The sequence below is a fragment of the Gossypium hirsutum genome, chromosome A10, assembly GCF_007990345.1.
Source record: "Gossypium hirsutum isolate 1008001.06 chromosome A10, Gossypium_hirsutum_v2.1, whole genome shotgun sequence".
In the NCBI taxonomy this organism is placed as follows: Eukaryota; Viridiplantae; Streptophyta; class Magnoliopsida; order Malvales; family Malvaceae; genus Gossypium; species Gossypium hirsutum.
The window spans coordinates 20,399,765-20,471,853 of record NC_053433.1 but is presented as its reverse complement, the minus strand read 5'-3'; the positions used below and the strand labels follow the sequence as shown (position 1 = coordinate 20,471,853).

At 32.7% G+C, this 72,089-nt stretch overlaps 1 protein-coding gene and 2 long non-coding RNA genes across 3 annotated transcripts; 1 reads left to right on the top strand and 2 right to left on the bottom strand.

Moving 5' to 3' along the window:
- Positions 1–27,141: 27,141 nt before the first annotated feature.
- LOC107897591 (uncharacterized) lies at positions 27,142–28,691 on the bottom strand. The gene is made up of 4 exons (XR_001684210.2): positions 28,123–28,691; positions 27,875–27,973; positions 27,708–27,776; positions 27,142–27,492 (listed from the first exon to the last, which is right to left on the bottom strand). It is a non-coding gene; the product is annotated as an uncharacterized lncRNA (long non-coding RNA).
- A 10,549-nt stretch (positions 28,692–39,240) lies between these two features.
- On the bottom strand, positions 39,241–41,839 carry LOC107897592 (uncharacterized). Its single transcript, XM_041078956.1, has 4 exons — positions 41,049–41,839; positions 40,595–40,978; positions 39,904–40,124; positions 39,241–39,687 (listed from the first exon to the last, which is right to left on the bottom strand). Exons 1-4 carry the CDS (start codon positions 41,794–41,796, stop codon positions 39,433–39,435), a joined length of 1,608 nt encoding a protein of 535 aa, XP_040934890.1. The 5' UTR covers positions 41,797–41,839; the 3' UTR covers positions 39,241–39,432.
- Positions 41,840–44,425: 2,586 nt separating this feature from the next.
- Positions 44,426–45,900, top strand: LOC107897593 (uncharacterized). Its single transcript, XR_001684211.2, has 2 exons — positions 44,426–45,340; positions 45,555–45,900. It is a non-coding gene; the product is annotated as an uncharacterized lncRNA (long non-coding RNA).
- Positions 45,901–72,089: the final 26,189 nt, after the last annotated feature.

The window sequence follows — 72,089 nt, the reverse complement described above, 5'->3', positions numbered from 1 at the left end:
CGAATTAGGCTGAATTGTTCAGAGGCGTCATAGGAGTCACTTCTACTGTTGCTGAGTATTGGCTCGAGGCTACCGAGCGTATTATGATAGATTTTGACTATACTCCCACTCAAAAATTAAGGGGTGTTGTGTCCCTACTCCGAGACGAAGCTTATCAGTGGTGGCTGACAATTGAATAAGGTGCTCAGCCCGAACGGGTTAACTAGGATTATTTCAAGAATGCCTTCAAAGGTAAGTATGTGGGGGCGAGTTAAGTCGAGGCTCGTCGACACAAGTTTATAAGCCTAGTTCAGGGTGACCGATCAGTGGTTGAATATGAAGTCGAGTTCCTGCGACTGAGTAGGTATACATAGACTTTAGTAGTATCTGACTACGTCAAGTGTGTAAGGTTTGATGACGAACTGCGATATGATCTACTAGTTCTAATAGCTCCTCAGAGGAAGTGGGTTTTTGAAGTCTTTATTGATAAAGCAAAGATGGTAGAGGAAGTGAAGCGTACTGAGTGTGAGCGGTGGGATCGTGAGAAGGATGAGAATAAGATTAAGAGGGATTTAGGTCCCTCTAGTTCTAGTCAATGCCCCAAGAAATGGGTGAGATTTGATAGGCCCCCGAGATTCAAGGCACCAACTGTAGTGACTGAGATTAGTTGTGCGGTGCATGTGGGAAAAGCCATCCGGGCGAGTGCTGGAGGAAGTTAGGAGTGTGTCTTCATTGCGGGTCGATGAAGCATCGAGTTAGGGATTGCCTCCATTGACCAGATTCAGTGCCAACTACGGCATAGACTCCTGCTTCGAGTTCTGTTCGGCCTCCAAGAGAGGTTCAATAACCGTTTAGAGGTCATGGTACTAGTAAGGGCAGTGATAGATCTGGGAGAGGACAATGAACACTGAGTAGTGGTACAGGTTAGGTTGAGGCTCATCAGTCGGTACTAGTTTATGCGGTAAGACACCGCGGGGAGAGTGATGATGATGATGCCATTGCAGGTATCTTCTTTATACATTCTATTTCATATTATGCCCTCATTGATATTGTCTCTAATCACTCATACATAACTAGTGTTGTTTCTGTAAATCCTGGTTTAACTGCTGAAAGTACTACTAGAGAGTTTTCTGTGATTAGTCATTTGGGTCAGTCAATTCGAGTTGATAGAGTATACAGGCGGGTACCCCTAAAGCTCTAGGGTATGGTGTTTCCAGCTGATTTAATGGAATTACCCTTTAATAAGTTTGATTCGATTCTGGGAATGGATTGGCTCATTGAGTATTGGGTCAGTCTAGACTGTGCAACCAAAAGAGTTACTCTGAGATCGAATGAGAATAACGAGGTGGTTATGGTTGGTGAGCATCAAGATTATCTCTTTAATGTAATCTCTGCCCTTGTAGTGGATAAGTTAGTCCGAAAAGAGTGCAAGGCATACCTTGCTTACGTATTCGATTCTATTTTCGTAAAACATTCAGTGGAAGATATCTGCATCATAAGGGAATCCCCGAATGCCTTTCCTGAAGAATTGCCCTGAGTACCTCCAGATAGGGAGGTGGAGTTTGGAATTGACTTGTTACCAAGTATTGCTCTGATGTCGATTGCGCCCTACCGCATGGCACCGAAAGAGTTGACCAAGCTAAAAGCGCAGCTTCAGGAACTCCTTGATAGGGGATTAATCCGACCAAGTGTGTCCTCGTGAAGGGTATGGGTGTTGTTTTTTAAGAAGAAAGACAGGCCGATGAGGATGTGCATAGATTATCGGTAGACAAACAAATTGAAAATCAAGAATAAATACCCATTACCGAGGATTGATGACATGCTCGACCAGTTTCAAGGAGCATTCATTTTCTCTAAATTTGATTTGTGCTCTAGCTACCATCAGCTCAAAATCAAAGAGGCTGATGTGTACAAAACTGCTTTCAAGACTCGTTAAGACATTACAAGTTCCTGATTATGCCTTTCAGTTTAACGAATACCCCAACGGTGTTTATAGAGTTAATGAACCGGGTGTTCCAATCGTACTTCAATCAATTTGTAGTGGTTTTTATCGATGATATCTTGATCTACTCTAAAACTAAAACTGAGCATGACGATCATCTTCGCATTGTAAATTAAATACTCCAAGAAAAACAATTGCATGCCAAATTCAGTAAGTACGAGTTTTAGTTATAAGAGGTCACTTTTCTTGGTTATGTGGTGATGGTAGAAGGGATCCGAGTTGATCCCAAGAAAATAGAAACTATTATTGAGTAAAAACAGCCGAAAAATGTATTTGAGCTTCGTAGCTTCCTGGGTTTAGCAGGTTACTACTGAAGGCTCGCCAAAGGATTTTCTCTAATTGTGTCACCTTTGACGAAGCTACTACTTAAGAATATTCCATTCGTGTGGTCTGAGGCACAATAATCTAGTTTCGATAAGCTCAAGTCTGTTCTGACACAAGCTCTTGTCTTAGTTCAACCAGAACCAAGTTGAGATTTTGTATATAACGATGCTTCACATGTCGAGTTGGAATGTATGCTTATACAAGACAATAAGGTGGTCGCTTACACGTCATGGCAGCTTAAGCTACACTAGGGTAACTACCTTACGCACGATCTGGAGCTGGCCACGATCGTGTTTGCTCTGAAGATCTAGAGATATTATTTGTATGATGAAAGGTGTTTTATTTACACCGATCACAAGAGTCTCAAATATTTGTTAACCCAAAAATAGTTAAATCTTCGATAATGTAGATAGGTGGAATTGCTTAAAAATTATGATTGCACGATAGAATACCACTCGGGTAAGGCTAATGTGGTAGCTGATGATGCCCTTAGCCGTAGAGTAATAACTGATTTGAGAGCAATGTTAGTTCGTCTGAGTTTGGTTAAGGATGGGGGACTGTTGGCAGAATTACAGGTTAAACAGATTTGGGTGGAGCAGATTCAAGCTAAGTAATTGTGCGATGAGTCCTTAATTCAACGATTGCAACAGGTTGGTTCAAACAAGACTTTCGATTTTAACTTGAATAATGATAATGTGTTGTGTTTCAAAGGTCAGATTTGTGTACCCAATGATAAGAAGTTAAGGTATTTGATCCTATAGGAGGTACATAATAGTCCTTACGCTATGCATCCTGGTGAGAATAAAATATACCGGGATCTCCGAGAGCTTTATTGGTGGCCTGGACTGAAACAGGAGGTAGTCACTTTTGTATCTCACTGTTTGACGTGTTAAAATGTTAAGGTTGAACATCAGTTGCCCTCCGAACTACTTCAGCCAATTAAAATTCCGCAGTGGAAATGGGAATAGGTAAAAATGGATTTTATTACGGGGTTACCTTTAACCCCCACTAAGAAAATTCAGTTTAGGTCATCGTTGATCGATTAACCAAATTAGCCCACTTTATTCCTATCCGAACAGAATACTCCTTACAGAATTTAGCTAAACTGTATATCGTCGAAATTGTGAGGCTACACTGACTTCCGATTTTAATCATCTCTGACAAAGATCCGTGATTTATGTCTCAATTCCAGAAGAAACTCCATGAGGCTTTAAGCACCCGACTTAATTTTAGTATTGCATACCACCGTCAGACTAATGGACAGTCAGAGCAGGTTATTCAGATATTAAAAGATATGTTTCAGGGTTTTGTGATAGATTTCAGGGGTAGTTAGGAGGAGTACCTACCATTGGCGGAGTTTGCGTACAATAACAACATTCAGTCTAGTATTCAGATGGAACCCTACGAAGCCTTGTATGGTCGTAAGTGACGTACTCCATTATATTGGACAAAATTAAATGATAGTTGGATATTGGGTCTTGAGCTGATTTCTGAAACTGAGAGCACTGTGAAGGTAATTTGTGATCGTCTGAAAGTACCCTCTGATCGACAGAAGTCTTATACGGATTTAAAAAGAAAGGATATTGAGTTTTTGATATATGATCAAGTGTTCCTAAAGGTATCACATTGGAAAAAGGTTCTCTGATTTGGACGCAAGGGTAAGCTGAGTTCGAAGTTCATTAGACCTTACCGTATTCTAAAGCGTGTTAGACCTGTTGCGTAACAGTTGGAGTTGTTGTCAGAATTAGAATGAATTCATGATGTGTTTCATGTCTCGATGCTGGGATGGTATCGGTTGGATCCATCGTATATTGTTACTGTCGACGAAATTGAATTGCACCCGGACTTAACATTCGAAGAAGAGCCTGTCTAAATCTCGGAACGTGATGTTAAGGTACTGAGGAAGAAGACTGTTCCTCTAGTAAAGGTTCTGTGGCAGAACCACGATACTGAGGAAGCCATGTGAGAACCTGAGGAATCAATCTGTCAGCTGTATCCGTATCTGTTCGAGTCAGGTAAAATTTCGAGGCCGAAATTTCTTTTAAGGGGAGAGAGTTGTAATGCCTAAAATTTTAAAGAAATTAATTGTGAGAATCTGCAGTTATTAAAATTCTATATTTCTGGTTCTGTGTTCTGCTTTTGTGTTTCAGGTCTCGGGTTTAAGTTGCATCATTATAAGTTCTTTTGTTTTTGAAACCAACCCATAATCACGTGTTACCCGGTTAAGTTCAATTTAGTATGAAATTGTGACAAGAATGAGCCTGTTGGTTCACTGGTTAAGCATCTGTCTATATTTTGTCTGGTTCTGTGTTCGAGTCTCGAAGTTTCCAATAAGGAAAATATTTTTTTGTCAAATGCTAGAAATCTGATTGGAAGTTAGAAAATTAAATAATGATAGTTCCTTCTTCTTTATTTTTTTATTTCTTTCTTCTTTGTCATTTCTATCTTCCTTTCTCTTTTTCGTTTTAATTATTTTGTTAATCGGAGTATTAGGGGAATACAGGATTAATGAAAATTATGTTGTTAGTCACTAGTCAGAGGGCTATCTGGTAAGTAACTAATAATGCAAGCATCTCTGCGATTTTTCTTCGCTTTGTAAATTGCTTAGAATGGGGTATTTTTGTGAGTTATGAGAATAACGATCGTTTGTTTACCTAGGAGGCAAGAATATTAACAACAAAGAATAGCAACAAGGCAATCTCTATGATTGTTGCTGAAGTTTCAGTAAGTTTGGGTCGGTTGAACGTTTCGTGTCAAAACTTTCGACATAGGCATTAAGTGAGTAATTGGGAATTTCTGTTGATTAAATGGCTAAATTGTGTTACTGAATGATTGTTTTAGGCTTCGAGGATCTTTTGCATTGTAGTTTCTTCAAAATCTCTCCAGGTGTGTATCAGAAACCTTAGTTTTTGCAAGTTTGGGTTGTCGAAAATGGTGGCTGTTGACGCCACATAACCAGGCACACAGGCGTGTGTCCAGGCATTGTGGCAGGCCATGTAGTTGGCTGTGTAGCTCACTATTTATAGATTTGGGGCCACACGAGTGGGGACACAAGTGTGTATCTAGGCCGTGTGTGGCAATATTAGTACAGGGTTCACACAGGCAACGGGCACAAGTGTGTGTTTAAGTCTTGTAACTCACTATTTGTGGTATAAGACCTTACGGCTAGGGACACGGGTGTGTGCCTTGGCCATGTAACTCACTGTTTGTGGTATAAACTACACGATCAGGGACATGAGCATGTACCCAGGCTGTGTGAGTCACACGGGTAAGGACATGGGCATATGTCCAGGCCATATAACTCACTATTTATGCTTCGGAACCATACAAGCAAAACACATGGGCATGTGCCTAGGCTGTGTGTCATGGTATTAGGGCCCGAAACTTTTTTTGAGGCCGTGAATGTTGTTTAACACTATTACTGACTTCCTCAATGTATGAATGGTTGAATTTGATTGTATGAAAGCTATCTGATCTTCTGAGACTGGTGTGTGAATAACATAGTTGTATGTATACCATAATACATATTTTGAAATGGAACTGTCTTATCTATTTGTGAAATAATATAGAATGACTGAATATTCAATATAGGTACTTGTGCTCTGCATTTGCATGGGTTGGGATATTGTGAAGAATGAAGTAATTTGTTCTGAATTAGCTGCTATGCCACAATACGTATAAATCTAATTCTAGTACTTTGTCGCAATCTTGTTTAGCAGCTAAGCTACATATCTGTAAAGTGTCAAACGGACACTCTAAAGTGTGCAGGGTTGGTTTGGCATTAAATGTCATTAATAGTGTGCTGGGATAGTCGAAGATGGTGTGTAGCGGACGGGGATAGGAATATTGTATCTGAATCTGATTTGAATTGTATATGAACTGAAATTGCATATATATATACATATATATATGTAACTGATCTGTTCTGAATCTGAACTAAAACTACTTCTGTATCAAACCAAACTTCTGAATTTGGAACTACCTTATAAGTGAACATTAATTGAATAAACTTCTTGTACGCACTGAGTTCACAACTCATTTTGTTTTTGATTGGATTTCAAGTGGCTCCTAGTCTTGAACGGGTCGGTGCAGCGGGAGCTCGGTCAAGCATTTATCTTTCTTTAAATAGTATATTAGGAATTTCAGTAAACTATAACAGTATGAATTTGGAAGATTATACACTTATTTAGTTTTGTGATGAATGTGATGTGATGCATGGTTTAGCTTTACTATGTTTTTTGTGTGGCAATTGATAATTGATGAGGTAACTCTCTAAACTTAGGCTAGATGTCTAGACCAGGTTTAGGGTGATACATGAGAGATAAGAAAAGTCAAAGCCCAGCTTAGTGAAGAATTTGAAATAAAGGATTTAGAAGCAACAAAGAAGATACTTGGTATGGAGATTCTCAGAAATAAAAAAGTAAGTAAACTGTACTGAAGTCAAAGAATGGTATATTGAGAAAGTTCTTTACAGGTTCAATATGAAGAGTGCTAAGCCTGTTAGTACTCCTTTAGCGGCCTATTTCAAACTTTCAACAGCTTTGTCTCTATAATCAGATGATGAGATTAACTACATGTCAAATGTTTCATATTCTAGTGTAGTGGGATTTCTTATGTATGTTATGGTTTGTTCACGTTCAGATTTATCATATGCAGTCAGTGCAGTTAGTAGATACATGATGAATCTTGGTAAAGAACACTGGAAAGCAGCTCAGTGGATTTTGATATATTTACGATGCACTATTGATGTTTTCTTACAGTTTAGAAGAAACAGAGTTGGAGTCATTGGGTATATTGATGCTGATTTTGTTAGAGACCTTGACAAAAGAAGATTTCTCATAAGTTATGTCTTTACAATTGGGGGTTGTGCAATCAGTTGGAAATCCACCTTGCAAACTACTATCTACCACTGAAGTTGAGCACATGACGATTATTGAAGCTCGTAAAGAAGCTGTTTGGTTAAAGGTGAGCTTTAGTGAACTCAATAAAAACCTTTAAATTAGTACAATATTTTGTGACAATCAAAGTGTCTTTTTCTTTACAAAAGATCAAATGTTTCATGAGAGAACAAAACACATTGATATTCGGTATCATTTTATTTGTGATATTATTGCTTTGTGGTGATATTGTTGTGAGCAAAATTAGCACTCATGATAATCGTGTAGATATGATGACTAAGTCACTACTTATAACCAAGTTTGAGCATTGCTTAAACGTGGTTGGTGTTCATTGTTGAAGATAAACCCTTAAAGGGTTTCATGAAAGAGGTGGAGAACTTGTTCGTTGAAAATTCGTGTCAAGGTGGAGATTGTTAGAGTTGTGAACCAAATTCTTATTAAAATAAAATACAAGTGGCAAGATAGGGGGATCCACGAAGGTGAATGCCGCAGCTCATTGTGGATCCCTAATAAGCAAGATACTGCCCCCTCGGTACGGTACAAGATGCACAAGAAGAATTCGTATAGAGGTTTACTTCCTCTATTTGATATTGATTTGAATAAGGTGTTTCAACCTTATTGCGTTATTTCTATTAGATGTTAATTAGAATAATGTTTTCTAAACCTATAAATAGACACAATCTATACTCATTGTAATCATTCGAATTTGACATAGTGATTTTTTTTCTCCTCTACCCGTCGTTTTTTTCCAAAAATATTTTCACATAAAATCTGTGTGTTCTATTTTTTTCTCTATTTTTGCCATTATCGACATTCTATTTTTACAGTAAGTATAGCAAGTTCCAAGTTACTCTTTACTCAATCCAAATTAAAAATTAATCAAACTATCCAAATTCGAATCCAAATATCCAACCTGCGTTCATCTCTTAGTCAGCCTTATAAAACCTTATTTATGGGTCTCTCCATCTTTGTCTACCTTTGCCTTTTAAAGGATTCAATGTGGACTCGTGGTCGACAAATAGGAGTTGTATTTGATGGTAGCAATAAAACTTTTACTTTATTTTAACGAGATGAGTCTGATACGATCTTCCACTCAATCTTTTATTTGCCAAAAGACATCATTCTTTCCTTTTCTGGATATAAAATTAGTACTCTTTTTATCTTTGATGCAACAATCAGATAGTGCTTGTAGTGGAGCAAAGCTGATCTATTTATGCTTTCCTTAAAACAAACTATGAAGCAAAAATCCCAAATCTCACATCTGAATCTCAACTGATATTACGTAACAAATACTTCAGTATAATAGTCTGATGAGTTGAATTCCAAAAAATTATTTAAAATTCAAAAAATTTAAGTAATATATAATGAATACATATAAAATAACATTATTACCCTTCAATTAAATAATTATATTTTATTTATATTATCATTACAAAATTAAATAACTATTTAATATTTTTAAGTTAATAAATTTAAAATAATTATTTTGAAAATAATTTATAAAAATATTTTAATTACAATTAATATTTATAAATATTTCCATATTTTAGAGTTAAAAGTATTACTCTTTAATATAAATTACATATTATTTCAATACAAAATAATTAGTAATATAGAAAAATAAAATTTATTTATTCTTATATGTACTATACTCAAATCTCCTGGTTAAATTAATATCATTAGATAAGTGAACATCGGTCAAAGCTTTATTTTATTTTTATATAAACGTTTAATAAATATATTTTATATTTTTTTTACACACATAAGGGTATACATAGTTAAATTAAAATTAAATTAACTGACTAAATTGAATTAATTTAATTAATTGATTGATCTCTAAAATTAACTTGGTCAAGGATTGATTAAAAATTTTGTGAAAATTCAGTTCTCAATTAATTTGGTTCAAAAGTGGTTAATTAACTAAATTGACTGTTTAACTAAAATTATTAATAATAAATACTATATATTATAAATATAAGCGGAATATATATTAACCGAATGAACCTAATAGAATGTGATATAATGACCAAATCAAAAATAATAATAATTTAATTAAAATTAAGATGTAACAATTAAAAAAAAGTATATTTTTATGTAATGTTTTTAATTTAGGATTACCATTGTATTATTTATTATTTTTGTCATGTTTTAAACCACTTTGAGCTAAAAAAAAACATTACTATTGTATTATCTTTCATGTTTTAAACTTGTTTGAACAAAGAGGAAAATTTAAGTTACAAATTTTTGTTAATTTAAAATTTTGCTAAATTATTTGGTTCGATTGATTATTTTTAGAAAAAAATCAGTTTGATCAATTCAATCAACGGTAATTCAATCCAATTATTAATTGAACCGAACACTTGAACACCCCTACATTCATATCATGAATATACTATAATCTATTATATGTTAAATATAAAAGTATCTTAAGTTAAATTTCCAAGGATAAACTATCTAGTTGGTTACTCAACTTTTGCGACACTTTCATTTTGATTACCCAAATAAAAAAAAACTTTCATTTTAGTTATTCTCGTTACAATAATTTTGTCATTTTGGTCATCCGTCTAGTATCTTACTACCAGAAGCTGATGTGGCATGCCAAGTAATTCTTTTAATCAATCCTTGTTGGCTAGTATTTTCTATGTAATAATGGAAATATTTTAAATCCATTTTATTCTCCTATTTTCTCTTATTTTTACCTTATGTAAAAGTCCTAACCCCAAAATTATTATTATTTCCATAAGTTTCATTCTTTGCCTTTAGGAAAAGAGAATAGGGAACGAAATTGAAGCTTCAACGCCCAAGTATGGAGTTACCCAATGCAATCCCAGTGTGCTACTTGCCATCTTCCTTACAGACTTTGTGGTCAAATGAAAACCCGAGGAGAAGGTTTTTCGACTATGAAACCTATGGGCTTTAGTTTAGGAGGTCTTGTAGATTTTTTAAGTAGTTTGATCTTCCATTGTGTCTACGTTCAAGAGCTTTTATTGTCGGTTTATTAAGATAAGAACTATGGAGAGAGAAAGAAGGAATGGATGATATATGTGGATATTTTGTTTGTTGGTATTTTTTTTTTTTTTTTTGGTGATGAAATGATGAAGATAATGCGGATAAGTTTTAGAATTTCAGTTGAGTCTCCATCTTTATTTGGTTTTCTTTTTTTTTCTTTTTCTTTTTTTTTGCTGGTTTAAGATTTAGGAAAAATATGTTTGTGAATGTTAATGGGTAATTTTGGTTAAGTAATGTTGAAGCATGAATTTTGTAATTTGTAATTTGTAAACCTATCTTAATGTAGAATTAGTTTTGCAAATATTCAAGTTGTTAAATTTTGGATTTACAATGAATTGAAAAATAGCATGGAAAAATATTCAAATGGAAAATTTTGAATAATAGGTATATGTGCATTTATTTAGAATTCCATTTCTAAATTGTATAGTGAAAACTTGAAGATGACTTAATATAGTTTTCAAGAAGAAATCGGTTTATATGATTATGAAGAAAAAAAATAATTTATCCATACTAATGAAGAAATCAATTTAAGATGATAAATAATTAAGACCTTCATGTGATTCATATGTATTATAATTCAATAAGTAACATCTAAAATATCCTAAATAAAAATGGTAGAAGTTACATAATAGATCAAAAGTTTGTACCTTCTACCCTTTTGTATTACATGTATCATAAACCCTATGGTGATTAGACCACAAAAAATTAAGTCAACAATAACCAAAATTCAATCAAGTGACCAGAATCAAGTGTCTAAATCTATACTAAAAAAAGGGAAATATTCATTATTTTTCAAAATTTTTCCTATGCCAAAAAAGAGCAGAACCCAAGATTTTCAAACATTGTCTTGACTTGAATTCTTTTTAGGTCTTTGGAAGAGACCGATTTGTGTGTAGACTGTGACCTTCCACTGTGCTCTATTCACTTGAAAGAGTTCGAAACATCATCCATTCTATTGTATTAACTTGAGAGTGAGAGTTCTTTTTTGCTACATGTTTAACCTTCATTTCTACTAGTGGTTGTTGCATACCATGATGCTGATATGGAGGCCACCTTGATAGAAGTTCATCTGCACTTGGTGCAATTCTTTTAAACTATAAGAGAAAAGAGAACAAATAAAATGATTATAACAATCAATTAACCACAATCATAATAGCAAATTAAATATTTAAGTTTCAGATTTGGAGGTGCAGTTAGAATAACTGTAGCAAATGGCTACTATTTAGGTGAAGGAGCAGCTGCAACCTGTTATTTGGTGGAGCAAATGTACAATAAGTCCATTTCAGACTATTTTTATTAGAAAAGACAAATAAAAATGGTCATCCAGTCATAAATGAGCAACAAACAGTCCCAGTATACGAAAATTGCATGTCAATTTTTCAATAAATAACATGCACAATAATTGCTTAGTGAGTTGAATGATGTAATTTAAAATCAAAGGTTTATATTAAAATTAAGATCAAAATGTAAATTACCCAATAATTTGTTTACCCAATAATTTGTCAGTCGTTGAATTTAGAGAATCTTTAATTTTCTTATTAAATTGTGCATTTAAAAGGTTGATTTGGTTTTTTTTAGGATCCACGCTTGATTAGCTAAGAAGAAATTAAGTTGAAAACATAAAACTTTAAAGGGGATGTTGACTCACAAGTAAAAAGATAAATATTTTAATTTCAGGAGTTGGTTCTTACAATTATTCCGTTTTATTTCAAAAGATTCGTCCAAAGAGATTAAACAAATAAAATAAATTCATTTTATTAATTACGCTGTTATTTTTCTTATGTTGTTCATACTTTTATTAATATAATTTAATCATAATTACTAAATTTTAATTTTAAACTTGTTTATATAAAATATAAAATAATGGGCGGGGATAAAATCTAGTTTACTATGTAAAGCAAGTAATTAAGGAACCGACAAATGATAAATAAAATCAGGTTGCGCCTCAAGGTGGCATGCATGCACATGAGAGAGAATTTTAAGAAGATAAGTAAAGTCAAATCATTTTATATTGGTTTTTTTGGAAATTGTGATTTTTTTCTTAAATTCCAAACCCAAATTGTGGCCATAATCCCATTATCACTAATGAACCCCTACTCCAAGGGATTAACACTTTGGTTTAAACTCATAATTTCCTGTCAAACAATTCTTTTATGTTTGCAACCGCAATTAACATAATACAATCAAGGAATAAAACTTATCTTCTCCTTATAATAAAAATATAACTCATGCATTCTTAACTCATCTAATAATGAACATGCTGTACAGCATGTCATTTTCATGTCTATTAGTGCTCATACACACAGCAGAACATAAGCATTTTCTTACATTTATAGGAAGATCCATAAATAGTTTAATTCTAAGCAAAACAAAACACATCAACATTCTGAAAATCTCAACTCCTCATACCACTTTTTTTGCTTCTAATTCATTGGAAAAAAAAAAAGGGTAGAATTCTCTGAACTAGCCTTGTGGAGGAGGGCTAAATATGTAACCAGTTCTGGGGTTAACATTTGGCCCTGGATCTTTATAATCCATGATTTCAATCATTTCCCTTGATGTATCTGCGTTTTCCTGCTATCCAAACATAGAAAAAAAAGACCCATTTTAGCTCCTAAAAATTGTTAACAATTAGACTTGAAAAATTAAAGAAATTAGACCAACCTCCAATTGAGCAGTGGATTCTTCAAACTCAACAGTCTCCATCATTTTTCTAATACTGAATCCTAAGGAAAAAAAAAGATACTATAAAATCAAAGAAAAAGACATACACCAAGAAGAAGCAGATTTCTAAAAGGAAAAGAAGAAAACAAAGTAATACCTTGAGAGAAGGAGAGAAGCAAAAGCATTGAAAGGAGGAGTAAATTGAGAAAGCAAGAGCGACCCATATTTTGTTGAACAATTCTGGGAAATGGGTACTTCTGGGAGTTTCGAATAGTAGAGGTTTTGGTCTAGAGTTTCTAAAGAACCGCTATGCTTCAGCTTTCAGGCTCTTAAGCTTCTGCAGATCCAAGGAAAGGTATTTTAAACCATATTTTCTTGCTTCAATATAAAAACACTACCTCAAGTCTTGCTTGGTGTATTGTATTATATTCTTATTTATAGCTAATATTTCACATTGGATATTTTAACTTTATAAGTATATTTTTAGTACTCTCACATATCTTAAATTTTTTTAATTTGTATATTTTCTTTTATTTAAAAATTGAAAATAATTATAAATTAAAATAAGCTCGTTTCTCTTAAACCCAACTATGAAAGGAGAATAAATAGTGCGAATTTAGATATTTAAAAATATGATTTTAGATATTGTAAATACTATCTAAAGCAGGTTTCAAAAGATATCAATTCTCAAATATTTATTAGTGAAATTTATTTATTTGTTTTTACAAATAATTAATTTAGGAATTTAATTTTCGCTTGCTAAATCCGAATATTTGAATGCATCGTCAAATTCACCGTTTAGTATTTCTTTTATTTGAAAATTTTTAAAACTTAATTATAGTCAAATTTAACATAAATAATAAACTATTTTAAAACTAGTTGGGTTTAGTAATTTAAAAACAGAAACTGCCATTGTTTTCTAGCAACAAAACGAGGTCTTAATTCTTTTTTCACCGCAATGTCAAGATGTAGTGGAAGAATCTTTGTTGTCTAGGTGTGTGGCAATCCTGTGTGCAGTTCATGTCTTTGTATTTCCTTTTTTATCCTTCCTTTAAATATAAATACAAGAAAGGTAATTATGAAAAAAAAAACATGTTTACATATGTTTCATATTATTATTTTTAAATAAATATAATATGCTCTGTATCTTTTTAATATCATAACTAAAATTAAATGGAAGCATCTAAATTTGTTGAGTAATAATTGAAGGCAAGATTATTAAAAAATAAAATTTAGATGGATGGGTTGTTTATTATTTTGCAATGTAATTTGGTGAGTATAGACTTTGCACACAGCCACCACTTGCCAGAATAGTGTAGGTTGAATAGTTATGGGTTTTGCTTATTTTATTGGGTTTATTTATAAAACATAACAGATTTAGGGATAATTTTAAATGATTTCTTTAATGTAGAAACGACAAAGTAAAAGGAGAAAATAATTAGATTTTCATTGTTGGCAGATCAATTCAAATGTTTTTACTCAGTTATCTGCAATTTCACTTTGCTGGCGCCCACAACTGAGATAAAGTGACATAGTAATTGTTTTCCAGCATAAATTACATATATTGAGTAATAATTGTTGTCGAAGCTATCTTCTCCTTAACCTGACTTTGAAGTTTATCTTCAACATTTGTTAAGAGTAGAATGGAGATTTAGTTTTATTATTGGTTCATAAAGTTATGTTAAAAGGGTAGCTAATAACAAACTGAGTTGCAACCATGCAAACCAGCAGGGGAAGTCGGGGGGACTTAACTACCCAAAAATAGTAAATTTAACTCTTTAAAATTTTATGCAATTTGATAAAATTTTATTTTTAACCCTCCAAAAGCTGGTTTCGCCTTATAAATAAGAAAGAGGATGTATAACAATGGGTGTTTTAGGACAAGATTGTTTACTAGCCCCATCATGACCAACTTCAATATGTCAAAAAGCTGGGTAATTGGAGTTTGCACATAGGCGCATCTCTAAGATTAAACAAGAAATGTTTTTCTTAAGTCTCGCTCTTTAGATGGATATTATTTTCAAGAGTTATCGAGACTTGTGATATGACTAATTAAAAAATTTAAGAAGAGATTTATGTGACTAAAAGTAAAAATGAAAATGATGAAAATAAAAAGATTTCGATAAGTTACGTCAATACGAGAAAAAGATGGAACCAGAAAAAAATGTAATTGTCAACAACAATTTTGTTCATAATGTTGTCATTGAAATAACAAAAGAAAATGAGGATCTTGAACCTAAATCTATTGAAAACTGTAAAAATAGAAAAGAATGGCCAAAATGGAATGACGCAATTCGAGCAAAATTGAATTCACTTTCTAAATGTGAGCTTTTTGGACATGTAGCCCAAACACCTGAAGATGTAAAATCGTAAGATATAAATGGGTATTTGTGCGAAAATGAAATGAAATTGATGACGTTGTAAGATATAAAACTCGACTTGTAGCACAAGAATTTTAGCGAAGGTTAGACATTGATTACAAAGAGACATATTCTTCTATGGTGGATGCAATCACATTTAAATGATATATTAGACTGGCAGTACGTGAAAAACTTGATATGCGTCTAATGGATGTTGTTACATACTATTTGTATGGTACACTTGATAGTGAAATTTATATGAAAATCTTTGAAGGATTTAAAATCTCAGAAGGATATAGAGTTTCTCGAGAAAATTGTTCGATCAGACTAAAGAAAAGTTTATATGGATTAAAATAATCTGAATGTATGTGGTACAATCTTCGTAGTGAATATTTTTTGAAAGAATGTTATAAAAATGATCCAATTTGTCCATGTGTTTGTATAAAAAGGTTTGGATCGGATTTTGTAATAACTATTGTTTATGTTGATGATCTAAATATTATTGGAACTCCCAAAGAGCTTTAAAATGCAGTAAATTATTTAAAGAAAGAATTTGAGATGAAAGATCTTTGAAAAATAATGTTTTGACTTGGCCTGCAAATCGAGCATTTAAAAGATGGAATTCATGTCCATCAGTCAATTTATATGGAAAAGATCTTAAAGAAATTTTACTTGGATAAAGCGCATCCATTGAGTACCTCAATGGTTGTATGATCGTTAGATTGAATTTTGTCCTTGTGAGAATGATGAAAATTTTCTTGGTCCTAAAGTACCATATCTAAATGGCATTGATGTATCTTGCAAACAACACAAGACCTAATATAACTTTTATTGTAAACTTGTTAGCAAGATTTAGTTCTTCTTCGACACGTAGACATTGGAATGAAATTAAACATGTACTCGTATATCTCAAAAGGACCATTGATATGAGATTATTTTATTCAAATAATTCAAAATCTCTATTAGTTTGCTATGTTGATATTGTTTATTTATAGGATCCGTATAAATGTTGATCTCAAACGGGACATTTATTTACATGTGAGGGTACTTTCATATCATGGTGTTCAACAAAGCAAACATTAGTTGTCGCTTCTTCAAATCATGCAGAAATAATTGCAATGCATGAGACAAGTTGAGAGTGTGTTTGGCTAAGCTTATTGACCTAACATATCTAGAAGATATGTAATTTGCCTTTACAGGAAAGGATGCCAACTAACTTATACGAAGATAATGCAACATTTATAGCTCAATTGAAGGGTGGTTACATCAACTGTGATAGAACGAAACATATTTCACCAAAATTATTCTTCACCTATGATCTTGAGAAAAGATGTGATATAAATGTTCAACAAATCCGTTCTAGTGATAATTTAGCAGATTTTTTTACTAAGGCATTGCAAACTTCAATATTTGAAAGACTACTACACAAGATTGGAATGCGTTGACTCATAGATGTAATGTAATGTTGCCATTAGGGGGAGTCTAAAAACAACTGGTACTCTTTTCCTTTAACCAAGGTTTTGGACAATTGGGTTTTCCTGATAAAGGTTTTTAACGAGACAGCTTGTAATAGAAGATTGTGTACTCTTTTTCCTTCATTAAATTTTTATCCTACAGGGTTTTTCTTAATAAGGTTTAATGGGACACATTATCTACCAATGGACATCCAAGGGAGAGTATTATGAATATCTTATTAATTGGATGTCCATCAAGATTAAGATAAGTTTTGATGTACTTTAAAGTCTAATAGTCATTAAAATTAGATCTCTACTTCATTTATACTTCTTATGCCTATAAATAGAGACTTTGAAGAAGCATTGTAATGATCCCATTGATCAATAAAATACATTCTCTATTATTTCTCGTATTTTCTTTGTTCTTTATCCTTTTTATGTAACACTCTTAACCCCGTCCCGTTACCGGAACAGGATTATAGAGTATTACCAATCATTACAGTACATTTGCACATAAACTAGTATAAATGCAATATATCCATCTAAATATAATTTTAATGGGTCTACAGTACTTTACAAGTGTAATTAAAACAAACCGGGATTCGATCCTAAAGCTCAGTAAATTTTTCAGGAAATTTTAAATTTCAAATTTTGAATAGTACCACACGCCCGTGTGGCTAGTTTAACATGCCCGTGCAGCATGGGACACGCCCGTGTCCTTAACCCGTGTGCAACACTGACTTTTAAACACGGCCATGACACACGTCCGTGTGGCCTGCCCATGTACTAAACTGACTTTAAGACACGGTTGTGGCAACCAAGGCACACGCCCGTGTGACAAACTATGTGAACTCAAAATGAACCTTGTATTTTAAAAATATACCAATCCTGTAAATTTCAATCCACAACCATTACAAATACCAATATTAAACCAATCCAAACGCATTTTATATATTATCTAATACTTCACTTTAAACACTTATCATGTATCATTATCAATTATCAATTTACTTATTCCACTGTTACAATCACAATCCAATATAACACACTTCAGACATCCTAGGTACATGCCATTACCGATAATTAACATGCTTTACCTTTTTGAGTTCGGGATCGGCTTATGATGCTGATTCGACGATCTGTCTTTAACCTAACCTACGCACGGAAACAAACCGTACGCTGAGTATGAACTCAATGCTATTTCTATAAACCGATACTTAAGTCAATAATAAATCATATATCAATGAACCTTGAGAATTCAATCTATTACTCCTAATAGTTCAATCATTTGTTTTTGATCTATAATGCTAAGATCTTGTTAATCACTTTCGATGAAATTGTACACAGTTTCAATGTTTATTCATTATCCATCGATTTTTCATATTTATTCAGTAATAACCTATGTTCAGTATCATTCAGACATTTAGTAGCAGTCCATTATTCAGTAACAATTAGTTTTTCAGTACTTTTATTTAACAATTCATTTGAGTAATAATATTATTCACCTCTCATTCAATATTTTGTACTATCTCATTTCAATAACAGTCAATATTCTTTGGTAACAACCAATTGATCTTTATCGTTCAGTACCAGTCAGTCAACAGTAATAATCGGTTAATCAGTAATATTCATTTATTCAATATCAGTCGTTTATTCTGTAACAGTCAATTATTCAGTAGCAGACAATCTTTAATACTTTTCATTACCCCTATTAACATGACTCGGACCTGGACGGATACATGGATCCAACCCACACACCGAGGATAGTATACAGTGTTTCAACGGCCTAAGCCGGAATACACCGTAAGGGTAACAGTAACAGTAACAGTAACAGTAGCGGTACACAAAGTACCTCATCGGAATAAATCCGGAACAGTAACAATAACAGTTAGGTACGGGTACCTCTTCGGAACGAATCCGGAACAGTCACAGTAGTCGACACATATAGTGTCTCATGGACACATAGTCAGAATATCCCTAAACACTTCCAATCCTATAGCATGCCAACTATATCCGACTAGCCCGATACAGTTAATAGGGTATTCAATAAACTTTCAATTTTTCAATTCACTTGTAATTTAATTTCAATTCAATTTAATACATTTTTCGATATCAATCCACATGCAAACCAATTTCAATGCAATATACATTTTTCAATTTTCCACTCAATATTCACATATTTTATTCAATATTAATAATCACTAATAATTCATGAATTTTTATTCAATTCAATACCATAATAATAATTATCATTCATATAAATAATAAATTCAACAAATAATTATTAGATTCGGTTTATAGAAATACAAACCGTAGTTTCCAAGCTAACTCCCGTTGTCTTTGTCTTGTCTTTGCTTAGCTGAGATTTCCCGAGACAACATTAGCTACGGAAATTAAAATAATTATACCATTACTTTCAGCACTCATTATAACAATTAATTGAATTTCTATTCAATTTACACCTTATTTCCGATTAGGTCCTAACTAATTCATTCACTTTACTAACTTAATTCATTCTCCATTTCTATTCAAATTCCATCCAAACTCAAATTTTAACTATTAAATTGTCAGCTTATCTCATTAATTTCGAAAATTCCTCAAATTAACCCCTACAACATAAAACTTATGAATTACTTAAGAATTCAATCATTATTTCATTTCTAACTTGAACTTCTATCAATTTAGCCGTTAATTCATCATTTTATTTAACATAAACAATATCTAGAAATCTAATAACTTTCAAAATCTTAACTTAATTTCATCAAAACCTTGTTCCAAGGCTTCTAAAACATCAAGTAAAAAGGACTAAATTGACTTACCTATTAAATTTCCAAGCTTCAAACCTTCAATTTTCTCTTTTCTTCTTTCTTTTCTCTTTTTCTTTATTGCTTCCCGTGTTTCGTTCCACATTCTGTTTCTTTTCATTCTACTTCTTTCTTTTATTTCTTTTTTATTTACTTTACTTTTAATAATAATATATAATATACTTATATAATAAGCAAACATATATGTGTATTACAAGTGTATGTATACTATTGGTACACATATAAATTATTTTTACCATACACTTCTCTTATATTTAATTTATTTATTATATAATATCAATTTAATAATAATAAATACATTAATTATTTACTTAAATAATAAGTAAATACATATATGTATCACAAATGTATGTATTATATTAATTACACATGTATTTTATTTTTGCCATACACTTGGCACTCCTTTTTGGCTTATTTGCCTATTTAGTCCCTTTACTTTTCTTTATTCTATAATTAAACTTTCACTCTTCATTCAATTTAATCATTTTATCTAATTATCCTTAATTTAACTTAATTCACTTCATTAAACTTTAAATTAATCACTCACTTAACTTCGTAAATATTTTTAATAAATATTTACGAATCTATTTTTCAGAAATGGAGACCCGAAAATATACTTTTCTGATAACCTTAAAGTTCGAGTCGTTACACTTTATCTCTCTTTATTTTATAACAAACATAAAATACTATTACAATTTGATTGTATAAAGGTTTGAATAAGTCAAAGGTGACCATACTGTTCTAAAATTTAAATTTTAGTTTTTATAATTTTTGAGACATTGAGTCCCTATATTTTTTTTATTTGAAAGTTTTGGCCCCTCTATTAGTTTTGCCATTAGGATGGTCGATTTGGTTGTTATAAAGGTAAAATAACTCCTTTAACCCCTATTATTTAAAGTTTTATTTCAATTTGATCCTTACTTTTTAAAAGTACATAAACAATTAAAAAAAATTATTTTTTTTTGTATTTTTTTCAATAAAAATATAAAATTTAGTGAGGAACTAAATACTCTTTAAGATTAAAAAAATAATTTTAAAATATATGAAAATATAAAAATTCCACCAAAAAATAAAAAAAAATGTTAGTCACTTACCCTTGTCCATGGCTCGGGCTGTGGCTTGGGTCTAAAAAATTTCAAGCCCAGCCAATTTTCAACCTAGCCTGGGATGTAAAAACCTTTGTCTATGCCTGACCCAAGTTGGGTCAGGTTACCCAACTCGTAGACATGTCTATTAATTTATCCTATGAATGGTGATAAGGTCTCTCCAAATTTTAAGCTCATCTATTAAATCAAATTTGAACAAGTATTTTTTTTATTTCCAATCAAATTAATTATATATTAAAAATATTTTATGTAATTTTAATTATAAAATATATAAAATATTACTATTAAATAAATTTTAAATAATGACACAAACTATAAATTGATTTGAATTAAATTAAATATAGTGTAAATTTTTTGCTCAAAATACACCATATGAAAATTTCTAGACTTAATTTATTCCCTCGGTATTTTGCTAAAATGGTTTTTTTATATAAAATTATTTTAATATAGTTTCTTTTTGAATATATATATTAAATTTAATCTGAACCGATTTAGAGTTTGTATCATTATTTAAAAATTATTTTATATTAACATTTTATATACTTTATAGTTAAATTTACATACAAATATTTTTAAAATATTCTTAATTTGATTGAAAATAAAAAATTTGTTGAAATTTAATTTAATATGGACTGAACAAATAATTCAAAGTTTGGATAAACCTTATTACCATTCATGGAGTATATAAATATACTTATCAATGGGCTAGGTAGCTCGCCTAGTCCAGCTTGACTCAAATTCAATTTAATAATTAAATATTTAAAAATTAAATTAAATTATAAAATATATAATATTAATATAAAAATATATTTTTATCATTTTATAAATAGTGGAATTGATTTTTTGTGTGGGCCAAAAATGGGATTGGGCTTGAAAAAAATTTTGGACCCAAGTCATAGCTCAACACATGGGTAGGTCTAACTAAACAACACTTTTTTTTTTGTAGTTTTGGAAATTTTTATATTTTTCATATATTTTAAATTATTTTTTTTAAAAATTAAAGATTTTTTATATTTTTATTGAAAATAAAAAAGAAAAACATTTAACTTTTAAAACTTTTTTTGTACTTGCTTATATATACTTTTAAAAAGGAATGACTAAATTGACACAAAACTGTAAATAATGAGGGCTAAAAGAGTTGTTTTCCCTTTTTTATAACAACAAAATCAACCGTTCTAACGACAAAACTGATAGAGGGGCCAATATTTTCAAATATAAAAAATGTATAAGGACTCAATATCTCAGAAATAAAGTATATAGACTAAATTTTAAATCTTAGAAGAGTATAAGGGGTCTTTGGCAAATTTAAACCTTGTAAAACAATAAGGGTTGAAAATTGTTGTTAGTTCTTGTACTTTGACAAAATTCGAGATTTAATTCCTAAATTTAAAATGTCAAAATTTAAGTCCTCTTACTTCTGTTATATAAAAATTTCAATCCAATCATTAACATTGTTAACATTTTGTTGTCAAAATTTGTCAATTTAGCATGTTGGCTAGATTGTCGTCATATGATGTGGTATATTATTGATAGAAAATAAATATGTTAAGTTGACAAATTTTGACAGAAATTACTAGCAACGATAATGATTGGATTAAGATTTTAAATTGAAAAAGTAAGATGATCGAATTTTTTTAACTTTTAAAGTACAAGGACTAAATCTCAAAATTTGAAGAAATACAGGGACTAATAAAACATTTTAACTAACATTTTAACAAAAAAAATTAAGTATGTACAACTAAGGAATAAAGTGAATTGAGAGTGTAGTTGGGGCTCAAATCTCAATTACTTAATTAAACTTAAGTGGAAAGATAATGGTAACATTTTGTAATTTTTTTCTAACAGAAGTAGTAAGGATAAATTATTAATGTCAATATAATAATAGTTTAAAATTAATTAGTTAATTGATTAGAGTAAGCCGGTGCACGTGTGCTGTTTACACACGTGAACTTCTAAAGTCTTAACACTAGTATACAACTCGCATGTATCCATTAAGGCCAAGAAATTTTATAAGGTTTATTATGAGTTTAAATTATCATAAATTAATTGAGTCGATGTTTAACTTTAGGAAGACAGTTCAATCCTACAACAATACTTTTTCAATACCATCAAAATATATCTCTCATCATTAACCCTAATTACCTTCTTATTTTTATTTTTCATTCAATTATAAATCTATTCAAAAGTTTGATTATTCGACTTTTGAATATGCTTTTCTCAATAAATTTTTTTTAATAAATTGAAACTTTAAGTGATCAAAAATTTATGTTTGAATTTAAGTTATAAATTTTGTTTGATATATTAAGTAAAAATAAATACTGAATATAATTATATTGTTTGACAAAAATAATATAATCTAAGTCAAATATAATAAAATAAAAAAATACAATTTATCCTCTATTAAGTGATAAGAAAGTCTATCTTGAGGTCTCCTCTCTATGTAGCACGCCTTTTGTCTAGAATTTTTCTAGGGTTCGCGATTGGTCTTCTTGTCACCGACTTCTTAATTTGATTCTTGATAAGTTCTATCCTTTGTTAATTGAAGCTGGTTTTGCGTTTGGGTTTCATCTATCGACGAGTTCGCTTCTGCGGGTTTATTGGCCTTGCGGTCTGAGTTGGAATCCTCGGATAAAGCTGCTACTATCGCAGGCTCCTTATTCTTTAGGTGGGGTACGATCACTAAATTATTCTCTGAAAAAAATCTTAAAGAGTAGTCAAGATATAATCGAGTACCAATTATGGAAAAAGAACTAGCTGATTTAAGTCTGGGTAAGGAAAAGGAGGAAGGAGTGCAGTTTGACTTAGAAGGTCAACCACAAACATCGATGTATGATTTGGGTTTAGTGGGCTGTTGTCTTATAGCAAGCATGCTCAATTTCTCGGCACTAAAAACGCAGTGGAAAATTTATTGTATCCACTGGGGGGAATACAGATCTCTGACCTAGGTGAAAAAAAGGTACTTGTTTAGATTTTTTATGAGGTGGATCTGGAGTGTGTGATGAGTGGTATACCCTGGACTTTTAATAACACCTTATTCTATTGCATAAACTCAAGGTTGGGGAGAATCCAACCTCTATACCATTGATTTACTTTGAATTTTGGGTACAAGTGCATGATCTCCGTCAAGGTTATTTTTCGGATCATGTGGCCAAACAACTGGGGAACTTTGTGGGTAAATTTTTGGAACATGATACAAAATAGGATTTTTAAGGATAAAGGAATTTTATAAGTATTAAGGTACAACTTGATATCAGGAAGCCACTTAAGAGGAAAAATAAAATTTTAATTCCCTACATTGATCCAGTTTATGTGAATTTTAAATATGAGAAGCTATCTTTATTTTGTTTCCTTTGTGGTTTATTGGGACATAGGGACAGGTTTTGCCGAAAAAGGATAGATTTAGGGTTAGGGGAGGTTGAATATGGGTGGGATATTATGTTTCAAGCAAAACCAATGAGAGTTGTTGTTACATCTAGCATGTGGATAAGAGAAGAACCTATGGAGAGGAACTTCGGGAATTTTTTAAGTGATGGAAGGAAGGAACAAAACGAGATGGGTACGGACGATATAGTCAGTCATCAAAATCAAGGGCTGATTACTCAAACTTGAGCAATTAATTTGGAAGGTAGTTAGACTTATGACAGAGGAAAAAGAGCATTATATTTAGGAAAAGAGGATATGGAGGAAGATAATGAAGAATTCCTAATCGAAAATAATGAAGGAAAAAACGTTATAGATCAAATATTTAGGCTCGTACAAGTTATACGTATGAGGGAATTAAAGGACAATGTGAATAGCAAGGAATAACCAGTTTTAAACGATATCGCTACCAATAGGCAAACCAACTGGATGCAATGAAAATTCTAAGTTGGAATGTCCATGGATTGAGAAATCCATGGGTGCGTTAGAGGACTCCAACATATGTTGAAGTCGTACAACCCCTAGGTGGTCTTCTTTATGGAGACAAAACTTGACAGTTCTCGTATGGAAAAAGTACAACATTGACGTGGATTTTCTTACGACATTGATGTTCCAACTAATGTAACTTGGGGCGGTTTAAGGCTTGGTTGGAGGAGTGAGCTTTGAAAAACCTTGAAGAGTTTTTCAAAAAACCATATTGACGTGAGTATCGAGGATAAAGAAGTTGGGGCAATTTAGAGATTGATTGGATTTTGTGGTGCTGTAAAGACTGAAGAAGTGGGGCATGGGATATTCTGAAGGCTTGGTGGTGAACAACTAATGCCTTGGTTGGTTTGTAGTGATTTTAATGAGATTCTTTTTTCGTTTGAAAAAGAAGGTAGACTGTCACATGATAAGGAAAGAATGGAAGAGTTTCGATCAATTTTGAGTGAGTGTCAACTAGAAGACGTGGGGTATGTTGGTAGATGGTTTACATGGGAGTGAGGTAACCTTCCAGAAATAAATATCAAAGAATGTCTTGATATAGGAGTTGCTAATAAGGAATGGGTTGAGCTTTTCTCTTAGTATATGAGCTGACATTTGTCTCTCTTTTTCTAATCATTGTCCTCTTTTTTTTCTTTCTTTCAAACCAAAACGAAGGAATTAGTATAAGAAGGGAAGGATTCAGATTTGAGGCTTGGTAGACCATGGAGACATCTTGTAAGGAGGAACTTAAATGGTTATGGTCGAGCTGCAAAAGGGGTAGTAGAAAAGCTCGAATTTGTTGGAAAATGACTAAATGAATGGGCATTGGGTATTAAAAAATCTAGTATTATGGAGAAGTCATAATATTGAAGAAGCAACATGGAAACTGGAAGATACAATGAGATCATAGTACCCCATCTCTTTTCAGGTAAATTTCGATGACGAAATTATTAAGAGGGGAGAAATGTAACGACCTAAATTTTAAGATCATTGGAAAAGTGAGTTTTTGAGTCTTCGATTCTGAATTATCAAAAAAATTACTTGCTAGAATTGAGGAGTTAATGGTATGGATAGAACGGATAATAACATAGCAGAACTTATTGATACCAAAATTTATTTAAATTTAGAGATGAAAAATGAAGAAAAATATTAAGAACAATGAGCAAGGATGAATTGACTTAAAAAAGGAGATAAAAATATAAAATTCTTTCATAGTTCTGCTTCTTAAAGGAGAAGGGCGAATCGCATTGATGAGCTAGAGGATGAATTTGGAATAATTACTTCTGACAGCCATGAGATGGCAGATGTTGTGAAGCGTTATTTTGAAAACCTTTTTCCTTAGAGATTATATTCTATTAGGGATTGAAAATCGTATTTCGAAGGACATGAACAATGATTTGACTGAGGAACTCACTAGGGATAAGAACATTTTTGTGATTAAAAATATGGGACCAACTAAAGCCTCTGGCTATGACGAATTCCCTACTCTTTTCTTCAAAAAATACTGGTATATTGTTGGAACTGAAGTCGGAGATTTTTGTTTGAATATTCTGAATAATGACAGTGCATTGGATGATATTAATTCTACAAGTATTGTTCTAATCCCCAAAGTAGCAGGCCCTTTGAACCTCAAGAATTTTCGACCCATTATTCTTTGCACAGTTATCTATAAGATTATAGTTAAAGCAATTGCTAACCATTTTCAGAAAGTTTTATATGTTGTATTAACAAAGCCCAAAGTGTTTTTTGTGCCAGGACTACTTATCACAGACAACATTTTACTTGCGTATGAGCTTATGGATGACATTTTACTTGCGTATGAGCTTATGCATACTCTCAAGCAAAGAAGATTGAGTCAACATGGGAGTCTGGCGCTAAAAGAAGATAGAGTGGAGTGGTTGTTTTTGGAAAAAGTCTTACAGAAACTTGGTTTTGCTGAATCTTTTGTTGAACTTCTTATGCGATGTGTTAATTCAGTAAGCTATTCGGTGTACCTAAACAGTGAACTTGGATAAAAATTCAAGCCCATGAGAGGATTACGTCAAAGAGATCCCCTAAGTCCATTCACTAACGAGGTTAACAACGCAGGAAGGTTTGATAAAGGGGGCAAAAGTGTATCGAAGAGGTCCCACTATCACACATCTCCTTTTTGTTGATGATTTTATTTTATTTTTTGATGCCACAGAAAGGGAAGGACATAATCTACGAACTATACTTTGAAAATATGAGGGTTGTTCGGGGCAGTGCATAAATTTGGATAAATCTATGGCCTTTTATAGTTCGAATGTGCTAAATTACAGAAGGGATCAAGTGGTGACTATTTTGGAAGTTCGAACCTCGCATAACCCAGAAAGGTACTTGGGCTTTACCCCACATGATTGGAAGGGATAAGAAAAGAATCTTTCAACTCCTTAAGCATAGGATGCTTTATAAGATTAAAGGATGGAGTGCCAGATTTTTATCAATTGATTAAAACAGTATTATAGGCAATTCTCGCCTACTCAATGACAAGTTTTCTTTTTCCGAAATTACTTTGTGTCAATTTAGAAAATATTATGGGCTGGTTTTGGTGGCAAAAAAGTCATGATAAACATAATACCCACTTGATCAAAAATACCTTTCATGCCAATGATGCTGAAAGAATTCTTTGCATTCCCCTCCCCATGGAGAAAGAAGCAGATAGATTTGTCTAGTGTGGTGAAGCTTCAGGATCGTACTCAGTATAGAGTGGTTACAAAAAAATTATTACAGATAGATAACCCAATTACTTTACAAGCTAACACCGACTTTTACAAAACCATGTACAGGAAACTCTGGGCGGTGGATCTACCCTTAAAAATTAAAATCCTAGTTTAGAAGACTCTTAATAACTTTATCCATACTTAAACAATCTTTACCAGTGACGACTTGGGAGCTCATCGAGCATGTCTTTAGAGAGTGCCCTTTTGCTATTGATGTTTGGACCAGTCTGGGCATAAGAGGGACCCTAGAGGAAAATCAGTTACAAATTAAAGATTAGCTGAGGTTGTTATTTGAGAAAGAATCAAGTCAACAGATCATATTAATTCTAGGTACTTTATGGGGGGTTTATGGATGTCACGTAAAAAATTGGTACATGAAAGGAAAATCCAACATGTAGCTGATTTAGCCCAGTTTTTAAAAATCATATTCGAGAAATTGAAGGAGTAAGAAAACAAGAACCTGACAGAAATGCATGGGAAGAAGGTTGGAGCCCCCCAAGAGATCCCTTCGTGAAGATTAATTTTGATGCTGCATTTGACAAACAATGTATGAGATCATGCTCTGGAATTTTAATTCGTGACTAGAGGGGTAAGGTTTTAAAATCTAAAGTTTTCATCAATACTCACATCCCGACAGCATTTGCAGCGGAGGCCCTCGCCTGTGTTCAGGTGATTAGATTTGGGGCAGAATCTGGGTTCCTAAAGGTTGAATTGGAAGGTGATGCCCTAAATATTATAAAAAAAAAACTTCAATATCAGGAAGAAGACAGATAGGTTTTAAGGGAATATATTACTGATGCAAAAATACTTCAAAAGTATTTTGTCTCATGTCGATTCAAACATATAGGACGACATGCAAATATAGAAGCGCATACCTTGGCTAAGGAGGGGTTTAAAGATGGGAGTGAAACTAGTCTGGGAGGGGATTCCATAAAAATAGCGGTTCTGGTCATTGTGGAGGAATGGACTATGGAGACAGGGGAAAGCACGGGGGTTCAGTCTTCTATCCATGAAACCTGACGAAAGATTGGAAAATGTGGCGAACGCTGATCTGAAAATAAAGAAAATGAGATTGTAAAAGACCAGGAAATGAATCCAATAAAGAGGATGGATACCTCAGATTCACTGGATACTGTTTCTAGGATCTGAAATTATAAGTTCAAATACTTATCTGAAGGGGTATTCTCAGTTGATATCATACAGAAGATTTGGGCATCCTCCGGAGCACTGAAATGACGATCTATTTGCAGAGAAGACATGGAGGTACCAAAACGAAGTTTCTAGTTGTAGGTGCTTTAGGATTAGGTTTCTTTTGGTTTTTGCCATGTTTCTTTGGAAGTTGGGCTTAGGGTTTCTGTGCTTTTGTTTGTTTTTTCCTTTGGACTTGGGGTTGGGCCTTGTTTTGGTGGTCTTTTCTTTTCTTCTGTGTTTTTTCATTTTTTTTAATAAAAGCTGCAGGCCAGGTTAATTAAAAAAAGAAGTGATAAGAAAAAAATTTATCTAACAACTTTCATTGTGGGTTATCAAATCTGTTTAAAAAATTAAGTGGCTGAAAATCTTAACTTTCAATTGATTGAATTTTTTCAACATTCTATCAAACAGAGCGTAAATTAAATCCTAAAATTTTAAAACTAAACGTTATTATTATTTTTAACAATTCAACGCTCATCAACGAATTTCCTTCTTTGTTATCTGGTTTAATATATTGTTTGGTACTCAAGTTTGATTTTTTTTCTAATGTAGTATATGTGTTATTTTTTGATCTAATCTATTACTTATATTTGACAAAAAAAATATTTTGGTACCCAAATGTAACAATGTTAACTTTTTACTGTTCAATTCAAATTTTAGAATTGATTTAATGAAAGTTAACTGCTAATATTATTATATTTGATTTTTTTCATTACTTTGTTAATAGAATAAATTTAATGTTAATTTTAATTTTTTTAATTTTGCGTTTAATTTATCAAATATAGTCTGATAGATGTGATTTAATCTGAGTTTTAATGTTGATTTTGTTGAGGCAAATTTTTAGTGATGCCAAGGAGCAAGGGCCCACTGGTTCCTAGCACGACTTAGCTCAAAAACTTGCCATGTTTAGTGTAGGCAAATTTATTGTTAATTATGAATTTGGATGACTGCAAGCTCATGTATGATATCCAAACTGTTTATAGCAACATATTCAACGAAGCTTGTGAAAGCTTAGTAAGTATAATGAGAATTAAACTTACGTTTTATTAATTAAATGAAAACATAGTACAATAGAATTGTAATAAATAAGTATTGAACATATTAGTATTAGTAACTCCATATTTTGACTAATAGTATAATTCCTTTCATTATCATTCAATCACTATCACATAATCTTGTCATATTATAGCTTTATTTTTTGTCTTTTATTATTCAATGGAGGCCTAATGTAGGCTTAATAAAACACATAGGATATACAAAAATAGTACAGGGATGCACCAAAGTGCAAAGTAGAACTAGAGTGCCAGGTCAGAACAAAATAGTAGCGAAGTGCGATGTCAAAATAGAGAACGCACTAAATGCTTCCTAATAACATGTCATCTATATCCTACTAGTTCATATCTTGTCTACATGAGCAAATATAATAGAACCAATTTCTCATTTACATCTCAGAACAAGATTTATATACTTTTGAATTTAGCCCCAGTCAATTCAAAACTCAATAATCATTCTCACAACAATTCAAAATCATTATACAAGTCACTCACTAACATACATTACTTCCTATATATATTAAAATATAATTTTTAGGGTTAAATATAAAATTATTACTCGAACTTGTCAACTTCTCCCAGTTGGTACTTATAATTTTTTTGTCTCAAATTGGTACCTAAACTTTTTTCGGTCAACTAAATCTATACCCGAACCTAGTATCATTAAGTTCAGGACAAATAGCGGAATAAGACTATGACACGTGGCATAAATGACATCATATGATATCATAATCTAAAAAAATTTAAAAAAAAAATTCTTTTGGACTTTTCTCCCCCAATTTTTTTATTTGTGCAATTAATTTCATTTTCTTCTTTTTCTTTTTCCTACCTTGGTCGCATTGCTTCTAGACCGTTGGTAGGCCACTGCCCGACCTCCTCCAATGAGCTCTTCAACCAACGAATACACCAAAGGACTTAGTTAACGATGACACCAAAGCTATCTGGTGAGCTCTCTCAAGTCTAACTCTTGCTTTCACATTTTGGTTAATGGGTTAGTAGCTTTAACCAATTTTAGTGGTAGGGATTTAGTAAATCCCAAAATTATAGAATATTTTCTTTGGAGATTTAGTTGGAAATTTGTTTTGTTCTAATCGTTGGTCTTGTTGGTTTTAAAGGTCGTCTCTTTCACCTTTTTTCTTCTTCCTTGCTTCTTTATTCTCTCTTTTCCTTTTCTTTTTTTACTTCTTTGCGTGGTAGGTCCTTGTTATTTTGGATGATGGAATAGATTCTCTTTTCTTTTTAGTTTGCTAATATTGGTTGTTGTTTGATACTTATTGGGTTTGATGGATTGGGTATTTGGATTTGATTTCTGGTAATGGGGGCATTTACATCATTGGGCTGATGTGGTGAGAATGATGAAACATGGTCGATGGTGGTGGTGGTGGTGGTGGTTTTAGGGTGATGGTTGAATAATAATGGTGAGGTGAAGATCAGGGGGAGTGGTAGAGCTTGGGAGCAGGCTATGGCAATTTTGAAGGTTTCACTTTCACTCTTGGACTTCCTTCAAGCTTCAGCCGGAATCATTGATAAAGCTGCTTTAGGCAAAAACTTCAACATCTTGTTTTCGGATTTCGTTTGTTTCTCCATTATTGTATGTAATAAATTATCACTTTTTTTTCCAACTTCTTTCTAATCTTTTGTTTCCTCATCCCAGTTATAGGTTCCTTTCCATTGTTTTTCCAAAAAATGTTACTTTTTTATTGGCAATTAATTTTCCAGTAAACAAACAGAAGTTAGAAAGTTTATAGCTTTTTTTCGAGGCACAGTTTCTTTTCTTAGTTGTATGTATTATTTTAAATAATCATCTAAATTTCAATTTCACTTGGGTTTTTGTTTTCCATGGTATACGTGCTTAAATAAAAATGATTGATTCCTTTAACAATAATGGAATCGAAAACTTCAAAACAAAAATTATGGTTCATCATCATCTCTTAAATTCAATTACAAATTCAAAATTATTTCATATATAAACTAAAATAGATAAATTAATATCCACAATAGTCTATTAAAACACAACCAAGCAAAAAAATAAAAGAAACCCATAAAAACTGGGAAAGCAAAAATTATAGATTTTACCCAATTTGCCTTTGATTTTTTCTTCTTGTTTAAAAAAAACACCAAACATTGAAGAAAGAAGATAATATCTTGATTTCTAGAGAGAGTACCAAAAGGATCCATAGAGGGGAGATATAAAAAATAAGAGGAGAGAAGAAGAGAGAAAAGTGAAATTAGGAAGAAGAAAAGAAAAACTGGAAAAAAGAAGGAAAAAAGGACAAAAAATGGAAATAATTTTTAAAAATATTTTTATTAATTTTTAATATTTTTAGATTATGACATTATTATGAGATCATTTATGCTACATGTCACAATCTTATTTCGTCACTTATCTTAAACTTAACGACGTTAGACTCGGGTTCTGATTTAGTTACAGAAAAAAAGTTCGAGTACTAACCTAGGACAAAAAAACCATAAGTACTAATTTGGGAGAAATGGACAAATTCGAGTACCAATTTTATATTTAACCCTAATTTTTACCTTTTATGTCCATTTTTCCTCATTTTCCAAATTTGTCCATTTTTCATACTTTTAATACAAAACAATAATATTACCTTGTAATTAATATCCAATAAATTTCAACAATTCACAAACTAATCTCATATTAAATGTTAACATAATCATGTATAAAATTAGTCACATAAATATTAATATAATTAAACTAACAAAATTCAATACTTAGATATTATTTAAATAAGTAAATTATTGTTGTACTTACAACCAAAGGCTTGGAATCAAGCTTTCTTCTTCTACTCTTTAACTGGCTTGGAATCAAGCTTTCTTCTTCTACTCTTTAAATATTTCTTTGCCTTTGTCCCCAACTTGTTAATTGATTTTCTTCTCTTTTTCTTAATTTTTTACATTCAAACCCAAATTTTTATTTTCTCTCTCCTTTAAGATAACTATGGATACACTTCTCATGAAACTAAGATAGCTATTAGGCTTCTTTATTGATTTCACTAAATATTCATGAAATAAATTGTAGGAATTAAGCTTAAAGACTTGGAAATGGTGAAAAAAGACCTATTTGTAATAAAAAAAAGTTGTAAAGATGGAGAAAAGAGAATGAAATGAGAATGGGGAAAAGATGAATGAAATGAGAATGGGGAAAAGATGAATGAATTTCATCATCTTTCTAAACTATTCTAAAGTTTCCACCCCGGATTTCTCTAAACTCAAAACTTTGGAACAAATTTGGGGTTAAATCAAAAGAGATCGTAAATTGGCGGTCTTTGCTAAAAAGTCAAGAAAAGTTGGGATCGAAATTAGACAAGGTTGAAATCCAATTTCGGTTTTGTTGGATTAGAACCAGCTGATTCCTTAGTGGGGGACAAAATGATTGTCAATGGATGGTTTCTAAACGGTTTAAGACCATACGGGAAGGGTTGTATATAGCGGGGAAATGACTTCCCGGAAGACTTCTTCTCTAATTTGTTTCATTTTCTTCATTTCTTCATCTTCTTTCTTAGTTACTTCGTGAAAGCAATGATTAAAGAAAGCTCTGCATTGAGAGATGATCGTAAGGTTTAAGTCGAAAAAGTGGAAAATTCAGTAAGTTGGTAAGGTTCTTAGTCCTTCTGTAAATGTAGGGAGTAAGAGAATGAAGATAAGGGTTTCAAGAACCATTTTAAGGGTTCTGTATTTTTTTTAAAAAATTGAGGTTTAAAGTAAAAACACCGAGTCTAACCCATGATTTGGTTGTCATGTTTAATTGCCAGGAGAATGGAAGCTCTGGTGTTTGGAAAAGCTAAGTTGATGAGAGAAATGAGTATTAGGTGAGTTTCTACACTTAACTCCTAAAAAGCTAAGTATGTTGCAAGTTTACATGGGTTTATGAGTATCTGTCATCCTAGTTCAGTATGCATGATTCCATATTGTTTATTCATAGATGCATATATTGCATATGAAATACGAAAATAGGTTTTCGTCGGGATTAGATGAAGTTAGGATAGGAAAAATGAGTGATTTTGTTAGATATCACCATACGGTGTTGCTGTATGCACCGGTGATGAGCAAAGCTTTGGGCCTTGAAAAGGGGACACTGTAGTGTTTTAGCATCAAGGTTAGGAATGGTGAAATGGAGGAATGGAAGGAATGTATTGGGAAGAGTAAACAAAAAAGATCATGGCTATGCCATAGGACCAATCAGATGTTATATACCTAAAATGATTAAGACCATAGCTGAAAGATGCTATGGCATCATGATAAAAATGAGTAAGAACATAACTAAAAGACGCTATGGCATCATGATAGAAACAAGACTAAGACCATAGCTGAAAGACACTATGACATCATTTGATAGTTTACTGGGACAATAAACACAGGGTTATATCGTATAAGACCATAGCTGAAAGACGTTATGACATCGTAAATAGTCTGATGGGACATTAAACACGGGATAGTCCGATAGGACATCAAACATGAGATAGTATGATGGGACAATAAATACAGGATAGTCTACTGGGATAGTAAATACAGGATAGTTCACTAGGACATTCAACATGGAGTACACTTTGTAAGACCACAGTTTAACTATGGCAACATAGAGAGTCCCCTGAGACAATAAATAGGTGGAAAAATAATGTTACATTGTCTTACCAAAACCCAGCCATACTTACCCATTGTTAAATTATAAAATAACCAATATCCAAAACATAGTCATGTCATACAGGTTTAAACAATACGAACTAAACATAGGTTCAACACTAAATGTAACAACCTAAACCCAGCCTAGACAGAAAACTAAGTTTAGAATGTTACATTGTCTTACTAGAATCCAGTCATATTTAACCATTGTTAAATTATAAAACAACCAATATCCAGAACATAGTCATGTTATACAAGTTTAAACAATATGAAGTAAACATAGGTTCACACACATTTATATACAAGTAAATTCGATAGATGACCGAGCCCCACGTCTTCCAACCACTTATTCCTAAGGATTCCTTGAAATTCATTCAAGCAGTTAGTGTGTTGTATTGAAAAACTTCAACTAAACAGACAACATATATACAAGTATTTAGATATTATTGATCATTTGGATAATAATTCATTTTTCTCAAACAGATTAATATCCTAGTCGAATCCAAACACAACAATCCTGAAATGTAATCAGTTGATACAAATACATGTATAACACTAATACAATTAGGTGCACATATCATGTAATACAAATACAGGAGCAATTTCCTATTCCATTCACTACACACCATCTCTATCCCCCTACACATCAATAGGTATATAATACCTATCCATCTACACACCCCATAGTGTCGATATGACACATTGCAGTGTTTATAGTGTCACTGGCAGATCAGATAATATCATGAGTGGTTGACCACCAATTCATTACAAAATACTTCATTCACACTATACTCCCACCCTATGTAAATACAAAACAGATAACAGATATGAACACGTATTATAGATGTAATTACAATCACACATACTGTTATGACAGAATATAAATAGAACCAGTTTATATTCACAATAAAGTAGATCATAAAGCTCAACACAGTGATACCTATCTTATAGCTATTATATACTTGCTCCATACTATAATTACAACATTTCCAAAGTTGGCGTTTCAGTTCCACACACCCAAATAGTGATCCGTATCACTCCAAAAGGCCTGGCACACGGCTGTGTGGTTGCCCATGTGCCTAATTTATTAAATCAGTGTGTCATATGGCCTGGGCACACGCATGTGTACTAGCCCGTATACCTCACACGGCTTGGCACACACTCATGTGTCTTGCCCATGTGACCCTTGCACATCACTTCTCATCCACGACCTAACATATGCTCGTGTGACTCACTCGTGTGGCCCCAAATTCAAACTCAATGAGTTACACGACCTACCTCACGGGTTCTCGCAAGACCGTGTGACCCACACGGCCTACATACATGCCCGTGTGGTAACCCGTGTGTCATTGATAGCCTCGTTTTTGATAAAAAAATACAGGAAAACACAAAATTTTCGATACCCACCTGTTACCTGACGCTGTAGAAGCACTACAATGCAATTTTCAAGCCTAAAACATGTTTCGACAACCAATTCACAACACATTTGTAATTAGTTAACAACAACCAATTTTGTCTAAACCTTCAACTCACTTCGCAAAACGTAAGAAACTAACTTACCGTGAATTCTCGGTACACGCTTGATTTCTAGGCAAAACGAGATACGTTAGGCGTCTCCTGAGTTCCCCCTAAAGTATCAATACACAACAAAAACCAAATTAACCAAAACTCAAAAATTTAGTAGTTTTTCCCAATCCGCACAATGACAAAATAACAACAGTGAACCTATTTACCTTAAGACACATTGGAGCAAACAATATCGTGACTCAACGAAGCATTTACATAGGATATACGAAACCAAGCAATGATTTTGGAGACGAACACAAGCAAATAAAAAAAATGAGGAATGAAAAAGAAAAACAGTGAAAGAACTTAATGTCTAAAGCATTTAAAAGAAAAGAAAATTTAAAGTTCAGAACAGTTTCGCGAATGAATGCAAAAACATAAATTCTTGATGTATTTGTAGAGACTCAAACACGGGACCAGAGAACAGATAGATGCTTAACAAGTGAACTAGCAGGCTCATTCTTAACATAAAAGGAACAAAATTAAACTTAAACAATGAACCTAAGCTAAAGGTTCAACTAAGGAATTTAACAAATTCCAAAATCCATGTGACTCAAACATCATATCTCAAGTAAGTAAATAGAATACACAACCACAGAAGCAAGCACATATTCACTGACACAGCTTAGTAATTAAAACCCAAATTTTAGGGTGTTACAGACTGAGCCAAACCATGATAAGTCTAGGGCATTGACGGTAAGTGTCATGCACATAGAAAGAGGGTGCCTTTAGAGATTTCGCCAATAGGGTGAATGTGTTGTAACCAAATAATTCCTTTATAATCTAGAATTAAAATTGTGAACCTTATTTTAATTTTTTGTTTCGGTTGTAAAAGTTTTAAATAGGTAATGCTGTCTGATTTTAAAATAGTGATATTTAGAAGTATACATCCACCCGGTTTGACTGTGACACTCCGTACCTAGATTTAGTGAACGAGTAAGGTAGGAATGTTACAAAAGTAATATATATTAATTTAATAATTAAAAATAATAAATATTAAAATATTTCCACCAATCATACTTTTACACCAAGTTAGTCATTAATCCTTCAATTTTCTCTACAATACCATTCACGAGCCATATTTTCTTTAGGTAAAATTTCATCTCTAATCCTTCCTCCTTTTTTCTCCAATTCAATCTAACCATTCCAACTCATAATTTTCTTACTTTTGCCCCAAGACTTTTCACTCTTTTACAATTAAGTCGATGCCTCACAATATAAAATCCTTTTCAATTACCTCCAGTATTTATCTTCTCCCTCTACTAAAACTGATAATTTGTATTTTATAACCTTATCAAATTCTGACATATTTACTCCCGATTTAACACAGTTCTCGACTCAAGGGTATTAGGGATTCAATGTGCCATACCACCGCACCCATCACTTATTAGTAGGCCCCATCCCTAGTTGATACCATAATAATAAGGGTAAACTACACCATTAGTCACTAAACTATGGGCAATTATTTTTTGATCACTAGACTATTTGAAAGTCTTCATTTAAGTCACTGAACTATTCAAAAGCTTTTATTTAAGTCACTGGGTTGTTAAGGTTTCTTTTTAAAAAAAAAGTTTCGCCAACGAGCTCCAAGCGACAATTTGATGATCAGTACGTTAGATTATTACCCATCGACTAGTAGAAAAACATACCTTAGATCCAAGTCAATCTAACGATCAATGTCAAAGATCAGAGGAAAAAGTTGTTTGAATTTTGGTTCATAGATTCATGATGTCCAAAACTATTTAATGAAAAAAAAATTGAACTATAGAAGAGAAGATGAAAGAGAGCTTTTGATTGATGGAGATAGTGCGAATAGAGAAAGTCATATGGCACCGATTTTAACAATCCAATGACTTAAATGAAAACTTTTGAATAATTCAATGACCAAATTGTGATTTTTTTTTGGTGAATGGCATGAGGAGGGCAAAGCTCTAACAGTAACGTGATTAGTGCGATCCGAACCTAAGCTATACCTAAGGCGATAAACACCCTAACTATTAGGCTAATACACGGGAACATGTGTCTCTTCTTTAAAAAAGAGTGTAACTTGTATTGATATTTTTATTATTGTTTTATATCATAATTTACTTAAACTATTATATATTTATATAAAATTTAATGTATTATTAATTTATTCTATAAAAAAATATTTATTCATCTACTTATAAAATATTCTAAATGATAGTTAAATTCATATTTTATGACTGGTAGTAGCTTTATCTAGTTACAACTCAACCAACATTTTGACATAAAAAATCAACAAAACTAAACTTTGATGGTAAAGACTCACGCTTTTCTTTTTTTTAGATTATACCAAAGTGGTGAGTGCTGAACATTGTTTTAAAAATTCTAGAATATTCATGAAAGTCTAAAGGCATAAAGACTTTCGAGCTTAGTAATTTTTAACTTGGGCTTTGGGTTTTTTATTTGTAAAATAAGTGGCTTTTATACTTACATATTGAAAAAGGAGTAGCTAAGTTTGCTGGATGTTTCAATCAAGTCTAATTAATAAATTTGAAAGGAAAGTAACATAAAGAGATAGATCAACACACAATATTTGTTAAGATAATTCGAATAATAATATTACTTTGTATAGTTTTACTCAACGAATAATTTTATTCAACAATTTATTCAGATACCTATTGATTAAATCCTAATTTATCTTTATACAATGAATAATTATAGCCATAATAATGAGCCCTGATTGTTACAATCATTTACTCAAAATCCCCACTTACAAATGACAATAATTCTCTAATAAATGTCTAACACACAAGAGTATAAAAATATAAAGAAAAGATAAGCAAATACTCAAGATGCACATCAGTCATGTGAAACAAAGCAACCTATTTATAGGCATAAATCAATCAGCTTCAGAGCAAAATCACAAATTAAAAAAAAAAAACTTTAGCCCTAAGAAATTTAAAATAGACTTTTGCTACAAGTAAAAATAAATTAAAGGCTTTAAAGGATAAGTATAAAGTTTGTTGACCATCAAAACACTCCTCTTACTTCACAAATTCGACAAAGGGAAAAAAATAAATATTCCAGCATAAATAAAATCATATTAAACACGAAACAGTGATCATTTATTGATAAGTAATCAACTAAAATTAAGTAAGTCACAATCCCAAGAAAACTTAAAGGTCTCCATCTTGTTGTCACAAGTGATTCGTACATGACATGTAACTACTAAAACATACACAATTAAAGTCTCAACATATATTTTAAATATTTTTATTTAATTTAATTGAATAGGAAATTAAAGTCCAATCAATTTGATCTTCAATTTAATTTTTAAAACATTAATAAATTTAAGTTTATTGATATATCATCTTTAATATTAAATATTATTTTTTAATTTTTTCTTGATTAAAAATAATACGGGATCAGATAAGGATTAGTTTAAATAAACACAAAGACTATTGATATCTTACTTGACTCAAACTTAACCGAATTTGATTCATGATATATAAATTGTCATTTCTCTTATTTATAGATACCTAATATCATGATTGTAAAGAGAAGTCATGAAACCCTGCATAGCAGTAAAGTATAATTTGATTAAAATATACTATACCTTACAAGTTAATCTTGGTTTTTGTTATTTACAAATACATACAAATATGTATATATATATGTGTGTGGTTGTGTCATTTACAAACACGTACAAATATGTACATGTGTGTATTTTAAGGTTTTTCTCCTTTTACAAATTTTAAAATGAGCTGCAAATCAAGAGGATGGGAAAAGAGGGCCAGTGGCAGTCCTGAAAAGCCTCCCTCTTTTAAATTGAATGTTGTTTAGCTTTTGTTGGCACCAATTGAGTTGAGAAGTGGATACAATTGACATCTGCAATACTCTCGATATCAACTGCATCTCTATCATTGCAAACACCATTGTCTCTTTCTGGGACTCTTCCATAGGTTTCACAACTTTGTTAAACCAGCACTTTCGTTTCCCTTGTAAATCTTTCAACCATAGTTCCTTCTGCTTCAAACATGAAAATATAATCATTATTTCATATCATCATTCCACTTTTTGAACTCTTCTAAATATGCAGTCCTTAGTTTTCCTCCTAACCAACATGTCACTATACCCATCTATGGATTGGGTTATCAACCTAAGTGTGAAGGTCCATACAGTATTTGTCCACTTATGAACAGTTCTAACCGCAAAGAATTCCGTCCCTGAATACTTCTTTACCTTTGCAAGTGTAGTGGTTAGGTCAGCCAGCAGATGTAAATCTCTTGGATCCTCCATTGGAGGATAAGTCCATAATGAAGTCTTGAATTTCCACCAACTCTTAGTCCTGTCAGTGGTTATAAATTTTCCAAAAGCATTTATACATTTCTCTATTGCCTTCAACACCGCTTTTGCATCCACTGTTTCCCCTTTATTCCCATCTTTTTCTTCCTCCAAAAACCCTGTAAGAATGATCAGATTGAGGCTAAATTTCTTAATTATATAGAAGAGACATAATCTTTCCAATGAAGCTGTTAAACTTTGCATCTCAATCTTGTTAAAAATAAATAATAAGATCCATATCTCAGATCATGTCGTACTAAACTTATGCAAATATAAATGATCTTAATATTATATTTAAACTGCATTTTTCTATGGCTGATAAGTACCTTCGTGGACTTTCATTTTAATACATTTCTCTAAGGCCATATCAGTAAGCACAGTCTTTCTCTTTCCAAGTTGAAAAGTCAAGTTAGAATTTAATACTAATATGTTTAAACATCCTTATATATTAATGCATATTTGTGTTATTTTTTTGTGTAATATTTTAGTTATATATATTTTTTGTGTTGTGTTTATAATCTGTTAGCTAGTATTGTTAATCCCATACTGTATAATAATAGAAATGAAGATTAACTATTAAAAGAAATACCTGTGAGTTTAGGAACTTGAAGAAGGGTCTTGGAAGCTAATCTTGCTTGAACATAATTCCAAGCTCTCTTTCCCTTATAAACATACCTTTCTTCTTCCAAAAATCTTTCTAGCAATACTTGGAAGTTTTGGAAATCCTTTGCCCAATTATCAGCAAACAAGCAGTTGGTCAAGCTCAGGAACTTGACCTTTCTGTATTGATGGTGCAGGGCCTCCCATGTCAAGCATGATTGACCCACATAAACCAACTCAAAATCACTTTGTAAACTTCTCAAAAGCTTCTTTTTATCCTGCTTGCTCCATGATATGTAGGGGATTGTCAAATCCTTCACCTTGATGTTCTCCAATGAACTTGGGATCCCCACTTCCACGTTCAAGATTGCACCTAAAAGTAACCAATCAATGAGTACAATAAGATTGCACATAAAAGTAACCAATCAAAGAAAAATACTCACTTATTCCCTGAGTCCTGTCATGGTTTAAAATATCAAACCATCTCATTCTTTCATAATATTTCTTGTAAAAACCTTCTGATTCATCCTCATCTCTTGCTGTGGTTATTACCTCCCTCTCCAGAACTTGAGAACTAGAGCTGCAAGCTGGTAATGAACATTCTTGCATCAATGGTGTGCTCAAGGAACTAAACAACGGTGAATATTCATTCAAATATGATTCATCCATGGATGGAGAAATGCAGAAGGAAGATGAACATTCATATGCGCTCAAGTCCTTTTGAAGATAATAAAAGCTCCAGTCTTCCATATTCGAAGACTCTCTTCCAGGAAGAATTTCATGGTTATCTTCACAGCCATTAGCCTCTACAAATTCAGTCTTCCATGCATCGGATGGCATGCTTGAACAAATGCATAAGCTGATGAGCTGATTTTGACTAATATTATCAGCAGCTTCCAAGATCAACACTTGTTTTGAATCAACCTCTTTAGCTCTAATAAAAGAGAAGATATAGACGACACAATATCTACAAAATTTATCAACATAAAAAACCAAAAAGTAGATGACTCTAAAAGGATAACTCAACAAAGCTAAAATGCATCTTTTCAGCCATTTGAGACACAGAAAAACTTGGCAAGCACAAAGAAAAAAAGGGTGGATATAGAAGCTCAAATAAAACCATTTGAGAAAATATCCAGGAGGGATGACTATAGATTCAATAATAAGCCAACAAGAAGTAAGGAAAGCCATGCTCAAGTCAGGTTTCAAGATTCATCACTTGATTTGGGGTGTGGGGGATTTTGGCAGTTAATTTAACTTGGTGGGGGGCCAAGATAGATGTCCTTGACCACATAGCATAACTTGGTTGGCAAGCTGCTTGAGTTTAGTTTAGTTTAGTTTAGTTTTTTTTTTTTAATTTGAGTAAGTTATTATAGAATCAAACTCGTCCTTAAACAACTCAAATTATGTAATAATCCGAATTTAATTATCTTAATACCATACTTGAAAAAACGAAAAAATCTTAATCTCAAACGTAAACAATTAGAATTTACATATTTTTTTAATAAATAAAGGAATTCAACTGATATTAATTATATTTTAAATTAAATTCAATTGAAGGCTGCAAATCCCCCAAACATGAATTGGAATCCTTTTTACTCTTTAAACTGAGTTGACAAATAAGGAAATAACATGGAAAGAGCCATATTGGAATTTTTTGTTCCAGATATTTAAAAAATAAGAGAGTAGTTTCATGGGTCAGCAATTCTCACTTTCTTTGTCATTTCAAGAGAGAGAAGCTTGGATTATAATATACTTTTTCTATATCTTGACTAACTTTTTAGTTAATTGCATGAAAATATGCCTTATTCCTACATGAACCCCATCAATTTTTTCCTTCAAAATTTCACAAAAGATTTCAGACTTTAATCCATTTTATATAATTATTGATAAAAAATTTTAATCTTATAAACGAGATTGAAATTTTATTATGTATCTTTCAATTTTATTTAAAACTTTAAAATTAATAAATAAAACATATAGTAAACTCTTCTTTACCAAATAATTACTTTATTTTTACTTTCTCAAGATCACTTGCTTTTCCACAAAGATGAAAAGGACGTGTGGAACTTAAATGAAAATGGGCCCCAAGACCAAGAGTATTGGAAATTTAATACAAGTGAAGCATCTTGACTTTTTCAATCATCATCTCTAACCTCACCCATTACCCATTGGATAACCATTAACATGTCAATGGGGTTTCCACCTAATCTAGTTAACTACTAGTTTTTTTCAAAATTTATGTTTATTTTAGATTATATTTTAATTACTTATATTTTAAATGTTATATTTTACTCATTTTCATTAACATGTTGTAACATTTGTCATTATGCCGTTAATTGTCATTAACAATGTAATTATAAGTTGACGTGACACGTTAAATCATCATTTAAGCAAAAATTTTAGATTGAATTATACAATTGTTTCCCATAATTTTTTTCATTTTGAGCAATTTAAATTTTTTTCTTTTATGTTATTTTAACTTTTTTTTCTTCATTTTTCATTTTTTTTACTTCTCCCTCTATTTTCCTCCTTTCCCCATCTCTTTTAATGTAGTTTTTCTATATTTTACATTTGTTAAAACTTTATTATGTTTATGAAAAAAGAAAAAGTGAAAACTAAAACCAAAATAAAACTTGTTTCACATATTCTCACCCTATAATTACAAAACCTCATCATTTATTATCACTTTAACGAACCACTTCTAATCTTTCAATGACCTAGTCCACAAGCTCGCCTCACTCGAAGAACTTGCTAGTCGTGGCTGATGGCAGTCCACCATCAACAAAGTTTCCTGAACCCATTCCCTTAACCTCTTAACCAACCCCTACTACCACCTTATTTTCTAACCTACAACATTCTCACCTTTTCGAAGCTACGTTGTTTCATGGATTTTTCAAACAAACTCTACACTTTTAATGACTAAAATGATCACCATACAAAACTTACCCATGCTCGACTTTCAATCAAGCTTGCTTGGGAATATCCAAGAAGATTTAGATCAATTTTATCGTTTGCTTAATTTTATTCGACAGAAAAGAAAAGAAAAGAAAAGGAATAATCTACATGATTTTATAAAAGTTTGGAAACGGAAAAACTTTGTTTTGAATATAAAGAATTCAATTTATGTTTAGATTTGAATAAGGATATGAATTTTTTATATTAATTAGTTAGATCCAATTTTAGTTTCAAAATTAGGTTATATTCAAATCGAGATTTGATTAAAAACTATTGATATTTGATTTTGAGTGAAAATTTAATTTAGGAATCATGTGAAAAAAATAAGGACTTGGTTTATTTGATAAGCAAATATTATGTTTCTGTAGTGAAAAATATGAGAAAATGGAAAAATAAAAAGAAATAAAGAGATAAAAAGAAAATCAATTGTTTAAAAAAATAAAAGTATAGGGACTAGTTTTAACAAATAGAAAACATAGAAAAACTACGTTAAAATAAATGGAGAAGGGAGGAAAACAGAAGGAGAAAGAGAAGAGAATGGAAAATAAAAAAAAAAGGGGAAAGTTTAAAGAATATAAAAAAAATTAAATTGCTCAAAATGAAAAAAAGGATCAATTGTATAATTAACCGAAAATTTTTATTTGAAATAACCTTACCGTTAATGACGATTAACGCTCAGTAAATAAAATGTTACAACACGATAACGCAAGTGGCTAAAACGTAACATTTCAAACATAAGTGACTAAAATGTAACCTGAAACAAACAAAAGTGATTATTTTGATAATTTACCCCAAATTTAATTTTTTTTTTTGAGAAAAGTCTGGTATGCTTTCATTAAGTAAATAGAAATCCACATACAATGAAAAACAAATCAAATAAAAGAGAAAAAGGCCGAGGCCAAAAAGCATAAAACAAAACTCCTAAACAATAATCAAAATACCTAACAAACCCTAAAAATCAACAGCCAGTCTTCATTCATTTGACGAATCCATTTCTTTTTTCACATTTTCTGCATTTCATTTCTAGAGAGATTCGTTTAACAAACCAAGAAAACAATGACTCAGATATCCCTTCAGAGAGAGAATTTATTCCCAAAATAGTTACTCTGGTGTGTGAGCAAATTAAGTCAGATACCGTTATTGTCAAAACATTTCTTTTCCCCAATCTTCAAATGACTCAATATAGGCATTCCCATTTTACCATTTTCTTGTCATATCATCGATGGTTCCTTATCCCCAACTGGAACTCGTCGATTATGTTTTCCTTCCATGGCTTTATATTCCTCGACAGCCTGGGTAACAGATCTAGGGAGGCCATTTCTCAGATAAGTATCTTCTTTCATATTGATTCCTTCCTCTGCTAATAGATGTGCCACTTTGTTCATTTGTCTCATTGCATGTCTAAATCTACATGAGATAAAGTAATTTTTTAATCATTTAGCATCAATAATGTAAGCCCTAATTTCTAATCTATCTTCTTCTTCGCTTTTAATCTTCTTAATGACGGACATAACATTGCCTTTAATGTCACTTCTTAAGAAGCCTAATTCAGCCCAGAACTGGATCGCTTGGACACAAGCGAGAACCTCTACCGCAAACTTTGAAGGAATGTGTCTGTTAAAATGGACTTTTATTTTTAAGACTTGCCCACTTAAGTTTCTAATCACAATTCCAGTGCATGATTTCTTTTGTTGTTTCTCATATGCAGCGTCAAAGTTGATTTTAACATAATTCTCCTCAAGAGGTCTCCAGTTTTCCGTCATCAGTTTGTTAACAGGTAACTGCTTACATATTCCATCCAACTCTCACAAGTAGGTAAGAATGAATTGAGTCAATTTATCACTTTTTTGCATCTGTTTTTTATGAACCCATTTATTTCTGGCTGTCCACACAGCCCATATAGCACACATAATAGTTCTAATTTTATGGGCTCACTCATTTTCGAGAAGAACCTGGATCCAATCCTTAAACTGGAATTGATCTTGCTCCAGGGTCCACCCAATCCCTAATTTGGCCCAAATATCGTGTACCAGAGGGCAGTCTCTAAACACATGTTCTACCGTTTCTTCACTTTACGAGTATCTTGGACAGATTACGAAGCTTACCAGCTTTCGTCGAAAAAGATTAGTTTGAGTAGGAAGGAAATTATTTAGAGTTTTTCATACTAATATTTTAATCTTCAATGGCATATCCACAAGCCAAAATTTCTTGTACATAGATTTGTATTGGCTTTGCAAGGTCTGTAAATTAATGTCCCAATCATTTTGTAACTGCTGCGTACTATGTAAGTCCCCGAAGCTTTTGCTCTCCACACCATGCTATTTGTTTCTTTTTCAATTGAGAGAGGAACACACAAAATCTTCTCAGCCTCATCATGGTGAAAGGTATTTCTAATTAACTCCTCTTTTCATTTATTTTCATATTGTTCAATTAACTCAGAAAGGTATACTAAATTTGGGTTAATGATAGTTGGATCTTGTAATTTGTGGCACCTGGGACCCACGCTCCATTCCAAATTGAAATTTCCTCTCTAAACCCAACTCTTTAACACATCCCTTTCTCAATAAGGTCTTTTACTGCCCATAGACTTCTCCAGGTAAAAAAAGGTAAATTCCCCAATCTTGCTTGCAAAAAATTCGTGTGGATAGTATTTTGCTTTTAACAATCTTGTTAATAACGAATCAGGATAACAAATTAATTGCCAGCCCTGTAAGCGCCATATTAAATTTAGACATAACTCGAAAGCCCATTCCCCCGTCTTCTTTTAAATCCCCAAGTTTCCTCTAATCGCACCAATGGATTCCTCGTTTATTATGCTATTTTTGCCACCAAAATTGACCCATAAGATTTTCTAATTCCGAACAAAAAGGTTTTGGTAGTAAAAAGCATGCCATAGCATAGGTAAGGATTGTCAGTAGCACTGCTTTAATAAAAACTTCCTTCTCTCCTATAGATAAGAAACAAGCACTCCACCCTCTAATCTTACTAATCATTCTATCTTTCAAGATTTGGAACATCGTTTTTTTTATTTCTTCCCACAATTTTTGGCAGACCCAAATATTTTTCTAGATCTCTTGATGTTCGCACACCCAATAAAGTCGCTATTTGTTCCATTCATTATTCAAATACATTTGAGCTAAAATAGGCTAATTATTTTTCAAAATTAATACATTAACCTAAACATATTTCGTATTCTCTTAATATGGTTTTGAGATTTTGTGCTTCTCTTTCCGTAGCATCTCCAAATAAGATGCAGTCATCTGCAAATAATAAGTTTGTAATACTTGGCCCCCTTTAGCAAACTTTTACTCCTTTTATGGTTCCTTCACAATATGCTAATCGCATTAAAGTTGAAAATCCTTCACCGCATATTAAAAATATATATGGGCTTAAAGGGTCTTTTTGTCACAATCCTCTGGTTTGAAAGATTCCCCTATCTCATTATTCATGCACACTGCATAAGTAACTGTCTTAACACATTTCATGATTAAAGACACCCATGCATCAGCAAAGCCCATTTTCTGCATGACTCTCTCAATGAACTCACATTCCACTCTATCATATGCTTTGCTCATGTTAAATTTTAGAGCAAGATTTCCATTCTGGCCCGATCTTCTTTGTTTAAGAGAGTGCATTAATTCATATGTGAATAGAATATTGTCTGTGATAAGTCTCCCTAGCACGAATGCACTTTGGGTTTTATCAATACATTAAACTTTTTTGGAATCAATTTGCCATTGTCTTAGAAATAATCTTGTAAATTACTGTGCAAAGACTGATAGGTCGAAAACTCTTTAGGTTGACAGGATTTACCACTTTAGGGATGGGTACAATAGATGTCATATTAATCTCCACAACCGAACCGTCCCTGTTCAGAATATTTAGGAAAAAATTGTTGACCTTCTTTCCCACAATATGCCAAAACTTCTGAAAGAAACCATCTCTCCCAGAAGCTTTGGTCGGTCTTATGTTTTTAAGAGCATAAACAATTTCTTCCAAAGTAAAGTTTTTCGTTAACATGTGGTTCATAGTTTCTGAGATGCAACTTTCAATCCCAGATAGAATATATTCGGGATTTCTTATTCCTCTAGATGAAAATAACTCTTGAAAATATTCCCTCGCCACGTCGGCCATCTCCTTTTTGTCCATAACAAGTTGCCCTCGTGCATTTTTCAACTCCTCAATTCTATTAGCTCTTCTTCTTTGGGAGGCAAAGGTATGAAAAAATTTTGTATCCTTGTTACCTTTTTTTAGCCAATTCATTCTTGCTCACAATTCCTAATACCTTTCATCTTTATCAATTTCAAGATTTAGATGAATTTTTACATCAATAAGCTCCTCTAAATTTTCTTTCATTCTTTCCAATTCATCCAATTTTGCAATATGAGTAAGTAGTTTCGTTGATAGCCCTTTATATGATTTTTTTATTACCATGCCCATCTTTGTAAACCTTTCTCAACATACTCTAATTTTTCCATCACTCCTCCTCTGCTCATTTCCCATAATTGCTTCACTTCCTCTTCACATGATTATTCCATGACCTACCAAACTTCAAATCTGTTGGAGCATTTTCAAAAGTTATATTATTTAATTTTTTGAAAAAAAATTATAACTATTTAAATAATATTATTTGAATAGTTATAATATTAAATGAATAATTATGTGTTTATTTTAAAAATATTATTATTCAAAAAGACACATATGGAAAGATGTCTCTATGAAGAAACATGAAAAGTTCCTATAAATAGGAATGAGATTTCATTAGGAAATCACACCAACAAATTATAATATTCTTTCTTTCATTCCTTCATTTTCTAATATTATTAGATTATTCTATAAAGTATTACTGCAGAAATCCTTTGTAGAAATTGAGTTTCTTGTTATACATTGCTCAGTGCGTAGTGGACTATTCTCGTTAGTGCAAAACACAAATAGTCATTGGTTTCATTGTACCCTCGAGGTTAATTTGCTTGGAACTCATTTGTACACCGAAGATAGGTGGGGGCGAATATAACCTAAAAGATAGTGGCTTGATACACGCCTTGGAGCCTTGTCCTATTTCTTCTTTTTTCTGTTCGAGTTATGTTCGTGTGTTCGAGATTTTCCTTATCGGAAATTTGTACTAAAAGTTTTAAGGTTATATTTCATGATGACTATCACAACAAATGAAAGTAGAACACTAAAGGAGTTGGCTTCCAACTTTGTCAAACTTGATCGGTTTGGTGGTGACAATTTTCGACGATGGCAGAAAAAGATGCACTTCTTATTATCAAATTTAAAGATTGCTTATGTTTTGGATACTCCAAGACTTGAAGAAAATGAAAATGAATCTGTTGTTGCAACCCAAGAAAGGCAAAAATGGGACTATAATAATTACATATGCAAGGGCCACATATTTAATGGTTTATCTGATAAATTGTTTGACACTACCAAAACGAAGTCACCGTTAAAGAATTATGGGACAAATTGGAGATAAAATACATGATCGAAGATGTTACAAGTAAAAAAATTTTTGTCAGTCATTTCAATAATTATCAAATGGTTGATGATCGTTCTGTTATGCAACAATTTCGTGATATTGAAAAGATGCTGAGTCAATTCAAGCAGTATGATATGAAAATAGATGAAATGATTGTTGTATCCTCCATAATAGACAAACTTCCTCTATCTTGGAAAGACTTTAAAAGAAGTCTAAAACATAAGAAAGAAGAAATATCTCTTTAGGCTTTAGCAAATCATCTTCGTATTGTAGAAGAATATCAAAAGCAAGATCGGATCCTAAATTCTGAAAATGCTGAAGTGCATTTTACGAAGGAAGTACAGACTACTAAACCATTCAAGAGAAAGTTCAAACAAACTAATAGAGCACCTAAGTTCAAAAAGAAACAAAAGGGCTCATGTTATCATTGTGGTAAACCCGGATATTTCAAGAATGAATGTCTATTTTTAAAGAAGAAATCATCTTCTAAGATTGACAATAATGAAAAGTTTGTTGCAATGATATCTAAAATTAATATGGCACAAGATGATAATACATGGTGGATTGATACCAGAGCAACCAAACATGTGTGCAAAGACAAAAGCATGTTCAAAAATTGCACACAATGTGAAAATAACAATGTCTTGTACATGGGAAATTCTTCCACCACAGCAATTAAAGGCAAAGGGTCTGTTGAACTACAATTCACTTCTGGAAAGTTTTTAACCTTAAATGATGTATATTATGTACCAGAAGTTAGGAAGAATTTAGTGTCTGGAAATCTGTTGAATAAGTTTGGTTTCAAACTTGTTTTTGAGGCAGATAAGTTTATTTTGTCGAATGGAGGAATTTTTGTAGGGAAAGGGTATATGTATGAGAGTATTTTCAAACTCAATATTTTTAATAAGAATAAAAATATTATTTTTTTTACTTATACGGTTGAATATTTTTGTTTATGGTATTATAGATTAGGTCATTTGAATTATGGAAAATTGAATGACATGTAATGACCTGAAATTTACGGGTATCGAAAATCGTATTTTTGGCTTACTATTTTAGAAAATCAGGTTCGTAAATATTTATTAGAAAAATTTACGAAGCTATTTGAGTGATTAATTAGATTTTAGTTAAGTGAATTAGCTTGAATTAAGGTTAATTTAGTATAAGGACTAGATTGAATATAATATAAAAGTTTAATTATAGACTAAAGAAAATTGAAGGGACTAAATTAGCAAATAGCCCATAAAAGGGAATAGTGCCAAATGTAAGGAAAATATTATTCCATGTGTATGTATAATATACATATATTTATACTTAATACTTAAGTATATAATATAATAATATATTAATATAATAATATAATATAATAAAACATAAAAGAAATAAAGAAACAAAAGAAAGAGAACAGAGAAGGTGGAAGGAAATAGGAAAGAAAAAAAAAAGGAGAAAAGAAAAAGGGAAAATTAGGGTTTTAAAGCTTGAAGCTTAATTTGGTGAGTCAATTTAGTCCCTTTTCTTGCAATTTTGATGTTTTTGGAGTCCTAGAGACAAATATTACTTGATGTAAGTGGAAAATTTGAAAGTTAGATGACTTTTAGACATAGGTTATGTTGAACAAATTTTTGAATTAGGGATTTAATTGAATAAATTTCAAGTTAATGTTAATGTGAATGTGAATGTGAATGTGAATGTAAAATTTTTGGAGTCCTAGGTTATCTTTTGGAAATCATTTTGAATATGAATGTTAATAGTGTAAGAATGATAATGGTTAACCCATGAATGCAAAGTTTATGTTTACAATATTGCCATTTATATAGTCTAATTGAAGTGATTTAATCAGTACCAAAGTACACTGTCTGGAAGTTTTAGGTTAAATACTTACTAATACACTCAAGTTGGATCATAACATTTTGATGATTATAATGTGAAAGGGATGTATTAAATCATGTTTTGGATTGGTTGAAAGCTTGGTTTTAAATTTTGCTTGTTATTGAAGTTTGCAGGGTTGGTAAACTTAGACTATAAGGTTCATTTTTGAGTTCACACGGCCAGGCACACTGGCGTGTGATCAGACCGTGTGAGACACACGGCTTGCACACGGGCATGTTGTTAGGTTGTGTGTCCCCTGCACCTAAATTTTGTAAAACAGAATGCTCAGGTTTTACCACACGGGCAGAGACACGGGCGTGTGTCTCAGCCATGTAGGGTATACGGCCATAGTACATGGGCATGTGCCTGGCCGTGTGAAAACTGTACTAGATTCAAATTGAAAATAATTTTACACGGGCTAAGCACACGGGCGTATGTCTTGGCCGTGTGAAACTAGTTTGTTCATGAGCAACAAACAGAGAAGTACACAGGTAAAGGACACAGGCATGTCCTAGCCGTGTGAGTTACACGTGGTGGCAACACAGGTGTGTCATAGAGACACACGGGCGTGTCTCTAAACCACACAAGCGTGTGCTACTGTTCATTAAAAGAAATCTAGGAAAATCTTACGAAAAAGTTTATAAGCTTCTGATTGGGTTCTGGTTTGTTCTTAACATATTCCATGAGCCTAGAATGTACCAAAAAGGGGTTAATAAGATATATTACTAAATTATACAATGTTTAATTTTATTTGATTCGTGTTATAAATTGTAGTGACCGGTAGTATTCCGTAATCCCATTCTGATGTCGGTAAAGGGTTAGGGGGTGTTTCATTTAGTGGTATCAGAGCTATTCAAGTTTAGTCGATTCTAAGACTAAAACGAGTATAGAAATGAGTCTAGAGGTACATGCCATTATTGAATTAAATTTGAGTCGAGAATTGGATGCTAAATTATTTATTGATTAATTGTTTATGTTTTATAGTGTTAAAGATGTCTGATGAAAGAATTGAAGAAACTGATCAAGAAATGTATAGTGAAGATGATGAACCGTATGATATGAATGATTCAGAGTCTGCAACACCTAGTGTAAATCCGATAGGTAATCAACCGCCAAATGTCGAAATGAGTGATACTAGAGAAAGAGATAATACAAAAATACTCAGAGTGATAGTTGATACTCTTCAAAGAGCAGTGGGAACCATACCTGCAATGACTACTACTCTTACTACTCGATGAGCCCCGATTAAAGAATTGCGTAAATATAAGCTACTGAATTTTTAGGTTCGAAAGGAGATGATCCGTCAAAAGCAGAAAACTGGTTGGAAACTACAAAAAGAATATTGAAGCAACTTGAATATACCCCACAGGAAAGCTTAACATGTGTCGTTTCTTTACTGCAAGAAGAAGCGTATGTATGGTGGGAGGCGATAATTCAAAGTGTATCAGAAGAACAAATAAGTTGGGAGTTCTTTCAAAGAGACTTTCAGAAAAAGTATTTGGGATAAATGTACATGAAAGATAGAAAACAAGATTTTTTAACACTAAAACAAGGCGAAATGTCTGTAGTGGATTATAAACAGGAATTTTTGAGATTAAGCCTATATGCAACTGAATTCGTACCTACTAAAGTTGACAGATGCAAACGATTTTTGAGAGGGTTGCGTGATGAATATCGATTGCAGTTAATGCCTCTACGAATTACTGAATTTGCAAATTTAATAGAAAGAGCTAAGATGATTGAACAGGTATTGGGGAAAAATAAGAAGTTTGAAGTTGCTCGTTTGGCTAAAAAACGTCCTAGAACTGCTAGTTCAAGTCCACAAACAAAACGGTCAAAGGAATCTCGAGGTAATTGGAGATTCAGCTCTAGATCAGAAAGAGGTGATAGAAGTCTAAGTAAACAAACAACTATATCCACTGGTAGTGTTAAAAGTCCAAATCAGAATACGAAAATTCTAAAGTGTGAACACTGCGGGAACAGGCGTAAAGATGAGTGTAGAAAGTTAACTGGAGGTTGTTTTTGATGTGGATCCATTGATCATTTTGTAAAAGATTGTCCGAAGATTAGTAAAGCAGCACCAATGGTATCATAAAGATCTGAATGTGTTTCAAGAGGCCGAAGGTTAGGCCGAAGTGGTTCAATTGCTAGAAGAGGTACTAGAAAAGCTAGTGAAAGTACTACATAGCAATTAGAAGTAAGAGTACCGGCCCGAGTGTAACACCCTAACCCGTATCCGTCGCCGAACTAGGGTTAAAGGCATTACAGGACAAATTGAAACATTTAACATTCATTTCGCAATCATCAAAGCATCAAACATTAAACATCAATATAGAGTCCCTTATAGAGGTCATCGAGACCTTAAACATACATCAGAAAAGGGCCGGGACTAAACCGAGCTCATACAAAAATTTTCCAAAACTTAAACATTTTTTCAAACAAGTACATGTCACACGCCCGTGTGAACAGGCCGTGTACCTTACACGGAATTAGACACGCCCGTGTGTCTAGGCCGTGCCAAAATAGGGCAGAAATACCGACTTACTCACACGGCCACAATACACACCCGTGTGCCTTGGCCGTGGTCGAAACTGACTTGGGCCACACGACTAGCCACATGCCCATATGCCTTGGCCGTGCCCGAGCTTGACTTACAATTGTAAGGTACCCTAGGGGACACATGACCGTGTCACATAGCCGTGTGTCGTATACGGCTGAGACACACGCCCGTGTCTCTACCCGTGTGGACAAAAATAGGCTATTTGAATAACCAATTTGCCACCCTAATTTGGGTCAACCTACAAACACCTAACCAAGCATATTTTTATAATAAATTCAACCAATTTCTAAACCAAACCATACCATATTCATGCCATAACATTGTCAACCATTTTCAAATCTCAAGTCATCAATCAATTCATAACAAAACTTAAACTAAAATCATACCTAAACATATGATCAATACATCATTCAATCAAATGCTCAAAACTTACCAAAACTTCTCAACATTGACCATTTCTTTAGGCCAATCAAAACATACCACAATTTCACATTAGCAACACATATCATATACCATTATAAAACTATAAGTTCTAACACAAACTAGGCATATCACATGGCTAAATATGTACAATACAAAACATAATTCCACAACTTCTATCCTATACATGCCATACTTTAATATATACATTTTCAAAGTACCAAAATAAGGTTTGATAGTGTGGCGACGATCATCGACGATCCCCAAGCTCACAGTAGCTTCGATATCTATAAAACAATGAAAGCACACACAAAGTAAGATTTTAAAAGCTTAGTAAGCCATATACAAATAAACATATCATTCAAAGCAAATAAATATCATCAAATCATTTATACCTTGTATACCAATGTTTACACAAATCTCATATTCAAATACTTACCTTTCATTCTCAAATAAGCTATACAAAGTAAACATACCTGAATCTGATATGATTTAACAAAGTTATTCATTCTCTCAGAATGCCCATTTGAACCGTTCGGAACTATAAGGGTACGGGGATAGCTCAGAGAACATATACAATGCCAATGTCCCAAACGTGGTCTTACATGTAATCAAACATTGATACCACTGTCCCAGACAAGGTCTTACACAAAATCAAATAAGATGCTGATGTCCCAGACATGGTCTTACACGTAAAATAGAAGTCGATGCAAATGTCCCAGATGTGGTTTTACAGGAAATCAGATAACAGAATCCTATGTTATGACATATGTATCCTAACTATTCCTAAGGTTCGTACGGGGCTTTTCAGATGTCGAAACTTTGTTGATACTTTCTCGAATAGCATATATTTAGCTCAGACATTCATTCATCACAATTCAATATCAATTAAATAATAACTCAATTTAGACAAGCTTATTTGTATACTGACTTACCTCGTAAAGATTCAGATGAATGAAATCGGTTACTCAACAACTTTCAACTTTCCCCAATCTAACTCCATTTTCTTTAATTCTTGATCTATATAAATTCAAATTTAGCTTATTCAATCACAAATTCATTCAAAATAATTCATAGATACATATTTAGGGCAATTTGCAAACTAGCCCTCACATACTTTAGTCCCTAATTCACAAAATCACAAAATATACATAATTTACATATACTCATGCTTGGCCGAATATTCATAGTATTCATATAAGCCCATATGCTTCATTTATTTCACATTTTAGTCCCTCAAAATCTCATTTCTACAATTTAGTCCAAATTACTCAAATTCATCAAAAATTCAAAGACAAAACTTAGTAATCTAACACATATCTTCCATTTACTATCATTAAAATTCATAAAACTCATAGTTTCAACAATAGTATAACTCAAAATCATCCATAAAATCAGAAATTAGGACATGGACTTAGTAAAACACAAAGTAACGATCACAAAAACGTAGAAATTATCAAAAACCGAACAAAATCCATACCTTAATCACCAAATCAATGTGTTGAACCCTAAAACTCTTTTTTCTTTCTCTTTTCTTTAGTATTTTTCGGCCAAGATGAGTAAAATGAAGCAAAATTCATATTTTGTTTTATTTAATTCTTATTAATACATCATTTACCATATTAACCTTTATAAATAAACATATAATTCATATTCACTAAGGCCATTAATGTCCACTGATATGTTCAATGGTCTTATTTCATCATAAGGACATTTCCTTTAATAAGAAAAATTAAATAGGGACTTGAATAATTAGCTGGAAACTTTTACATTTTACGCAATTAGGTCCTTTTTGAAAATGAAGCACACAAACATTCAAATTTTCATACGAAACTTCCACACATGCTCATTCACATACCATAAACAAGGAAAATAATATTTAAATATTTTTTAACTCAGATATGTAGTCCTAAAACTACTATTCTAACTAGGGTAAAAACTGGATTGTTACAATTCTTTCCCTTAGGGATTTTCATCCCCAAAAATCTTACTGTTAAACAGATTCAGATAATGCCGTCTCATAATATCTTCAGGATCCCACGTGGCATCTTCAATACCGTGTCGATGCCACATCACTTATACTAACGAAATTTTCTTATTTCGCAGCTCTTTAACTTCGCGAGCTAAGATACGGATCAACTTTTCTTCGTAAGTCATATCATACTGAATTTCAATCTTAGATAGAGGAATCACATGCGAAGGATCAGATCTGTAATGTCGAAGTATCAATACATGAAACACATCATGAATCTTTTCTAAATCTAGTGGCAACAACAATCTATATGCTACTAGCCCAATACGTTCGGTAATCTCATACGGCCTAATGAACCTCGGACTCAATTTGCCTTTTCTACTGAAATGAAGTAATTTCTTCCACAGAGACACATTCAAAAACACCCTGTCACCAATCTCAAACTCAATATCTTTTCTTTTCAGATCTGCATAAGAGTTCTGATGATCGGAAGCTGCTTTCAAACTATCTCGGATCACTTTTACTTTCTATTCGGTTTCTTTTATCCAATGAATTCCGTGAATCTTATTTTCACTGAGCTTAGTCCAATTATGTGACCATATAAAGCTTCGTATGGTGCCATTTTAATGCTCAACTAAAAACTATTATGATAAGCAAATTCAATTAAAGGCAAATATTGTTCCCACGTACCTTCAAACTCGAGAATGTAACATCTCAACATATCCTCAAGTATCTGAATGATTCGCTCAGACTGACCATCTGTTTACGGATGAAAAGCAGTGTTAAAATGTAATTTAGTATCTAGCGCATCTTGCAGTTTCTTCCAAAATCTCGATGTAAACCTCGGATCTCTATCCAAAACAATAGAAATAAGCATACCGTACAATCTCACAATTTGAGAAACATATAGCTCAGCAAGCTTGTCAAGCGAATAATTTGTACTAACTGGAACTATATGAGCCGATTTAGTCAATCTATCCATAATAAACCAGATTGTATTTTTCTTACTCGGTGTAACGGTATACCAAATACAGAATCCATTGTGACTCTGTCCCACTTCCACTCAGGTATCATAATCGGTTGAAGCAACCTAAAAGGTACCTGATGTTTGGCTTTTATTTGCTAACAGACTAAACATTTCGAAACAAAGTCAGAAATGTCTCGTTTCATACCTTGCCACCAAAAAAGTTGTTTCAAATCATTATACATTTTCGTACTACCCGGATGAACAGATAACTGACTGCTGTGAGCTTCATTCAAAATCATTTGAATTAACTCTGGATTTCTCGAAACACAAATTCTATCTCGGAATCTCAGATAGTCATCTTTATCAACTCTGAATTCTGAATCAGACTTTACATTACACTGAGCTCCTTTAGCTAAAACCTCATTATCACTCTTCTGAGCTTCGATAATCTGCTGTAAAAACAAAGGTCTTGCTTTCAATTCAACTAAAACTGAAACATCATCGGACAAAACCAAATGAGCATTCATCGCACGCAAAGCAAACAACAACTTTCGACTCAAGGAATCAGCAACAACATTTGCTTTTCCCGGATGATAATCTATCACAAGTTCATAGTCTTTAAGCAATTTAAGCCACCTTCTCTGTCGTAGATTCAAATCTTTCTAAGTCATCGGATACTTCAAACTCTTATGATCAAAGTATATGTGACATCTCTCACCGAACAGATAATGACACCAAATCTTTAGAGTAAACACAATCACAGCTACCTAGAGATCGTGTGTCGGATAGTTTTTTTCGTGCGGCTTTAACTATCTTGAAGCATAAGCAATGACTTTGTCTTCTTGCATCAAAACACATCCTAGTCTTATCAACGAAGCATCACTGTAGATAACAAATTTTTTACCCGATTTGGGTTGTACCAATACTAGAGCTTCAGTCAACAAATTTTCAATTGATCAAAACTGTTTTGACACTTTTCAGACCATTCAAACTTCATATTTTTCTGAAGTAGCTTCGTTAATGGAGTTGCAATCATAGAAAAGTCTTTTACGAACCTTCTGTAATAACTAGGAAGTTTCAAAAAACTACGAACTTCAGAGACATTCCTCGGAGGTTTACAATCCAAAATAGCCAAAATCTTGCTCGGATCAACTCGAATTCCAGATGCTGATACAACATGACCCAGAAAACCAACTTGTCGTAACCAGAATTCACATTTATTGAACTTTTCATATAATTGTTTATATCGTAGAATCTGTAGCACTAATCTCAGATGCTCGGCATGTTCGAATTCATCACGTGAATAAATCAATATGTCATCAATGAATACAACAACAAATTGATCTAAATACGGTCTAAAAATTCTATTCATCAAATCCATAAAGATAGCATGTGCGTTAGTTAATTTGAAGCGTATAACTAAGAATTCATAGTGGTTATACTTCGTTCTAAAAGTAGTTTTCTGAATGTCTGAATCTTTCACTCGCAAATGATAATAGTATGATCTCAAATCTATTTTCGAAAACACAGCAGCTCCTTTTAACTGATCAAACAAATCATCAATACGGGGCAAGGGATACTTATTTTTGATAGTCACTTTGTTCAACTGAAGATAATCGATGCACATTCTCATCGTACCATCTTTCTTTTTCACGAACAGAACCGGAACACCCAAAGTGAGAAACTCGATCTAGCAACCCTGTATGGGTTAATTCTTGCAACTGAGACTTTAATTTTTTTAGTTCGGTTGGAGCCATTCTATACGGAGCTATTGAAATCGGAGTAGGACCAGGTCCCAATTCAATGCCAATTTCAACTTCTCTAACCGGAGGTAAGCCTGGAAGTTCTTCAGGAAACACATCAGGGAACTCACAGACAACAGACACAAATTCAAATTTCTTTTCTGACATTCTCGAATGAATTACATAAGCAAAATATGCTTCACAATCACAGACAACAGGTACAAATTCAAATTTTTTTTCTGACATTCTCGAATCAATTACAGAAGCAAAATAGGCTTCACAATCTTTTCTCACAATATTCAAAGCTTTCATCGAAGATATTACAGCAGGTAATCTATTCAAATCACTAGATTCAATTCTGACTATTTCATCACTCTTGCATATCAAATAAATAGTTTTCCATTTGCAGTTCACAACAGTATCATGGAAAGTTAACCAATCCATACCCAGAATTATATCAAATTCATCGAAAGGTAACAACATCAGATTAGCCGAAAAATAAATGTCTCGAAACATTAACGGACAATTCTTGCAGACTTTATTAACCAAAACACATTTGCCTATGAGGTTCGAAACTCTAATTACAAATTTAGTAGACTTTACAGGCAAAGTCTTACTATTCATTAAGTTCAAGCATATATACGAATGTGTTGATCCAGGATCTATCAAAGCAATCACAGAAGTATCATAAAGAGTAAATGTACCCGTAATCACATTTGGCGACGAAGCTTCCTCACAAGCTCGAATAGCATAGGCTCAGGAAGGTCACGAGCCTCAGATCTAATAGTTGTATCTTTTGTCCCTCTCTGACTGCCACTTGTATTTCCCGTATTTCTGGGAGGTTTACCACGATAAGCATTGCCACTCAATCTCGAATTTTGTACACTTTCTTGCTCAACAGATTCAGGGCAATCATGGATAAAATGGTCTAATGATCCACATCTGAAACAAACCCGATCATACAGTATACAATTATCGATATGTCTTTTACCATAATGCTTGCATTCAAGGCGATCAGACTTAGCATTTCCGACACTAGCAAAAGATGTAACTGGAGCTTTGAAGCTCGAATGTGATCTTATACGATCTCTATTCGAATGTCCCACATTAGCCTTTGAATGGCTACTATCATCTCGAAATTTCTTTGATTCAGATTGAAATGACTCTCATGATGATCTCTTTCGCACTTCTCTAACTTCATAATCAGCTTTTCTTTTCTCTTTCCCCAGACCTTCAGCTTTACATGCTCCTTCAACAAGCACAAAAAATTCTTTAATTTCAAGAATCCCAACTAGCAAACGGATATCCTCGTTCAAACCATTTTCAAATCTTTTACACATTATTGCTTCCGTAGATACACATTCATGAGCATACTGACTCAGTCTTACAAATTTTCGCTCGTATTCTGTAACAAACATATAGTCTTGTTTAAGCTTGGGAAACTCATTACGTTTTTGGTCGATAAATCTCTGACTGATGTACTTCTTTCAAAATTCAGCTTGGAAGAAATCCCAGGTAACTCGCTCACCCGGAACCACGTATATTAAAGTTTTCTACCAATGGTACTCCGTATCTCTCAAAAGTGAAACGGTATATTTTATGCGTTATTCAGGATTCAAAGATAATTCATCAAATACTCTTATCATGTTCTCTAACCAGAACTCGGCCTTTTTCAGCATCATCATTTGTTGTAGCTCGAAACTCTTCGTCCCTATACTTACTAATCTTATCTACCGGAAGCTTACTTATCTAAACTGAATTCACTGATGGCATAACAAGAGTTTGTGGTAAATTAACTGGGGTGGAGGTTGTTGAACAGCTAGATTGGTTCTAATATATTGGCTAAACCAATCGTTCATCATCTGATAGAAGACTTGTCTAGCCTCACCATCACGGCTACTCGTAGCCGGTCTAGAATCATATGGCGCCGTCCCTTGTGCGGGAGTAGGCGCATTACCCGTGTGCCTTGGCCGTGCCCGAGCCTGACTTACAATTGTAGGGTACCCCAAGGGACACATAACTGTGTCACATAGTCGTGTATTGCACACGACTGAGGCACGCGCCCGTGTCTCTACCCGTGTGGAGAAAAATAGGCCATTTGAATAGCCAATTTGTCACCCCAATTTGGGTCAACCTATAAACACCTAACCAAGCATATTTATATAATAATTTCAACCAATTTCTAAACCAAACCATACCACATTCATGCCATAACATTATCAACCATTTTCAAATCTCAAATCATCAATCAATTCATAACAAAACTTAAACTAAAATTATACCTAAACATATGATCAATACATCATTCAATTAAATACTCAAAACTTACCAAAACTTCTCAACATTGACCATTTCTTTAAGCCAATCAAAACATACTACAATTTCACATTAGCAACACATATTATATACCATTATAAAACTATAAGTTCTAACACAAACTAGCCATATCACATGGCTAAATATGAACAATACAGAACATAATTCCACAACTTCTAACCTATACATGCCATACTTTAATATATATATTTTCAAAGTACCAAAATAAGGTTTGATAGTGTGGTGACGATCCTCGACGATCCCCGAGCTCATAGTAGCTTCGGTATCTATAAAACAATACAAACACACACAAATTAAGCTTTCAAAATCTTAGTAAGCCATATACAAATAAACATATCATTCAAAGCAAATAAATATCATCAAATCATTTATACCTTGTATACCAATGTTTACACAAATCTCATATTCAAATACTTACCTTTCATTCTCAAATAAGCTATACAAAGTAAACATACCTGAATCCGATATGAGTTTACAAAGTTATTCATTCTCTCGGAATGCCTGCTTGAACCGTTCGAAACTATAAGGATACGTGGATAGCTCAGAGAACATATACAATGCCAACAGCCCAAACGTGGACTTACATGTAATTAGACATCGATGCCACTATCCCAGACAGAGTCTTACACGAAATCAAATACGATGCTGATGTCCTAGACATGGTCTTACACATAAAACAGAAGTCGATGCCAATGTCCCAGACGTGGTCTTACACGAAATCAAATAACAGAATCCTATGTCATGACATATGTATCCTAACTATTCCTAAGGTTCGTACAAGGCTTTTCAGATGTCGAAACTTTGTCGATACTTTCTTGAGTAGCATATATTTAGCTCAGAAATTCGTTCATCACAATTCAATATCAATTAAATAATAACTCAATTTAAACAAGCTTATTTTACCTCGTAAGTATTTAGATGAATGAAATTGGTTACTCGACAACCTTTGACTTTCCCCGATCTAACTCCGTTTTCTTTAATTCTTGATCTATATAAGCCCAAATTTAACTTATTCAATCACAAATTCATTCAAAATAATTCATAGATACATATTTAAGCCAATTTGCAAAATAGCCCTCACACTTTCACATTTTAACACTTTAGTCCCTAATTCACAAAATCACAAAATACACATAATTTGCATATACTCATGCTTGGTCGAATATTCATAGTATTCATATAAGCCCATATGCTTTATTTATTTCATATTTTAGTCCCTTAAAATCTCATTTTACAATTTAGTCCAAATTACTCAAATTCATCAAAAATTCAAAGACAAAACTTAGTAATCTAACACATATCTTCCATTTACTATCATCAAACTTCATAAAACTCATAGTTTCAACAATAGCGTAACTCAAAATCATCCACAAAATCAGAAATTAGGACATGGGCTTAGTAAAACACAAAGCAACGATCACAAAAGCGTAGAAATTATCAAAAAATCCGTACCTAAATCACCAAATATTTTTCTAACTCGGATATGTGGTCCCAAAACCACTATTCTGACTTGGGTCAAAACTGGACTGTTACATTGAGCGTATGTTGTAAGAACTCGTGAAGAGGGAGATGCTCATAATGTGGTGAAAAGTATATTCCTATTACATTCAGAACCCGTTTATGTTTTAATAGATCCAGGATCGTCACATTCTTATGTTAATACAAAACTAGTTGAGATGGAAAATTTAAAACCTGAATTGTCTAGAGTAACGATAGAGGTGTCTAGTCTACTAGGGAAAACTATGTTAGTGAATTAGATATGTCGAAGATGTCCATTAATGATTCAAGATAAAATCTTTTATTTTTATTTGTTAATTATGCCATTCGGCGACTTTGATATTATACTGGGAATGGACTGGCTATCAGAATATGGAGTAATTTTGGACTGTTATAAAAAGAAGTTTACTGTTCAGAATGAGAATGATGATTAGATTGAAGTAAATGGTATTTGGACCAGTGGATCAGTTTGTGTTATTTCAGCAATTAAAGTTAATAAGCTTCTTTATCAATGATGTATTGTTTTCTTAGCATATGTAATTATTTCTAATTCAGTTGAGAGTCAGTGCAGTAAAATTTGAACTGTATGTGAATTTCCAGATGTATTCCCTGAAGATTTACTTGGATTACCTCCTGATCGAGAAGTTGAATTTGTGATTGAAGTATACCCGGATACGGATTCAGTGTCAATACCTCTATATCGTTTGTCACCAACTGAGTTAAAAGAGTTGAAGATACAACTACAAAATTTATTGAATCGAGGTTTTATACGACCAAGTACATCATTGTGGGGAGCTCCAGTGTTATTTGTTAAGAAGAAAGACGGTTAGATGCGGTTATGTATTGATTATCGACAGTTGAACAAGGTAACCGTCAAGAATCAATACCTATTACCTCGCATTGATGATTTATTTGATCAATTAAAAGGAGCCTCTGTGTTTTCGAAAATTGATTTAAGATAGAGTTATTATTAGTTGAAGGTGAAGGAAAGTGATGTACTAAAGACAGCGTTTCAAACTCGGTATAGACATTATGAATTTTCGGTGATGCCATTTGGGTTAACAAATGCTCCGGTTGCTTTTATAGATCTTATGAACCAAATTTTTCAGCCGTACTTAGACTAATTTGTAGTAGTCTTTATTGATGACATTTTGGTATATTTTAAGTTTGAATCTGAACATGACCAGCATCTTCGAATTATTTTACAAATGTTACGGGAGAAACAATTGTATGGGAAATTGAGTAAATGCGAATTTTGGCTATCAGAGGTAGTATTTCTTGGTCACGTGGTCTTAACAGATGGAATTAGAGTGGATCCAAAGAAAATTGAAGCAATTGTACAGTGGAAAACTCCTAAAAATGTGTCAGAAGTACGTAGTTTCCTTGGATCAGCTGAATACTATCGAAGGTTCATGAACAGATTTTCAAAAATAGCTTTACCGATGACGAATTTATTAAAAAAGAATGTTCCATTTGTTTGTAATGAACAATGTCAGAAAAGTTTTGAAACATTGAAGCAGATGTTAACAGAAGTACCAGTTTTGACTTACGATAGTCGGGAAAAGATCTCATTGTGTATAGTGATGCTTCTTTAAATGGTCTCGGATGTGTATTGATGCAAAGTGGGAAACTGATAGCTTATGCTTCACGACAATTGAAGCCGCAGGAACGTAATTATCTAACTCATGATTTAGAGCTAGCAGCTATGGTTTTTGCTCTGAAGATTTGGAGACATTTTTGTAATGTGAGAAACGCTAAATCTATACTGATCATAAAAGTCTCAAGTATCTTCTGTCACAGAAAGAGTTGAATTTAAGACAGCATCGATGGATAGAATATTTAAAAGATTATGATTGTGTTATTGACTACCATCCAGGTACAACTAACGTGGTAGCTGATGCATTGAGTAGAAAAGCTACAATCGAATTGTGAGTGATGTTTGCACAACTTAGTATTAATGATGATGGAGGCTTATTGGCTGAATTAAGAATTAAACCAGTGATGTTCGAACAAATCAAGCCAGCTCAGTTGGAAGATGACAAGCTTATGAAGAGGAAATAAATGGTTCAGAGTGGTGTAGCAAAGAATTTCGGCATTGATGAACATGATTGTCTGAGATTTCGTAATCGAATTTGTGTTCCGAATGCTTCAGAATTGAAAGAGTCAATACTCCAAGAAGCACATGACAGTCCATTCACATTACATCCTGGAGAAACAAAAATGTACCATGATTAACGGGAATTGTATTAGTGGCCATGTATGAAGAGGGATATAGTGGAATTCGTGGCTAAATGTGTGACATGTCAACGAGTCAAAGCTGATTATCAGGTGCCAACTAGATTACTTCAGCCTATTAATATTCCTGAGTGGAAATGGGACTGTATCACAATGGATTTTGTAACTGGATTACCGTTGTAGTAAGTAAGAAAAATACTATTTGGGTTATTGTTGACAGGTTTACAAAGTCAGCCCATTTTATAGCAGTCAAAATGGATTGGTCACTTCAGAAACTTGCAGAAACTTATATCCAAAAAATTGTGAGACTACATGGAATTCATGTATCGATAATATCTGATCAAGATCCACGGTTTACATCGAGGTTTTTGAAATAGTTGCATGAGTCTCTTGGTACTCGACTGCATTTTAGTATAGCTTTTCATCCACAAACCGATGGACAGTCAGAACGAGTCATTCATATTTTTGAAGACATGCTTTGAGCTTGTATAATTGATTTTGAATCAGGTTGGGAATGTTACTTACCGTTAGCCGAATTTGTGTATAATAATATTTTCCAATCAGGTATTCAAATGACACAATATGAAGCTCTATATGGTAGGAGATGTCGATCACCATCCATTCGCATTTCATCCTGAAGAAACAAAAATGTACCGTGATTTATGGGAATTATATTGGTGGCCAAGTATGAAGAGGGATATAGTGGAATTCGTGGCTAAATGTTTGACATGACAATGAGTCAAAGCTGAGCATCAGGTGCCAACTGGATTACTTCAGCCTATTAATATTTTTGAGTAGAAATGGGACTGTATCACAATGAATTTTGTAATTGGATTACCATTGTCAGTAAGTAAGAAAAATACTATTTAGGTTATTGTTAACCGCCTTAGAAAGTCAACCCATTTTATAGTAGTTAGAATGGATTGGCTACTTCAGAAACTTGCAGAAACTTACATCCAGGAAATTGTAAGACTACATGAAATTCTTGTATCGATAATCTCTAATCGAGATCCACAATTTACATCGAGGTTTTGGAAACAGTTGCTTGAGTCTCTTGGTACTCGACTTCATTTTAGTATAGCTTTTCATCCACAAACCGATAAACAGTCAGAACGAGTCATTAGATTTTAGAAGACATGCTTCGATCTTATATCATTGATTTTGAATCAGGTTGGGAACGTTACTTACCATTAGCCGAATTTGTATATAATAATAGTTTCCAATCAAGTATTCAAATTGCACCATATGAAGCTCTATATGGTAGGAGATGTCGATCACCAGTGTATTGGACAAAGTTGAATGAGAAGAAAATGATTGGACCAGAATTAATTCAATAAACAGAAGGTATTGTTAAGAAGATTCGAGAAAGACTGAAAGCCGCTTTTGATAGGTAGAAATTGTATGCAGATTTGAAACATCGAGACATTGAATATTCAGTTGGAGACAAAGTATTTCTCAAAGTCTCTCCTTGGAAGAAAATCTTGAGATTTGGTCGGAAGAGTAAATTGAGTCCACGATATATTAGAATTGTGGAAAGAATTGGATCCGTTGCCTATCAATTGGCTTTACCTCAGAATTACAGAATATTCACGATGTATTTCATGTCTGTATGCTCAGAAGATATCGATAAGATCCATCTCATATTATTTCTACTGAGGATATTGAAATTCGATCTGATTTGTCGTCTGAAGAAAAACCGGTTAAAAAACTAGCTCGAGAAGTGAAAGAATTGTGTAATAAATAGGTTTCCTTAGTGAAAGTATCATGGAAAAGTCATAATATTGAAGAGGCAACATGGGAACCGAAAAATACAATAAGATCCCAATACCCCCATCTCTTTTTAGGTAAATTTCAAGGACGAAATTTATTAAGGGGGAGAAATGTAATGACCTGAAATTTACAAGTATCGAAAATCGTATTTTCGACTTACTATTTTAGAAAATCGGGTTCGTAAATATTTATTAGAAAAATTTACTAAGCTAGTTGAGTGATTAATTAGATTTTAGTTAAGTGAATTAGCTTGAATGAAGGTTAATTTAGTGTAAGGACTAGATTGAATATAATGTAAAAGTTTAATTATAGACTAAAGAAAATTAAAGGGACTAAATTAGCAAATAGCCCATAAAAGGGAATAGTGCCAAATGTATGGAAAATATTATTCCATGTGTATGTATAATATACATATATTTATACTTAATACTTAAGTATATAATATAATAACATATTAATATAATAATATAATATAATAAAACATAAAAGAAATAAAGAAACAAAAGAAAGAGAACAGAGAAGGTGGAACGAAATAGGAAAGAAAAAGAAAGGAGAAAAGAAAACGGGAAAATTAGGATTTTGAAGCTTGAAGCTTAATTTGGTAAGTCAATTTAGTCCCTTTTCTTGCAATTTTGATGTTTTTAGAGTCCTAAAGACAAATATTACTTGATGTAAGTGGAAATTTTGATAGTTAGATGATTTTTAGACATGGGTTATGTTGAACAAATTGTTGAATTAGGGATTTAATTTAATAAATTTCAAGTTAGAATTGATTGAATGATTAAATTGTAAAAGAAGCTATAAGTTTTATGTTTGAGGGACTAAATTGAAAGAAATTTGAAACTAGGTTTTTACCATGAATATTTAAAGTTTAAGATGAATATGATACGAAATTGAATAAAGATAAAGTATGAATTGAGTGATAGAAGTAAAAGTGTTAATTAGGATTAAATTGAAATTGCAGTTTGAATTGAATAGAAATTCAATTATTCATTGTGAACTGTTATTGTATTAATAGTATGAATTGTTTAATTTCCGTAGCTAACGTAGTACCGGAGAAATTGATGAAGAAAGGAAAAGAGAAGGTTGACGAAGAGTAATTCGAAAACTACGGTTTGTATTTCTATAAACCGAACTTAATAGTTATTTATTGTATTATTTATTATTTAAATTACATGAAAAATGAAAATGAGGTAAGTATTGTTAACTTACTGTACTGATTTGAAATGTGAAATTTTAAATTGAAAAGGAACTGAAAAACCCTATTAACAGTGTCGGGCTAGTCAAATATAATTAGCATGCCATAAGAATGGAAGTGTTCAGGGATATTCGACCTTGAGTCGATAAGGCACCTCGTGTGTCGTACTGTTACTGCTACTGGTCCGGATTAAATTTCGATGAGGTACTCTGTATCGTACTGTTACTATTATTTTCTGGCTTCGGCTGATGAAGCACTATGTGCTATACTAGTGTGTGGGTTGGATCCGTGTATCCGTCCAGATCCGAGTTATGTTAATAGAGGTAAACTACTGTACCGAAGATTGAATGATACCGACTGAATTGAAAATCTTACTGGTTTTTATTCTAATGATACATGTTTTATAAAATAAAGACAATTGATTGAATATTCATGATATGTTTATTTATTAAAACCTATGGTTTAAATATAGATTTAAATTTAAGTATTGGTTTATAGAAATGTCACTGAGTTTATACTCAACATATGGTTTGCTTCTGTGCACAAGTTAGATACGAAAGCGACTAACAACTCAGCATCCATGCCAAGCCTGAACTCAAATACTTGGTGATGTATCTTATTTTGAGAAATGGCATGTACCTAGGTTATCTTTTGGAAATCATTTTGAATGTAAAAGTTAATAGTGTAAGAATAATAATGGTTAACCCATGAATGCAAAGTTTATGTCTACAATATGACCATTTATATAGTCTAATTGAAGTGATTTAATTAGTTCCAAATTACACTATTTGGAAGTTTTAGGTTAAATACTTACTAGTACACTCGAGTTGGATAGCAACATTTTGATGATTATAATGTGAAAGGGATGTATTAAATCATGTTTTGGATTGGTTGAAAGATTGGTTTTAAATTTTTCTTGTTACTGAAGTTTGCAGGGTTGGTAAACATAGACTATAAGGTTCATTTTTTAGTCTACACGGCCTGGCACACGGGCGTGTGATCAGACCGTGTGAGACACACGGCTTGCACACGTATATGTTGTTAGGTCGTGTATCCCCTGCACCTAAATTTTGTAAAATAGAATGCTCAGGTTTTACCACACGGGCAGAGACACGGGCATGTGACACGAGTATGTGCCTGGCCGTGTGGAAACTGTACTAGATTTGAATTGAAAATAATTCCATACGGGCTAAGCACACGGGCGTGTGTCTTGGCCATGTGAAACTAGTTTGTTCATGAACAACAAACAGAGAAGTACACGGGTAAAGGACACGGGCGTGTCCTAGCCGTGTGAGTCACACGAGGTGACAACACAGGTGTGTCATAGAGATACGGGGGCGTGTCTCTAAACCATACAAGCTTGTGGTACTGTTCATTAAAAGAAATCTTGGAAAATCTTACGAAAAAGTTTATAAGCTTCTGATTAGGTTCCGGTTTGTTCTTAACATATTCCATGAGCCTAGAATGTACCAAAAAGGGGTTTATAAGATATATTACTAAATTATACAATGTTTAATTTTATTTGATTCGTGTTATAAACTGTAGTGACCGGTAATACTCCGTAATCCCATTCTGATGTCGGAAAAGGGTTAGGGGGTGTTACATGACATGTATAAGTTAGATTTAATTCCTGTTTTTAATAATAATATTGGAAAATGCAATACATGTATGTTGACTAAAAAGTACAAGAAATCCTTTCCCTAAGGTTAAAAGGAAAACAAAATTTCTTGATTTGATACATAGTGATTTATCTTACATGCATAATACTCCTACATTAGGTGGAAAGAAATATTTTGTTACTTTTATTGATGATTGTTCTAAATGTTGTTATGTATATTTCTTGCATTCAAAAGATGAAGCGCTTGATAAATTTAAAGTTTATAAATTTAAAGTTGAACTTCAATGTGAATCATTTATCAAGTGCTTAAGATCGTATAGAGGTGAAGAATAATTCAAGTTTTTTTGAATCCACTAGAACTGTCCATCAAGTTTCAGCCTCTTATACACCACAACAAAATGGTATAGCTGAAAGGAAAAATGGTATTGAATGAAATGGTAAATTCAATGTTATCATATTTAGGTCTTGGACAAGGTTTTTGGGGAGAACAGTTCTAACAGCTTGTCATCTATTGAATAGAGTTCCTAATAAGGAAACTAAAAAACCCCCTATGAAAAATGGAAGAAAAGGAAACCAAACCTTAATTATTTGAAGGTTTGGGGTTGTAGAGCTATTGTAAAAGTTCCAATACCTAAACGTATAAAGTTAGGTGAAAGAGGAATCGAATGCATATTTATAGGATATACACATAATAGTAAGGCATCTCATGGTAATTGAACCAAATTATTAAATTTCAATAAATACTGTTATTGAATTAAGAAATGCTATTTTTGATGAAAATAGATTTAATTCTATTTCAAGATAATTAAAGCCACAACAATTGATTCATTCTTCAAATGAGAATGAGATTTTATTGGAACAAATTGATAATAATGATGAATCTTGTCAGGAATTAAGAAGAAGTAAGAGGATTAAAAAGGTCAAAGATTTTGGAACATATTTCATTATGTTTCTTGCAGAAGGAAAAGGTGAAAGTATATGCAATAAGATACCTTATTGTTATAATACGAAACCTGGTCCTATTACATTTGAAGAGGCAATGAAATCTCAAGACTTTGCTTTTTGGAAAAAAACAATAAATGATTAGATGGATTCAATAATAGGAAATCAAACTTGGATCTTAGTTGATCTTCCATCGGGTTCCAAACCAATAGATTGTAAATAGATCTTCAAAAAGAAAATGAAGGTCGATGGAACCATTGATAAATTTAAAGTAAGGCTGGTAGCCAAAGGTTTTACACAAAAAAACAAGGTATTGATTACTTTGATACCTATGCTCCAGTAGCAAGAATTGCTACAATTAGAATCTTAATATCACTTACCTCTATCTATAATTTGGTTATTCACCAAATGGATGTAAAAACTGCATTTTTAAATGGTGAATTGGAAGAGGAAGTGTACATGGAACAACCGGAAGGATTTGTTGTTCCAGGACAGGAGCATAAAGTATGTAAGCTTGTTAAATCTTTATATGGACTTAAACAAGCACCAAAACAATGGCACCAAAAGTTTGACAAGGTTGTTTTAGCTAATGGCTATAAAATAAATGAATCCGATAAGTGCATATATAGCAAATTTGAAAATGAAAAATGTGTCATAATTTGCTTATATGTAGATGACATGTCTATTTTTGGCACAGATTTGGAACAAATAGAAAACACAAAGAAATTTTTGTCAAACAACGTTGTTATAAAGGATATGGGTGTAGCAAATATTATTCTTGGGATTAAAATAACCCGAGATAAAATCACTATAACTCTATCACAATCACATTATATTGAAAAGGCGCTTAAAAAGTTTTATCTTTTCAACTGTATACCAGCATCTACGCCCATGGATCCTCAAATAAAATTAGTATCTGATGTTGGTAGGAAAATTGATGAATTGAAATATGCAAGTCTAATTGGTTGTCTTATGTACATAATGACTTATACAAGACCAGATATTGTATATGGTGTTGGGAAATTGAGTAGGTACATAAGTAATCCAAGTAGTTTGCATTGGCAAGCTTTGAATAGAGTACTTAGGTACTTAAAGAAAACTATTAACTATGGATTGTTTTATAATGAATATCCTCCAGTTTTATAAGGGTATTTGGATGCTAGTTGGATTACAAGTTTGGAAGATCATGCATCTACTAGTATATGGATCTTTATTCTTGGTAGAGGAGCCGTTTCTTGGGGTTCCAAGAAACAAACATGTATTTCTGATTCCACCATGGTAGCAGAATTTATTGCATTAGCTGCTGCATTTAAAGAAGCAGAATGGTTAAGAAATTTTCTTTATGATGTACCTTTATGACCTACACCAATTTCACTTATTTCTATTCGTTGTGATAGTGAGGCTACTCTAGCAAAGGCATATAGCCAAGTATATAATGGAAAGTCTAGACACATTAGATTAAGACATAGTTATGTCCGATAATTAATCTCTAATGAAGTGATCACTATTAATTATGTGAGGTCAAGTGAAAATTTGGCGGATCCTTTGACAAAAAGTCTTGCTAGAGATACAGTAAAAAGGACCTCAAAAGGGATGGGACTCAAGCCTATTAATTAAAGTAACCTATGATGGAAACTCGACTCAACGCTTGGTATGATGTCAAGTCTTGGGTTCAATGAGACAAAGTACATTATTAGTATGTGACTGTTAGCACTATAAAAAAATCCATCCTAAGATTAAAATGCTAGGTACCCTAATGATAAGGGAAGGCTGAGTAATGTATTCTTAATGGACCCATAACATAAACATGTTAGAGTGTTATAATTATGGGAACACTCTTGATGGGATCTACCTATGTGAGTGGAAGTGGAGCCAATTCTAGGAGCTCAAGGGCTTGGCTCTGATAGCACTCATGAAAAG

What these genes read in the sequence shown, in the direction of transcription:
- LOC107897592 (XM_041078956.1), bottom strand. Translation starts at nt 41,796, where the DNA reads ATGGCTTTCCTTACTTCTTGTTGGCTTATTATTGAATCTATAGTCATC. An exon ending in TGACAGGACTCAGGGAATAA is followed by an intron (nt 40,979 to 41,048) that starts GTGAGTATTTTT and finishes GGTTACTTTTAG; the next exon opens with GTGCAATCTTGAACGTGGAA. An exon ending in TCAAGTTCCTAAACTCACAG is followed by an intron (nt 40,125 to 40,594) that starts GTATTTCTTTTA and finishes TCATTCTTACAG; the next exon opens with GGTTTTTGGAGGAAGAAAAA.